The 72,089-nt window shown below is 38.4% G+C and overlaps 1 protein-coding gene across 1 annotated transcript; it reads left to right on the top strand.

Annotated features, from left to right (window-relative positions):
- The first annotated feature begins 30,680 nt into the window (after nucleotides 1-30,680).
- LOC145781900 (very long chain fatty acid elongase 4-like) lies at nucleotides 30,681-44,258 on the top strand. Its single transcript, XM_082593589.1, has 6 exons — nucleotides 30,681-30,845; nucleotides 31,738-31,925; nucleotides 32,940-33,020; nucleotides 35,896-36,067; nucleotides 36,697-36,824; nucleotides 37,121-44,258. Exons 1-6 carry the CDS (start codon nucleotides 30,785-30,787, stop codon nucleotides 37,328-37,330), a joined length of 840 nt encoding a protein of 279 aa, XP_082449715.1. The 5' UTR covers nucleotides 30,681-30,784; the 3' UTR covers nucleotides 37,331-44,258.
- Nucleotides 44,259-72,089: the final 27,831 nt, after the last annotated feature.

Genomic DNA, 72,089 nt, shown 5'->3' with positions numbered 1-72,089 from the left:
CTAGGTTAAAGTCAAAATCTGAGACATTCTTTTTCCCATGCTTCAATGTGGTAGAAACCTTAAAACCTACAAAATTTCAATTGGTCCCAAAAGAAAATAAAAAATATAAAATAACTTACATGAATATTTTTGCATCCACAAGTTGGTTTAATCCCATTGCTATCTGAAGTTGGTAACACAAAACATGACGATGATCCATCCTTTATTAACAGCATGACCAAAAAACAAAATATATAACACTTCATTTGTCTAAACATTGCAGTTGTCCATAGGAATCAAAACCACTTCACTGGCTCAAATTCAAGCAAAGTCCTCTAAAGAGTCTTAAGACGTTGTGGCAGTAATAGTAGGCAGATGAGTACGAATACTTTTGTAACTTTCTCACAAACCAATACCAGTATACAATTATCCAAGAGTGGGTAAATGATACATTCAGTAGTCTACCAGATTCTTTCACATCTTTTGGCTTTCAATATACCTTAATGTAATCATCTGAGCAATATATTTAGATCATTGCAAAACACGAAGAGCTAAAATGAAAACACAACGTTAAGACTTTGGTCAGGCAATTTTTGTATTTGGAGTACAGTATATATATATATATTATAACAGTATGAGTAAAATTATACTGTTGTAATTAGCATTTCACAAAAAATTCTGAGTCTATATCTGGTAAACAGAATCAAAAATATGTGACTCTGTTCATCTCTGCCTGTCAGTGTCATTGTCAGCATCATTGATGTTCAGATCTACCTTTTCCAAGATCCTGTCCTGATCCAATGGTTTTGAAAATTTAAAAGATCAGTCATGACTCATGAGTCACAGATCGGTGGTTCTTAATGTTTTTTCTTTGTGAAATTGTAAATTTCTTAACCTAGCCTGTCTTCAACTCTTAGCATATCTCTGGCCCTGATAGCAAATTCACAAATGTCGATATACAGGGTGATCACACCAAGTGTACCGGTAGACAAATATTTATTGAAATAACAGTAAGCCTACATCTAAAAAGGAAAAAAAAAATTACACATATAAAGAAAAATACAAAGAAGTATAAATAAACTTAAGGATTTATGCCTGGGAAGGGAAAGACAGATGCTATTTTTATTTTAAAACGGTTGCAAGAGGAATATCGGGACAAGGGAAAGAACTACGGTAGGCCTAGTATATAATATAATACATATGTGTTTCATGGACATGGAAAAGGCGTTTGATAGAGTTCCAGAAAAAGTGATGGAATTGGCAACAAGAAAAAAATACTAGAGACACTCGTGCAAGCAGTAAGTCTTTATGACGGTGCAAAGATATGATTTGGCAGTGGCTATTTGACCGGCTCCGGTCTTTGAATCTGAAACACTATTTGACCGGTCATGACGTCATTACATAAGTACTTTTTTCTTTTTCTCTTTCAAAGCAAAAGACGTGAAGCGCCGATATAAAGTTCTAAATTCAACACGTTCTCTTCAACTCAGTTCGTGGCGCATACGTTGCGTCTCGGGTTGCCATTCTAGAGGGGATGAGTTCGATACTATCCGGAAGCATCGACTTTTTTTCATTTTTTTTTCTTTAAACTTTGAACCGAAGCGCATTTTTGTTGAGTAGCCTACAGCCCATTTTTTTATGTCTTTTCAAATGTGAGAAATAAAGTTAGAGTTTTTTTAATTTGCTGGAATTTGAGAATTTCTCTTGGTAATTTTCCGATCGTGATAAGTGGTCCAATTTTCCAATCGTCCATTTTTTTTAAAAGAAAATTACATTTTTGCTCTCAAGTTAGTTATAGCCTATACAATACTTCTTTAAAAAATATAACTAACTTGAGAGCAAAAATGTAGGGTCGTTCAGCAAACACGGTCACTTATGACGATCGGAAAATTACCCAGAGAAATTCTCAAATTCCAGCAAATTAAAAAAACTCTAACTTTATTATTCACATTTGAAAAGACATAAAAAAATGGGCTGTAGGCTACTCAAATTAAAAATTGACCACAAAAATGCGCTTCGGTTCAAAGTTTAGATAAAAAAAAATGAAAAAAAAGTCAATGCTTCCGGGTAGCATCGAACTCATACCCTCTAGAATGGCAACCCGAGACGCAAGGTATGCGCCACGGACTGAGCTAAATAGAACGTGTTGAATTTAGAACTTTATATCGGCGCTACACGTCTTTTGCTTTGAAAGAAAAAAAGAAAAAAGTACTTATGTAATGACGTCATGACCGGTCAAATAGTGTTTCAGATTCAAAGACCGGAGCCGGTCAAATAGCCACTGCCATATGACTTTGTGTTGGATATGCCCTCTCAGTTGAGTCTTTGATGAAAGTTGGGGTATACCAGGATTCTGTCCTCTAATCTTTGCCATTATGATTGATGTGATTACCGAATGTGTGAGAGAAAATCATGATATTAAAAAGTAACAGATAATTTCCTTAACTACGGTAATATTAACAGATACCGTATGACAAACTAGATTAAAATTATGTCGTTAACACAATTGTTTTTTTTTTAGTCCCACGTTACCTTTTCAGTTATCTGAGATTTACTGTAGCCTGTTGCTGCTTTCATTAAAAGGAAAAAGTGGCAAAACCTTAATGGTTTAGGGATGCAACCTAGTTCGTACCCTCAGTTTGTACCCTGAAAAGATCGGAAGAAAAAATTAAAAAAAGCGGAAGTCGCTGATTGCAGTTTCAGCAAACATTTTAAAATTTCCTCCCTGAAAAGATTGAGAGAAAGGTAGCACAAAGCCGAAGTCACTGATCGCAGTTTCCGCAAACATTTTTCCGCAGTTTCCGCTAACCCTAACCAAAGACTAATCCTAACCCTAACCTTCGCTGATCGCACTTTCCGCAAACATTTTTCCGTAGTTTTCGCTAACCGCAGTTTCCGCTAACCCTTACCCTAACTCTAACCATAGAGTATAATCTATGCTCTAACCCTAACCCTCGCTCATCGCAGTTTCCACAAACATTTTTCCGCAGTTTCCGCTAACTGCAGTTTCTGCTTACCGTAACTCGGCCCTAACTCTAACAATCGAGAAATCTATGGTCTCTAACCCTTACCCTCGCTGATAGCTGTTTCCGCAAACATTTTTCCGCAGCTTCTGCTAACGCTTACCCTAACCAGAGATGGAGGAACCACGTGGGCCTCGTGGGCCGGGGCCCACCTACTTTATTTTTTCGGTGGGCCTGGCCGACCCACTTTTGAAAGCCAAATATCTTTGAAAAGGTAGCGAAAACGGCAAATTAGAGAAGGAGTTCCGAAAAAAAATCTCTTCACTCATTTGATACACACTAGTTTGATTACACAGGCCAACAAAAAAATTTTGGGACAAAAAGTGAAAGTCATTTTAGAGTATTTCAAGGTCCCTGATTCCAAAAATGCACGTAGTTTTTTCGAATTTTCGAAACTACCAGGAATTGAATTTCGAACCAAGATTACGTTCTTCCGTAACAAGGATAAAATTTTAAGCAGCTACTTTATTGAAGAACACAACTTTGTATTCTGTAATTATATAAATGGCCTTCGTACCATGATGGGTGTTGCTCAGTATTGTAAGCCTACCATAATAAAGAATTGCGTTTGTTCGTCGATGGCTTTGTTTTGCTTGTTAGTCTAGTTTGCTAAGCAGAACAATGTACCGGTATGTATTTTGTTTGTAGGCTACTTAGTAGCTTAGTTAGTAAGTCTGATATTGTTGAAGTCAACAAATATATTAAGACAAAGCACAAGTTGTTTATTCTACATCTTGTATCCTAAGGCTTGCTTCACGTCGTATTTTGATTGTTACTAGGCCAGTAAACGTTAAACAACCGTTTGTTTGGGTTGTATTCAACGTGATTGGTTCCAAATAGCGTTTATACAACTCAGAAATGTGCCTGGGATTACTTTCAATTTTGTCTATGTAATAAACGACACGACGTTAAATCTATATAACTTAGGGGCTCAAAATTGCAAAAAAAAAAGTTTTTGCGGTAGGCTATCTCAAAAACTAGAGCCAATTCGAAAAAACAAGTGCATTTTTGGAATCAGGGGCTTCGAAATACCCTAAAATGACTCTCACGTGCTTTACCTTTAAAAAAAAATTCTTTTTGTTTGCCTGTGTTATCTTTGATAGCTCAATGATGAAACCAGGGACCTCAGAATACCGGGACCGCTCACTGGAGAATTTTCGGTGTTTTAGTGGCCACTAGTAGGGTAAAAAAAACACGCACGTTTTTCAGAATTATGAATGTGATTCTTTGAGGTCGGTAAAGGTCTGTTTTTTGCAAGCAAGTGATGAATCCTCATGATGTGTAATTTTATTATAACAGATGGTATTCCTTACATATGAGTACAAGCAATAACGTGGTGGTTTTCGTTTTAAGAGACTTAGCTGAAGCCTAATTGCTACCCTACTGACTGAGAGATGACTTTTAAGCTTATGATTTTCAGGCTAACTTAATTCTGTTTCTAGCTGTTTCAGTGGCAAGTACTATATTACTTCACTAGCTGGTACAAACAGGTTATTTTAAGCATAGATTGTAGTCATGGTCATCCCTTTTACTAGTATAGGCTATCACCTAGGCTACCATTCTGATATATTTTCATTATAGAATAGGCTACCAGCATAGTTAAGTCAAACTTCCATTGGAAAAGCATGCAGTACATCATTATATCAAAACAGCAATAATTAGAATATTAGGCACAGCAATAGTAAAGTAGCATCATGTACACCGATTTATTTTTTCTACAGAATACCAGCACCAGTATGCTTAAGGTAACTAAACACAAAATGTTTATCAGCAATAAACATGTGTTGGGGTGGGTACCGTACCGTTTCTCCAGTTCTGGTAAACTTCCTAATAATTTTGTAAACTTTTGATCAGCAATGTTGCCTTTCACCTATCAGGCTACATACGGTACTTTAGAAGTTTTACTCCAGTAGACTATATACTTATAATGGTAAAGTGATTTTTCTGTAGTCAAGTTATATTTAATTGCAAGGTTTTAACTGTTTTTTTGGTTGAACTGTCAATGTCGCTGTGCAACAATAGCAATATCAAGTGAATTTCAGCATTACAGTCAGGCTACACACTACAAGATAAAAACAGTGCACTTTTTTCTTCTCTCGTCCTTTGCTTTGAAAGAGAAAAAGAAAAAAAGAATACGTCATAACCGGTCAAATAGTGTTTTAGATTAAAAGACCGGAACCGGTCAAATAGCCACTGCCTTCAATGTACATAAATATAATACAACTAAGGATAGTGCTGTTATGCCAGTGTTTAGATACCATGGTGTTTACTTGCTGTATTCCGAAATGTAAAACTGGATATAAAACAACTAAACCAACCCTTACTCAAAAAATCGCATTGTTCAAATTTCCAGCTGGTAAAATTCTACAACAAAAGTGGATTAGAGCAGTTCCTCGTCGAGATTGGAATCCAACAGAAAAACAGAGTGTGTGCAAAACATTTCAATAATGATGATTTCATTACCACTTCTCATACATAAAAGTGTCGAAAGATTACTTGCAAATCTGATAAACTGCAACGGATACGTTTTAAACCTACGGCTGTTCCACATGTTTTTCTGTGTCTTCCTAAGTATTTATCTACGCCTGGGATCCCATCTCGACCTGCATCAACTTCTGCATCTGCAAGACTTAACTTAGAAAATGCAGCAATAACAAAAATGAGTGAAGATCTGTTACAACAGGAAACGTTTAATGATTTTGCATCATTCCAGCAGAAAATAAAGGGTGAACCATTTATAAGTAGGTACATTGCAATAAAGAAAGACAATTGTATGCAATTTCATTATATACATGAAATGCTCAGGGAACTTCGTTGATGCTCCACAGTTGTTGGCATCAGTAATAATTACTGATAGTATGGAAATTAAAGCGTGTAGCTGTATGTGCAGATAATCATGTTTGCAACAGGTAAGCTAAAATATGTTCTTATATTGATACATGTGCAGCATTTAAGAAGTTGTTGTTTAGGCAATTGAAATTTTTGGTGTGCAAGAAATTAGCTTGCTTTGGCAGCTAATGACAGTTAGTTGTCGCTAATCTCACCATACTCTTTGTCTTTAATCTCAATGTAGAGTTTGAAATTTTTTGACAAAAATGATTTAACTTGGTAATATTTTTTCTTTACAAAAACCTATGAGCAACTCACATTTGTTTCCGGCTTTGTGCAAAAGTGAGCTTGTTAGTGACACTGCATTTGTATATATATACACTTATACATAATGTATATGGTACCCGGTCAATTGGTCGAAAGACAATTGGTCGACAGTCATTTGGTCGACAGACATTTGGTCGACAGGACGTTTGGTCGACAGACATTTGGTCGACAAGACATTTGGTCGACAGGACATTTGGTCGACAGGACGTTTGGTCGACAGACATTTGGTCGACAGACATTTGGTCGACAGGACGTTTGGTCGACAGACAATTGGTCGACAGACATTTGGTCGACAAGATATTTCGTCGACAGGACATTCGGTCGACAGAACGATTCATTTTAGGGTTAGGGTTAACTAACCCTAACCTAACCTAACCCTAATCCTAACCTAACCCTAGCCCTAACTCTAACCTAACCTAACCCTAACCCTACCCTAACCCTAACTGTAACCCAAATGTCCTGTCGACCAAATGTCTTGTCGACCAAATGTCTGTCGACCAAATGTCTGTCGACCAAATGTCTTGTCGACCAAATGTCTTGTCGACCAAATGTCTTGTCGACCAAATGTCCTGTCGACCAAATGTCTGTCGACCAATTGTCTGTCGACCAAACGTCCTGTCGACCAAATGTCTGTCGACCAAATGACTGTCGACCAAATGTCTTTCGACCAATCGACCGGCCACCATGTATATACAGTATGTGAAAAGATTTGGAGTTTTAAATAACAAATGTGGAGTTAAAAAGTTTAATTGCATCTAGAATTTCTATCTTCTTAGAGTGTGGTGTTCATATGGTTAGATTCCATAAGTGTGGTTTGGCCTTTTGGTTTTGTCAAAGCAGTGTGTTGCACTGGTTTTAATATTTGGTGCATACATTTACATAGCATCATCCGATGATATTAATTATAAGCATAATTTTAATGCTCTTTTCTCTGTGTGGGTTAGTTTGTTGTGTTATGGTAATTTATAAACTGTACTAACTATTGGTGTATGTATATATATATATTTTTAGGAAGCTTTTTGTGGACCTTTGTGATGGAAAGTTGTCATACAGCATGGATTACCCTTTACCCAACATGGAATGGAGAACGCTTGTTTATTTTATTCGACTTTACACACTTTAAAAACATGTACAACAACTTTCTTAACAGGAAAATAATGTATCTTCCCACTGTTGGCCATGAACAAATATTGGATGAACCCTGTTGTGCTGAATTCTCAAACATCAAGAAGCTGTATGCTCTGGAAGAAAATAAGACTCTGAAAATAGCCCACAGGCCACAGCTTGAAGAAAGTATCATTAAATCCAAGCAGTATAGCACGAACTTCTCAACATGCTCTGGGTAAGTAGATATGTTTGTTATACCTCGGGTACCTGTTTATTTCACTAATGATTATATAACAAGTTTTATATTGTACATAGACATAATTTAATGTATTATTAGTTAAAATAGCGGTTACTGTGTTATACAGTACCAGTGCTGTATTTCCATAAAAACAGCAAAGTTTTGTAAGAAAACATCTTAATGTCAAGCCTTTTTGGTAAATGACAACCTTTGGTTATATGAACAGGTTTGTGCTCTTTTCACTGCATGATTAATTATTGAATGACTATATAATTATTAATTGGTAATCATAAATTCCTTATCCATTAAGTTTGTTGTTGTGAACAATTCAAAAGAGCTTCATGAATGAAAGTATATTATAATAATTATACCATAATATACTTTCCAGGTGTACGGTATTCAGTGAACCCACTGCCAGAGGTTTGGAATACTATGCCAGCAGTCCATCACCTACCCTCCATTCATACAGACTGCTCGGTACGTGAAATTTGAGAACAACATAATTATGGAAAATCATGTCAGTAAAAGCACCATATAAAGGTAAGTCTTGTTTCTGAATTAAATAGGTACTGTCGCTAAGAACAGTCACACAATAGTTATGGTTTTAAAAGCATTTTTTTAATCTGGCCAGAACTCAAAATCCAAGTCTGGTATACCCCTATTACGGTAGTGTTTACTAAAGTATATTATACACAAAATAATACTGGTTATGCTTTGGTAGATTTAAGAAAAAGAGACCAAATGTATGTGGCGATGAAGGTAGTAGATGGTGAAAATCATGCAGCATTGGCTTACTTACAAGAAGCAACACCAGTCTTAAAAGAATGGCAAGCATCTCATAGATCTGGACTTACAACCGAAACCTTCACAGCGTGCATACAAACTATGGGGGAACTCCATGAATTAACTCGGCATTTGCAAGATAAACACAGTTTCCAGTATGTTCTGTCTGGCAAACTAATGTCGGATCCTCTTGAAGTGCGTTTTGGCTGGTGCAGGCAAGCATGGGCGCCGATCGCTCTCTAAGATTGGTGGGGACATTTACTAGAAAAAGTATGAAAGAAAGGGGAGACGAGCGAAGCGAGCTGAAAGATCGGGGTCTGTTCAACAATCAAACGAATACAGTAGATAGGCTACAAGTCTAATGCGATGTATTTTAATTGTCAGTGTCAGCATTGGACAGCAGAAGTCCAAACACTGCAACTCGGCAACAAGTCTCCAGCGAATTAAAAACGAAGTCCTTGGAGAAGCAATGAAGGTTGATCAACTTCAAAACTTTGTTGTGCACATGGCAGACCATTGCATGATTTGGCCGTTTCTGTGTCATGGTAGATCGTAACAAATTTTTGACACGTCGCAAAGTTGAAAATGACCGTTCAGCTGAACACGAGCTGGCTGAAGTTTTGAGCAAAAGTTCCACTTGCGGAAACATTTGCCGAACAGCGGATGGCATCTTCTTGAATATCATTCGAAAATCTTGTGCAAGGGACTCTGTGTCAAAGAACTCAGGATAATCGTCTACCAAATGTGATTGTAGCTTTCCACTAAAGAGTGATTCTTGTAGAATTTCGTAGGGCTCAAGATCGGTCGACTTGAGATAGTCAGTAAGATTTTGCTGCGAGCTGTCAATGACTGCAAAATACTCTGACCGATCGATCGTCTATGGTGTTTGAACTTTAGGAGGTTGACCATGGCCATGTCCATACTGAAGACGATTTGAAGCGTGACAAGTCTTTTAAAAATTGGGTAAATTGTAAGAGTTTTTTCAATTAAAAAAAAGCTGCCTGCCAGCCTTCCAACTACTGATTTGGCCTATATACAATTTTTTGCCAAATCGGGAAAAGACGTTTCAGCAGCTCTTAACCTCAATGTAATAATAACTGAAAAAAAAAGCTTTTTTCTTATACAAAAGTAACACAAGCTAAACTTATTGCACCACATGCTTGTACGACTCTTTCTAAGCAATTCTAAAACTCTGCACTGTGTGGCCCTGACGTAACCAAAACAAATACAATTTGCGAGTTACACCAGGGTTTCTCCGCCTAATAAAAATTTCTACTACGGTTGGGGCTTCCTCGCATAAAATAAAAATGTTGTCCCCTCCTTTCAATATATTTTAAATGTCTGACTGATACAATTGTGACATTCGGTTAATTTTTTCCCTTTTACATCCCAAAAATAATGTAAAAAGATGGTGGGGACATGTCCCCACTGTCCTATAGGGATCGGCGCCCATGCAGGCAAGTCAATGGCAAGTCAACATCCTCGGAAGCTGTCAATTTAAATGTTGTTTTCTTCAAATATGTGTGTTTGTGTGGTTCCTTGGAACCTATTTGCAATCATCAATTTAAGCAGAGCCACAATAGTGGGTACGGTAGATTGCTTGACCCACGTGTTACGTTGAATTGTGTTGTTTGTACTTTGTATGCTTGTGATATTTGATGTATGTTCCTGCTTGAAGTCTCTGGCATGACCCAACTGGGATACGAATCCGGTGAACAGTTACAGTAACTGTTTGTACTTTTTCGGAAATGTCCAAGCATTGTTATGTTCAGGCTATCCAGTATCCACACCACCTTACTATTTTTATTAAACAAATGTGGCCTTTTGCTCCAAAAAGGCTAAATCTGTTAAACGTCATTATCAAATTAAAACGGTCTAGTTTTAGTGTAGTACAGGTATTTGAAGAAACTTTCCCTTTCACGCATTCACTGTTACATCATTATTGCTGCAAATTGTATTATATCCTTTAGAAGCCAACTTTGCTACCGCTTATTGGTAATATACTAGTGATAATCTCTAAAATGTTGTCTGACAAAATGAGTTAAGTTGCCCTCAAAACATCAAAAATAAATGTGGGTGGATCAGCGTTATGTATTGACCTCTTAGAACATTAATTTAAGAGAACATTAATAAGTTTGCAGGGTTTCGAAAATCTACCCTACTAGTGTCCGGGGCAAAAACAAGTGAGTCATCCCGTACTTCAGAGATCCCTGGATGAAACCTAATCTTCAAACTTTCCTGTTAAGCCCACTGTTGGTGGGCAGCACGTGTGGGTGTGGTTGCGTGTGATTGGTGGAGTAATGTATAAATCAATCTAATTACTCTCTAATGTTAAAACAATGATATCATTACACATTATGCACTGGCAGTGCATGCACGATTGCATGTAGGCCTACTGAATAATGCTGTAGATTATTTCTCCCAGGTTGGTATTATAACTGTGTGTGTATTTTTGCCTTTTATTTGTGTGTAAATCGCCATATTTTGTACCGTACAGCGATATGGAGCAATTTAACAATTTTGTAATTTGTTAAGCCAAATCGGGCGCAAAAACGGAAATTGTTTGCTGGTTGGCACAAAAGGCAATTATGAAAACACAATGTATAAACGATTTGAAGTATTAGGTATGCAACAATGTTATGGGGGCAGTGGCGCCGCCAGACCTTCAACATTGGGGGGGCAAAATATTGACAATGCAAGACAGTAGCATAGTCGAAATTTTTGAAAGGGGGGTTGACAGCCGGCGGGCGAAGCCCGATGGCCCGTTCACCGAAGGCCACACTTAGCGACGGGGGGTCTGGGGGGCCTCCCCCAGAAAATTTTGAAAAATTACTTTCAGTTTGGTGCATTCTGAGAGCATTTTCAACAAAATTGTGGGTATAAATATTTCTGTAAAATGGTGCTGTCCGGTGGCATAGCAAAAGGATAAGATCATGTTTTCTACGGCATTTTTCGGAAATAAAGCTAAGTCTCTATGTTTTCTTGTTGCTAATTCCAGACTGAGATATTTGAATCTTTGGTATTGGCAAAACTCGCTCTTTTAATGCAGTTTGGTTTAAAATTAGGCAAACTTTGTTTTAGAGACATAGGTTGATTGCTTTTTTTTGCGAGATTATTAGGCTTACAGTTTTATTATTTATCAACTTTCTCCTTGGTTGATTCAAAAAACGATCTTATTCCGGTAAGTCACTAACTTTTATTGTCTGAAGTCAACCCAAAGTTTAGAAAATGTAACGTCATAGAGGTCATACATCTTGATGAGTGTCAAACAAAAAGCTTTGAGACAATGAAGTTACTTTAGGCTATTTCTGATATATTCAAGTTTTGTATAACGAATAGCTGTTTAGATGTTAATCTAGATCGAACAAGCGATCTCAGCAGTTGCAGATGGCTTGCATCCTTGCACAGTTTGACGAGAAATTACATTATAGGCTAAAACTTTTCTTGTAAACAATGTATTAACATCCGTAAATTCAATTTGAAAGGTTGAAACCCCCGAACCACCCTCCCTTGGCTACGCCACTGGTGCAAGACAGTGGTATATTATTTAATTTCTCTTGTTTTCTACCAGGGCTGGAAAAAATGTTTAGCTTTCCGAGAATCTGTTTTTTAGAGAAAGAACTTCCCGCGGCTTACAATCACGATAATGAGAACCTTATATTTTACTGATCTCAGGGGCTGACGTAAACCTTAAAAGTCATGTCGACATATTCTTAATGCCCCCCCTTATCGAAAATTGTTTTTTGTAATACCGCTTTGAAGGAGGATTACGACTATGAACAAAAGAATAAATTTTAAACTTCATTTTGAATTGAAAAGACATGACGTAATGTCTTCCAACCTTAGTTATATATTTTTTCATTACGTAACGTCTTGTAGGAATAAATTGAAAATCAGTATGATCACTCAAAATGAAAGCAATGGGACTACGAATCCTCACTAAACCAATCAATCAATGGTCTTGTTGGACTGAAGATGACAACCTTATATTTTACTGATCTCCAGAGCTGACGTAAACCTTAAGGCATAGATCTGTCGACTCAATGCAAACCCTTTGAAGGTTGGGGGGGGGGGGGGCTGTCAATGCAACTTTTTTGTATCAACAGTTGTATCTCTAAAACCACTGAGGCTGCGACTACGAGATTTCTTGACTTTTTCTAACTTTTATTCACCTCTATTGAGCTGAAATTTTGAGCGAATAAAGGTTGTAAATTGAAAGATATAAGGTAATACTCAGCACATCCTCTGAAATATTTCATATTCTATTGTGAAACATTTTCCCACCAGCTGAATGAAAGTAATTAATTTGGCCCATGTCTCGTTAATCCTAACTGTTTCACAGCGTGAAGGGCATTGGCTGTATGTAAAATAATGTAAAAAAAATTAATCACAACATTACTATGCACGTTCTTCATTACTCTACCAAAAAATAATGTGTAAACTCACGCTACAAATTGCACTCATAAGTGACCTCAACATTTCAACGTATATGAGCAGTTCTAAAATTCACATAGTTTTAATTGTTTGATATGCTCAGCGTGAATAATTTTACAAAGTGAATCCCAAATTTTGAAACCGTGCTAAAATAACAGAGATATCACTCCTAAAGCACTAAAGCATAAGAAGAACTGACAGCCCTCCCCCCCCAAACTGAGCAAGACTCCAGGAGCCCAACCTTCTAAGGGTTAAAAGTCATGTCGACTTATTCTTGATGCCCTCCTTATCGAAAATTGTTCTTTGTAGTACCGCTTTGAAGGTGGATTACGACTATGAACAAAAGAATAAATTTTAAACTTCATATTTGTATTGAAAATACATGACGTAATGTCTTCCAACCTTATCACATTTTTTTCATTACGTAATATTTACCACCACCAAACCACTTTTGACGATCGAATTTGTTAATTTATTATTCGATAAAATGTTTAGATGTCACGTCATTACGCCGATTTGAGATATAATTTCATTCATGACGTCGTATGGATAAAAACTTTTACAAGTTTTATACTCTGCTGAGATTAAAGAAGAAACATAAATGATAAATATTGGAGAAATTGAGTCTCCTTTACAACTTAAGAATCGAACAACTCAAAACTGCTGAAACAAAACGTTTTGTTTAAGTGAAAGAATCCCTGCAAGCAACCAATGCCAAAATGCGCGCGGAAGAAGTCATGGGAGTGTGAGGTATCAAAAATTTAACAGGTGTAGAAAAATAACAATTTTTCTACATCAATGTGACGTTAGTTAAAACTTTAAAAATTCTATATCTTTGCTTCTGTAGAAAATCTTTTTATCTACTGTACAATTTAGTCATCAAGGTTTTCCATACTTTTTTTTAAAGAGAGAGCTTTTACCTCCCCCTCCCCCCCCCCCCTTTGCAACTTGAGTTGACTTACTTGAGGTTGGGATCCAAATATTAAAAAAATAATATTAATATGTATTAATAAAAAAAAAAAAATTAAAAAGATGATGCCCAAAACATTGGGGGGGCAGCTGCCCCGCCTGCCCCCCCCCTGCCGGCGCCACTGTATGGGGGGTTTGATTTACTTTGACTGCTACGCCTTTGGGCCCACCTACTTTTAAAATCGTTCCTCCATCCCTGACCCTAACCATAGAGTAATCTATGATCTAACCCTAACCCTCGCTGATTGCAGTTTCCGCAAACATTTTTCCGCAGTTTCCGCTAACCTTTACCCTAACCATCGAGTAATCTATGCTCTAACCATGCTCTAACCCTCGCCGATTGCAGTTTCCGCAAATATTTTTCCGCAGTTTCCGCTAACCCTAACCCTCGAGTTTGTTTGCGAGAACTCCGATCAGCGAGTTCGGCTTTGTGCTATTAAACTACGATCAGCGACTTCGGCTTTTCTTAATTTTTTCTCTCGATCTTTTCAGGGTATGAACTGAGGGTACGAACTGTTCAGGGTACGAACTAGGTTGCACCCAATGTTTTTTTTAGCTGTTTCTGTGTTTTTGTTGTAGGTAAGATATGTGTATTTTCAGTGGGCTACGTTAGCAATGTTAAAATAAATGTTCTTAAAAAGAAATTGTGTGGTGATTGCTGGAACATGAAATCCATATTCTTCGGACTAAACAGCAATACGATATTCATGAGGAGTCAGAACAGGGCAAGAAGGATTGTTTGTTTTTAATTCAATTTTTTTTTTGTATAAGTAATGATGAGTTGAACAATGTTGAAACGAGTAGGCTATAACAGTAATGATAAATTTACTATAGAGTGGAGCAGGGGTCGGCAAACTGCGGCCCGCGGACAAACGTTTTGCGGCCCTCGAACGATCTTACTTTTAGTGCATAAACTAAAGTTTCATCATTATCTACGCATGAATTTATTTTATGTCATAACTAAAAACCCTTTAACATGTGTCCCGACATTACTCGGTAACTCCCATGTACGCTACAAAATCTCTCAAAATTATGGTCTGGCGCTACTCAAAATTATGTAGGCTACCCCACTGTCGAGGAATGACGCAAGCGAAAGCACTCATTGATTATGTGTAATTATGACGTAACAGAAGCGAAACTGATTTATGCAGTAATTTTCCACAGTATTCAGTTGGGATGAGCAAATGTGGTAGCTAGGGATGCCAGCGCTAGGTTTTTCTACCTAGATCTGGGTTTTTTTGGCCACTTTCGGGTTTTGAGTTTTTTTAATAAAAAAAAAATATATATATACAAAATATGATAAGGTAAAGTTTATTGCATCAGCAACGGTAGTAAGTAAGGTACAGGTGTTGCGACCGTGCCATATTTTAAACTGATTGTCCTGCTTTGGTATCATGCACGCTATAACGTCCGCGTTTTGTCGCTTCTATCTTTTTCTGGACTTCTGCTATGTTTGTCATATATTGTTTTTTTCTCGTTGAGATGGTCAGAGATAAAAACAAACTGAACTGAACTGTACAGCTGGTACAGTAGCCTAGTGAGTTGTTGTGAGCAGGTTTTAATTGATACATAGCCTACATATATTACGTCATGCACTGCAGGCGTTTGGTGGTAAAGTTGGTTGAAATATATGTATAGGTTGAAATTTAGGCTATGCGGCCCGCACGTTACCGGAAGTTCGTAGATTTGGCCCAGTAGTACAGAAAGTTTGCCGACCCCTAGTTTAGAGTGTCATTAGGTAGAGTGTTACCACAGATAGGCTACCTACTATCCATTTCTTTCTTTCCAAAATCTTTTCCATCTGCTTCAAATTTGACATTAAAAATTGTGTTTGTTTCCCAAACCAATTACCTACGCGCCATCATTAGCCATTTTTTTGTTATGTTTATGTTATTTTGCAGTAAATAATTTCAATTTTTCATGTATGTATTTTTATTACTTTTTGTAGCATAGTTTGAAAAATTAGGCCCTTCTCTACTAAACAGTTTTAGGCCCACAGTACCCTTAATCCGGCCCTGCGTGTAACTCAATTGCCTATTGTTGTAGAGTGATCTTAATTAGAAAAAAGGCTAAGAAAATGGTCAAACATTTGCCTAAAATCATGAAAAGAGCTTGCAAAAAAGTCCGTACCAATAAAAAGTCTATCAATTCTGTTTCCAAAGAATTTGGCATTCTTCGTAGACACTGAGTTGTTAGGCCTATTTACACTTCTCCTGCCAACCCGAGTATACTCGGGCATTGTGACGTCATTTTTGACGTCATTTGATAATTAGATAAATCTGGTCTTTTTGTTTGCCAAACTGCATGAGTCTAACAGTTTTAGAAAGAGGAAGACTTGTATTGTCTAAAAGTTGAAAGAAATTACTAGGTTTGTATTTAAATTTCATCTGCAATATTCAATTATTTACAAAGAATTGTCATTTTTTGTAAAAAACTGTCATTTTTTGTGCAAAGTGAAGCTTATCCAGTTCTTTCCTCGCATATCGCGTCAATATCTCCGTGACAACCTTTGTGCTGCAAGTGTAGCACTTGCCTGACATCTACCGGTAAAGTTTATCGCAGTTTGAAGATTTTTTTTCCGATATCTAAACGGAAGCGAAAAAAGTAAAAAAAAACACAAATTTTTTGTAGTTTGTCAGAAATTTTAGTGATTTAAGGCATTTTCAAAAAAAAATACACAAAATTTGTAAACATACTGTAAAAGACTGTTGAAAATGCACCAACTTTCATGTTTTGATTTTTTTTCTAGCAGTTTCCGTTCTCAAAATACAGCAGTTCAAAATCAAAGCCTTGCTCAAGCTAAATTTAAAAAAAATCCACCAAAAAAATCTTGGCAGTGAAAGTGTTTAGAAAAGTGCACCAACAATGAGTTTTAGCACCAAAAAACTTTCAACCCAACTAGAGAGGGAGCTTTGTGAATATCTTCAAGATTCAGCAAAGCATCACTTTGGCTACACGACCAAGACAGCTAGAATACCGTACTGGCATTCGCACTTGTTGTAAGATACAATAAAAAAAATACCGAAATGTTGGAACGAAAATAAAACTTCTGGAAAGAAATGGTTCCGGATTTTCATGCTAGTTAGTTAGTAGACTATGCTCACAAAAAGAAAGATCGGTTTCGACAATATTGGAATTGCTACAGTGTTCTTCAATGTGTTTACAGGAAGTGGGCACTGTGGGAACCCTACATGGGCAGTGTTAGGCATTCGTGTCCTACAATGCCCACTTTTTAGGCATTTTTATATTGCTATTATGCAAATACTGCTTATCGTAGAATTTACACTAAACTATCAATAAATAGCAAAAAGATAGTACTAAGACATAGCGTAGAAAAATCAATATTATTGACAAGATTTTGAGAAAAAATTTCAAATATTCAGAAAAAACGGGCACTGTTAGGCTATCTCCCCTACATTTTGCCCAAAGATTCATGAAATGGTCTTTACCGGTTACTGTATAAACAAGATTTTTTAATTAAAATGATGTTTCTTAATTTTTTCAAAAGGTTGGTAAAAATAGGGGGCCAATGGCCATTGATTTTTCAAAATTTTTAAAGGACACCACGGTGTCAAAAAAAGGTTGGGAACCCCTGCTTTAGAGCAAACTGTGAATAGGGACGCTGCGTCACAGGTAAAAGGAATAATTGGCTTTCGGAACTCAAGAAGTGCCAAAAAAAGATGGTGTGTCACAATAACACAGAGAGCTGCTTCTGTAACAGAGTTAAAGATATCCTTCAGGCTTAGAACAAGCCGAAGATGCCGCGAAACAGTTACACAATCACATAATTGTTAAGGACAACCAGCAAATGTTATTACTCAGTACAAAAGTTGATGAAGCTTGCAATTCATTCTGCGATGTTAAACGCTAGTGGCCTGTTAAATATTGCCACTGGTAGAGCGGCATCAGCTGAGATTGCAAAATACCTATTAACAACACTGAGCAGAGGAAAACACGGTCAAGAAAAGTTTGAGCTGGAGTGGAAAGAAAGCCCAGAACGTTTTCAAAAAAAGGGGGAAGCGAACACGTGTAAAGAATTTTGCAGCTGAAAGTATTAAAAAAAGGCAGACTACTAACTGTCATCACAAATGGCTAAGAGAAGTGCTGAAAGCTTACGAGACACATTTATACGCATGATAGTTATCGTAGCAGAGAAAACATCATTTGACTTAAAACACATTTAAGCTATCCGATAACTCAGTATCCACTTTCACTTGCTCGCTGAGATCGTACCATGATGATGACAAACAAAGCACTGCTAGGCCTACTTGGTCACAGCGGTAAACCATAATCTCTTCGTGGGAAAATTGTAACATAAGATTTGCGGATCCGTTCGTCTGTATGTAATGACCGAAGAAACACTCTTTTGAAATCGTCTATTCAAAATTGTATTTCTGTAAAATTAGCCACCTGGCTGTCGAAATTGGGATGCAACACCGTACACCACTAAAACTTGTCACTACAACAAACTACTTAGATAAAAAACGGAAACTTTATCCAGCTAGCAAGCAATAAGCAAAACAGTTAAATTTGCGACTAACTTTCAAGCAACAATTTTACGAATGACGAAAATAATTTTCAATATCTCAAACTCACGTACACAGTTATGTGATGTAATAATGAAAGCAATTGTGAAGCAATTCAAACAGGTGTTCAAAGGTGATGATGCAATGTTTCATCAGGTCTTACGAACGATGGTGCAATATTTGGACATTTTCTAGCAATTTCCATGACGTAAGATGCCAGCTAGGTTAAGTAGACCATAACGGTTTTTATATGACGTTTGATTTGGTGAAAATTGTCCGTAACATAGCGGCCCCTAGTTATGACAGTCTAACATGGCATAACTAAAAAAGAATTTAAGGACAATTTTGAGCCAATGAATAAAAACACACGATATATACACAAATTGTTTGAATCACTCACGTTTAAGTTAATATGCAAATACAAAAGGCATGCAAAGAATGAACAACAATACGAATAATACACGACGATACATGAAATTGGTACCATAGGTACACGCTAAAATGACGCTATATACAATGGTTGCGATAATAACCGACTGTTCTGGGCTCAGACAAGTGTCGGCCACCGCAGACAAAACCAGGCTCAAACCCTAACACTTAGGTGTTCTTTACGGGAGTGAGGCACGAAATATCCCTCAACACGTAGTCTACTTTCACTTTCCCCGTACTCTCATCATAGTTGCAGACGGCAACTTTGGCTCTACGAACCACAGGCTTCCCTTTCCTAATTTGTGGAACTACCTCATGCACCCTCCCAAGTTGATACTTCCCACATTTACCAATGTCTTGGAGAGAACCCACCACTACAAGTTGACCAGCTCCAAATTCTCGGCCATTTTTAGCCATTTTTTCCGGCCCTGAAGACCTGGCAAGTAAAAATCTATCCATTTACTCCAAAAATGCTGAGAAAGTGACAAATTGAACCGATAATCCCTTCTTAATTGGTCACGATCATGTGGTTTCCCAACAGCACAGTTTGGGTCTAAGTATGGGGTCAAAAGTGAGGCAGGGGTGATGACAGTAAAATCCCTAGGGTCGTCACTCAAAGGTACCAAAGGGCGTTTGTTCACGATCCGAACGACACTGCCTGTGTACTTAAGCAGTTCAATAAAATTGGGCTTACGTATTGAAGAGTCCAAAATGTGAAAAAAGTACTTGGTCATATCAGCCACGAAACCAAATCTACTCAGCCGAAATCTAGCCAAGAGATCTACTAGAGGGTTTAACAAATGAGGACACGAAAACATTACATCGTTAACACAAGTTCCTCGAAATTCAGATTGCCATCGTAAAAAATACGCTTTTTTAATTGTGACGTCACAAAGTATGGTAGATACCACTCAAATCCCTTTACATTTTCTGCTTCACCAGCACGCTCAATATAGCCATTAGATTTAAGATCCTTCATGGTGTCAGTAAGGAAATCACGAAGTTCAGGTTGTTTTAAAGCCTTCTTCCTTAAAGCAGCAGCTCTATCTGACGCCAATACAAAATTGTTAGGTAAATCAATATCTTCCTTCAACGGTACAGGTATCTCAAATCGACCATCTTTCAACTCAATATTCGGTTCAACAAGTTCTCTAGCTAAAATGTCATTGCGAGACAATTCACAGGTTTCATTTTGCAAGGTCAAATCCTGAATCACTTTATTCAGGTCTGCTATTTCCATATCACGAGACTCAATTTTACGCTGAAAGCCAGAGATGACATCCGACTCTAAAAACGTCTGTACTCTGCACACGTTAGCAACGCTTTCATCTAAGGGTGACTTACCACCACAAGCCAACCAACCGGGAAGAGTGAGTAAAGCATGCGGTTCCCTACGATTCTCACCAATACGCTCTTCTTTAGCCCACATCAAATAAGCGTTGTCGTTGCCAATCAGTACATCTACAGTACTACAATCATTCAAATGAAACATATTCACGTCATGAAAATGAAGAAAACCACTTAAATCCTGCTTATGCGGTAAAGTTTTAACATCGTCAGCCCAAGCTGGGTTAACCACCGAAGTTATATCACAAAACAGTTCATACGTCTCCAACGACTGGATGTTGAGTTTAACAAGGTCAGCACAAGTAGGTTTCTGACCAGCCAGAGTATCCATTTTAAACGACGCTTTGTCATACGGTTTAACGCCAAGCTCGCACACCAAATCACTCGAAACAAAAATCAACTGCGAACCAGGATCATGCTGACAATACACCAACTTCGATTTGCCAGTCATTGGATTCAAAACACGAGCAGCAGTAACGCGGTTAAAGGCTGCTTTAACATTTCCAATCTTAACATTACGCACAGGAACTCTGGCACCAGCATCATCTTTGCCAATCGAATCCAGAGAATCACGTGACGTCACATAAAAATCATGCAGAAGAAAATAGTGTTTCCTATCGTTGTTAGGGCCACACTTACGACAGTTGTTTGCATGAACGCAATCCCTAACCATATGCTGGCGCAAACAATTCAAGCATTTGCCAGCTTTCACAATGGCATCTCTCCGATCTTTAGGTGTCAAGCGCAAAAATTCTTTACAATTAGACAAAAAATGATATTCAACTTGACCACGTGACAAACAATAAAAACATGCCGGTATGTCACTACGTCTGGTCACACCACCGCGCAGTGCGCCAACAGCAGTCGAGTACTGCAAACTCCCTGAAATCACATTATCATGGGGTTTTACGGACGTCTGCCTAACCGGACAAGAAGACAATTTTCCTTTGCCAAACTTTTTAAATTGCTGCGACTCACCAGAATCGCCCATTAGCATAATGCTAAAATCAGTCGACTTGCGCGTTTCCTCCCGTACTACAAATTCAAACAAACTCTGAAAAGTAGGCTCATCAGTACTACTATACTGATCACCTAAAAAGTCAAGATAACGCTGCTTAGCGTCAAACGAGAGTCGCTTAGCCAAATCCAAAACAAAACGTCCTTCCAATTTGTCACGCTGACCATAAGCTTGAGCGTAAAGCAAACACTGCGACAATTCATCTTTAAACTCTTTCAAATCACTGGAAAAGATCGAAGTCAATTTGCTACCATAGCGATACTTTCTAATTTCCGGTTCGGCGAAAATACCTCCACGAACCCCAAAACGCTGGGACAAGCGAGCTAACGACATTTCTATCCTGTCTTCTTCTGACAAGCCAGGAGTGTCGGAAACCAAATTAGCAATCGTTTGCGCAGCTGTTCTAACACAAGCTGCTTGTAACAAAGTCAAACGAGTTCCTTTAAAGGGCGAAGCTGCCATTAAGGCCGTAACACGATTTTTAAAGAAGACAAATGGCATATTATTACCATCGTAACCAATCAAGGCCGCCTTATCGAAAAACTTCGTACTATTTTGGTATTCAAAAAAACAATCCTGTTGTTGAGAACTCGATTTAGCGGGAGAAGACAAGCTATATCCCTTAAGGGGCTGAGGGGGCTCAGTCACATGCACAGCCCGATCACGATCCTCACAAACGTTAAAATCAGGAGACACGTTACGCCTCTCACAATCACGAAAATTACGTGTAGCTGGGCGATCAAAAAATAGCGGCGCAGAAAACTGTGAAGGGAGCAAAACATTACTTCTGATGGCGGCCCCGTGACTTGTACGCTCTGGGACAGTAGTTCTGCTGTAATTCGCAGGCCTTAGCTCTACAGCCTTCGTAACACCCTTAGCCGCGGCCACGAGACCTTCTGAAACAGCTGGAAAACGTGTGGATTGCACTGGTCCACCCACGGACTGAACAGGCGTCTGGAAAAGGTTATGTAAATTAAACTGCGATTGATGTTCACTTCTGGAATGGCTAAAAGAGCCCTTCTTAGAACTACGCCGGGAGCCCAACTCTGAACGATATTCAGCTAAAACTACTTCTTTACGTTGTTCAGCCCTCAACTGAGCGTCTTTGAGGGCGAACTCAGCAGCTCTCGCTTCGGCTCTCGCGGCGGCCTCAGCAGCTCTCGCGTCGGCCTCAGCTCTCGCGGCAGCCTCAGCTCGTATGGCCTCAGCTCTCGCCATGGCCTCAGCAGCTCTTGCTTCGGCCTCATCTTGCAGGCCTATCTGGAGCTCCTCTCGTCTTAGCTGTAGGTTAATTTGTGCAACTATCCGAGACGAACTCCTAGACATCCTAGTGCTTACATTTGAGGTGCTATCCTCAGGATGTATGTCAGCATCCAACATATCTGAGAACTCACTTACTTTTTGTTCGAAGTTATTTTTCAACGAGTTAAATTCGGGATCTACCCTATCACGAAGTTCTGCCAAAATTGCAGAGTTGAAAATTTTACTCAAAAGAGCATGGAAATGCCTTAATTCCTCTTCTAAAGTAGATAACTTAGATCTAAAAATTAACAATTCTTGCTTATTACCCAAAGAACCTAGGGCTACAAAAAGTTCCCCAATTTGAGTCAAAATATCCCTTCTAAAATGCCGGGCCTCTCGAACTGACTTAGCCTCATTGTTACTGGGTGCCCTCCCCAGAATGGCCTGCCCGACCGCAAAGAACATCATCAGGCTTAAACTCAGTCGAGTCGACGGCGGCCGAGTCCCTGTCGCCACCGAGTGTAGACATATTAAATGTTGGGGCTCAATTTAACAATTAAAAAAATTAAGTTACACAAACACACAAAATTAAGTTATAAAAAACTTAACTGCAAAGACCGTAAAAATTTAAAAAAGAATTTAAATGCACAATACCGTAGTTGTACGGGTATACGAAGTCCTAAAGTTCCACAAAAATTGCTTGGATTCGTCCACTTGAATCTTCAAGCACAGATGGATTGTCTTTAATCTTTTATCTTGCCAGTGAATGTCAATGTAGTTTTTTTCTTCAGAACCAACAAAGAAACGCCTTTAATTTTTAGCTTGAAGTTCTTCAGTACCAACTGAAAAGAAATGTCTTTAATTTTCTTTTGCTTCTGTAGACTACCAACCAACAAGATTTCTTTTATTATTTCTTTGCTTCTGTAGCCTACCAACCAACAACTTCGTCTTTTATTATTTTGTGCTTTCTAAGTTCCAACTGACAACAAAGTCTTTTATTTTTTATGTCTTGCCTGTGCTTCCGTACAAACACTAGCCAGAGAATCGTCTTTTATTATTTTGTGCTTCTAAGTTCCAACTGACAACAACGTCTTTTATTATTTTGCTTCTGCAGCCTACCAACTGACAAGAACTCGTCTTTTATTATTTTGCTTCTGCAGCCTACCAACTGACAAGAACTCGTCTTTTATTATTTATGTCTTGCCTGTGCTTCCGTACAAGCACTAGCCTGAGTAACGTCTTTTATTATTTATGGTCACAGCGGTAAACCATAATCTCTTCGTGGGAAAATTGTAACACAAGATTTGCGGATCCGTACGTCTGTATGTAATGACCGAAGAAACACTCTTTTGAAATCGTCTATTCAAAATTGTATTTCTGTAAAATTAGCCACATGGCTGTCGAAATTGGGATGCAACACCGTACACCACTAAAACTTGTCACTACAACAAACTACTTAGATAAAAGACAGAAACTTTATCCAGCTAACAAGCAATAAGCAAAACAGTTAAATTTGCGACTAACTTTCAAGCAACAATTTTACGAATGACGAAAATAATTTTCAATATCTCAAACTCACGTACACAGTTATGTGACGTAATAATGAAAGCAATTGTGAAGCAATTCAAACAGGTGTTCAAAGGTGGTGATGCAATGTTTCATCAGGTCTTACGAACGATGGTGCAATATTTGGACATTTTCTAGCAATTTCCATGACGTAAGATGCCAGCTAGGTTAAGTAGACCATAACGGTTTTTATATGACGTTTGATTTGGTGAAAATTGTCCGTAACACTACTACACAAATTGAAAACAGAAACATACCAGGGAGATACCACGCCACATAGACCGCTGCCATAAATCGATACGAAAATATTTGATGGTGGACATCTCATTCATTCCATATTGTTTTAAATTAATCCTGGTGCTACTTATTAGTCGATCTCAGGAGTCATTCTTCAGAACGTCGGCATTCCTTGCATTGAAACTATTTTTATTTGTATGGAAAATGAAGTAGATAAATCACGTTGTGTTACCTAGTTTTGTATATCGTACTTCAAAAGCACAGCTAACAAATAGCTATCAATTTGACTTAGTGCAAACCTGGGGATTACCTCGGCCTACTTCAGGTCGTCTGTCAGGGAACACCCACCATCGAATTTGTCTGTCACATACATATTTGTGAAGCTTAACACTCACACATTAATTTTCAGTTGGTTTTATCAAGTAACTATTTCAGCTAACCTAGCCCAAGGTAGGGGGGTCACCTAATTTAGGTCATCTGTCAGGGGACACCCACCATCAAATTTGTCTGTCACATATATGTTTGTGAAGCTTAACACCCACAGATTATAATCAGTTGGTTTTATCCGGTAACTTTTTCAGCTGACCTAGCGCAAATTTTGGGGGGTATAAAAATTGTCTGCCAGAGCCCCCACCACCGAAAATGTCTGTCACATACCAGGCAATCATGTAGAAACAATTTAATGTAGCCTACAACCCAACTAAGTTTCAACCGGTAACTTTTTCAGCTGACCTAGCGCATTTTTGGGCCATGAAAAATGCCCTCCATTCCCACACCCACCACCGCGGCCCGGCAGACTTCCAAATTATGAGTACCCACAAACCACCGGACATCGCTGTATGAATAGAAATTGTTAACTTTTTCACCTAGGGTGGACGTCGCGGGCTCCCCGTCTAGTAGATTATTATTGGAAACTTTATGAATAAATTCGGCAATTTCGAGTTTGTAAATATCTTCTCGTTGTAATAGATTTAAAGATTAGTATATAGTTATCACTATAGGAATTCTTAACAGCCTGTTTCACTTTAAACGGATCATCAGAAGGGTCTTACTCAAATTTATTCAAATTTGAATAAGACCCTTCTGATGATCCGTTTGAAGTGAAACAGCCTGTTAAGAATTCAGATAGTAGGCTAATAATTATATTTGATTTAATTCGCTCTGCTTTGCTTTTTTGCTTAGCATTGAGCACTTTTTGTAGTATTAATAGTTTTCATTGTTTTAAAGATTAGTATAAGTTAGTGACGTGACTGAATTTTGTACTTCTAGTGATTGCGCGAATAATATTCGTGTGTCTGACGTCTACTTCCTTAATAAGCGTTTCACTTGCAGTAGGCTACCCCATATAGTAGGCTAGTACCTTATTGAACAGTATGAACACGACTATATACTAAACTATAATATAACATGAGCAATGTTTCCTCTAATAGTCTCTACATAGTTACGAAGGCGATAAAAAATTCCAGAATATCGAGCCATCTGCAACGACGAATGTTTAACACACCATCAACCAGGTAATATTTTCATCGACATAGATTCCCAGATACTTAACTGTTTTCACTCTTTCTATCACTGTTTGGCTTATACACAACCTGAAACCAATTTCAACAGTACGCTTTGGCACTTCGTTTATTAAAATGTAGCTTGTTTTAGAGTAGTTTAAGGAAAGTTTATTTCTTCGCAGCCAAGCATCAATTTTATGTAGTTCAGAATTGGTTTCTGTTTGTAAAGAAACCAAGTCTTCATCACGTATACCAAGCGACCCATTGCAATCTCTTAAAAAACAATTAGTAATTCCAGTTTAATACAAAAACTGTGTGTTTATGACTAATTAAATTTCAATCAACCGTACACAAAGTAAATTAGGCAAACAATATCATTCAGAAGGTCAATAACAATATTACATTCAAGCTAAATATGAAAGTATTTAATCCACTTTTCACCAGGTTTTGAGTTTCCGCATGTGCCCTTGCAGATGACGCAGAAATGTTACAAGCATATTTGATCCTATCCGCCATCATCTTCAGCTAGGCCTATCACCTAGCCTACATGGCTTGGAATTAGAAGTAAAATTTTGTACTAAATTATAGGCTATCTATAATGAATTACTTTATTGGTACCAAAGAAAAGCCATAATGGCTCAACAGAATATTAGCTAAGCGAAATTTACAAAATCTTACAAAACTGACTTTTGTATCTAAAAACCTCGCAACTTTTGTGCTATTTTTTGTTTCCCTGTGTAATGAATGCTGTAACCAGCAGAGATGAGAGTCATCCACTCAGAAAAGTAGCGAAAATGTTGAGGCAAGGTCGACCAAAAGCAAAGTCGTTTTTAAAGTGAAGTAGACGTCGCGCGGTTGCAAGACAATCGCAACCAAGCGATTGACAATGATGCAATAATACAATTGATTACAAACAAGCAAGGTATAAATGGGGGTAGTTGTCGCTGTAACAGTTCATGTATCCTTTGCATACAGTTAAACAATTTGAACACAAAACTGGAGCTAGGATTGAGCAAATACCGACAAAAAGTTATAAAAGACCTAATTTGCAATGCGAGCAACACTACATCTACATCTACCTACCTACATCCGCCCCGATAGCTCAGTTGGTTGACAAGTGACTTCTGGAACGAAGAAGCTTCAAGATCAAGCGGCGCTGCTTCGACTCGCGAGATGTGCGCTTGACCTTGAGCAACACACGTTAAGGACTAGGGGAGGATGAGGTAAGTTGAGCCACTTTTTACTTAAACGCTTCTACTAAGAAAACCGCTTGGTTTACAATAAAAGTGAAAGTGGCAGCATAATGGTTGATGCTTTGGCCTTAACTTAACAAAAAAATTTTTTTCATAACTCATTAGAATATTGAAAAAAGGCATGTTTTAAATATTACGTCATTTTGGCTCAACTTACCTACCCCACGTGGTAAGTTGAGCCGGGGTGTGAGGTAAGTTGAGCCACTCGTTTAAGTTCAATAATAAAAGCTGTAGCGATGGTAGCCTAGCCTACATATAAAATGTTATTCACGAAATTATTGCCCAGCTATTTGTCCCGAATTGTAACATGGACTGTGACGCAATGGTGACGTCATCATTGCAATGCACTGTCATGCTTGAGCGACAATCTCTCATTATTTTTTCTTTATTCACTAACTTGTGTTTTCGCTGCTTGGCGAAAACGTGGTTCGGCCTTTTACGATGTGATAAATCTATCGGACGGACGTATTAGAGTGTGCAGCAGTGGCGTAGCCAAGGGGAGGGGGGAGTTTGGGGGTTAAACTCCCCCCCTTTGGCACGCGTGTGACGTCACGATATTGAGAATGATGCTTTCAGTCTAAAAAAAATTGCCTAATTTTAAACAAAACTGCATTAAAAGAGCGAGTTTTGCCAATACCAAACATTCAAACATCTCAGCCAGGCATTAACAACAAGAAAACATAGAGACTTAGCTTTATTTCCAAAAAATGCCGAAGAAAACATGATCTTATCCTTTTGCTATGCCACCGGACAGCACCATTTTACAGGAATATTCATAGCCACATTTTTGTTGAAAATGCTCTCAGAATGCACCAAATTTTTTTTCTGGGGGAGGCCCCCCACACCCCCCGCTGCTGGGTCGTCATACCCCCCCCCCTTCAAAATTCCTGGCTACGCTACTGGCGTGCAGTGACTATTCCACTTTACAATTGATCCAGTAATCTTCACTCAACACATGTGGAAACTGGAGTCGAAAGTTAGAAAGAAGACAGGTTGGGTAGCAGTTAATACATAGCTGTTACCAGGAAGAAAGAACAACATGTGAAAAGATAAATTTATTTTGTTGTGACTGTTCGACTGTGAAATTGCGCACTTCCTTGCCGACAAATCTGCCACTTTTTTGTTGATTAAACGTCAACAAACGTTGAATCAATGCAGTACTAGCAGATCGTGTTAACTGAGCTGCAGAACAGAAAATAAAACGATGAATTAATACGGCACAATCCTGATTAAATAAACCTCCCAATGTGAATTTTCTAAATCAATTTCCGTTGTCTGTCAGATCTAAACTTATTCCATATGCCACTGATCAAAAGAGCATGGAAACCGGAATTTCTGCTGACGGCAGAAAGTTTCTCCAAGTGGTCGCGTGAGGAAGCTTTAACGACATCCTCTTTAAGAAAAGCACACTCAGCGTCTGCTTTAAAGACAAAGGACAACTGTTCCTTTCTGGCTGTTCTTAAAAAGGCACTTTTCTTAAAAAGTTGGCCTCAATTTCTCCATCTTCATTGAAGCATTTGATTTTACCAATGTAATGCACAAGTCGGGTTCTCCCTTGCATGTTGCTAGTAGGCTGCAGGTTACACTACAAATAAATTTAAACTTCAATAGACCAATGGACAAATTATTTTTCCAGCGATTTAGACTATTAAAGAGTAAAATACACTTTGTTATCCATTTAATGACTACATATATCATCACTTAACACTGGCAGCTGAAGTGAGGTAAGTTGAGCCACCGGCTCAACTTACCTGTACATCACTGGCTCAACTTACCTCAAGGCCGCCATTAAAAGTTAAACGGGAATTTCTCCAGTCATATATGAGCTAGCAACCTCACTTTAATAGTTTCTGAATAAGCTAACATTAGTGATTACTGTTAGACATATCAATACTGGTGAATGCCACAGACATTTTGTACAACTCAAAAAATCTTTTTTTTCAAAAAGTTCAAAAAACTTCCCAAAATCACTAAAAGTAGTTTTTCTGTCTTTCTACAAGACAAAGACCTATAATCTTTACAGAACAGCTCCATATAAGATAAACGGTCAGGCAGGTGGCAGTAGAAAGTTGATGCGATTTTTATTTTTCGAGTTACGGGGGGTGGCTCAACTTACCCACTGGCTCAACTTACCTCACCTTCCCCTACTCTCCATTCAGCGGTATCTAATCAATGGAAAAGTTCCCCGGCAACAAGACTTCAACAATCGGAAACTTCACTCTGTCAATCTCGGTGACCGGGCCTGCCTCAATGATACAAAGCCTCTACGAGTCTACAAGTATGCGAAGTTGCCAGGATTAAGCTCTGCAAGAAGCTTTCCCAGTCCGAGGATAAAGATTCAATCAATCAATCACATGCATGCAAACTTTCGCACAGCTGCAGCACTACCAGATGGATAAGGAATCAAGCAAAAATTCCCTCTACAGCATCATGAAACAGAAATGAGTCTATACTCTAGCTTGAGCCATAATGCAAACTTATGTTTCATTTTTGAAAAGAAAAGCAATAAAATAAGAAAGAAGTTACTCCAACAGATGTAAAGCCAGAGGCTATATAGAATAAGAACAATGGTTAACAGCGGTTAATTCAACAAACGCTTTTTAATTGCACAGTGACTTTCGAGTGAAGTGATCGAAGTCAGTTAAATCAGTCCTACTGCATTGATTTAACGTCTGCAGATGTTACATCATTGCAAAAATGACAGACTTTGCCGACTGAGTTAGCCATTTTACAAAAATGCAAAAAAGGAACAACCATATCAAACCAAAATTTTATTCTTAGCTTGTAGAACTAACGTAAACAAAAGGACTGTTCTTGCAAGTCATCTAGCTAAGTCGTTTGCTATATTTCAAAACAGTGGTTTTCAAACTATATTCGACGACAGCACACCAAAGAGTTTCGGTAGCTACGGTGTCATATTGACTTATCACGTCAAAGTTTTTTGAAACTATTGCACTTTTGCTAACTATTGGATCGTATTTCCTAAAGTGAAGAGACTATGTAGGATAGAAATTATGACATCATAATTCACACTGAAACATAGAAATTACATAGAAATTACATAGAAATTATGACATCAATCAACTTTTCACACAAATTGTTTGTGTTGGTCTCATCTTTTTTGTTGCTTAACTATGCATAAGGAGTTTTGTGTCAACTCGAACACAAAAACGCTGGTAAGATTTCTTTGTTTGAAATCGCCTAAATTGCAATATCCTACAAGTGGAGGTAAAAGTGTTGCCAGATTTTATTTTTTTATTTTTAGAAAAAATATAATTCTTGCAATTTTAAAGTCGTCGTGCAAAACTTGCCCTAAACAATTAATCTAAAACTAATTTAAGATAATTTTGTTATTTATTTATTAAACTATCATAATGTTTGCAAATATAGTCTCTCCTGCGCATGTTAAAACATAAGCCTATCTGAAAAGTAATCATCGGCTTAAACATGATGATTTGTATTTCCGAGGTGCATTCTAAGTATTTCAAGGGTTTTTTGTTAATTGCTTAGTCATATATTTTTTAAATCTACAAGTTTTATTCAATTTAAGTTTTGTACATAAATTCACATTTTTATTAAAAAGTAACACAACTACAAATTATTTTAACTCAATTTTGTGTGACTTTAAACTTCAAGTTAGTTTGAAACGGACAAGCGTTGGTCGATCACTACTTTAAAAATGCCAAAAATATATTTTTTTTTAATTTTAAAAATATTTCGCAGCATTTATACCTCCATTTGTCCGATATCGCAGTCGAGTTGGTCATCCCATTATTCTACTGGGTAACCCAAGTTGTCTTCTTATCTTGTCTTGTGGTCTGTTACAAGATGGTATTCATGTGCATTATTGTGAGTGCAGCCATAAGAAAATATACTGTCCAGCGGCCATTGCTGCTAGAGACCTTAGTTTAGTTGGCTTAAAATTAGACAACAAAGTCTTGTTTAAGAAGTTCACCAGAAAACAACGTTTGAAAAATGAGTTTCAAGTGGTCAAATTTTGTAGCTGGTTACAATCATTATCTACACGAGTTAGATGGTAAGTGTCGTAAGTGATATAGTTTTAATTTAATTGTGCATTTTACAGTATAGGGTATAAATTAAGTGAGACACTTTTCTATAAATTGCATTGATTCATTTCCTTCGGTATTTCCTATTCTGACTGGAGTAGGCTAATAGTTTATTTTGTTTTACAAACGGCTTCAGGTTTACGCAACTGACGCAGGCCTATCTGGGTTTGCTTAATGCAAAAACGTAGTTTTAAAATTTGACTGCATTCCTTTAAACGGTAAGTCAACAGCCTGCCCTTAACAAGGTTGAATTTATTTTCGTGCAAATATCACAAAATGATCTGTCTGAATGTTGGAATTGTATTGCCAAAATGCAACTCATCGAGGATGGACTTTGGCTTTGGGGACATATACTCAAGGCAAGATTAGTTCTCATGGGAGAAGTGAAAACTCGCAAAGCATACAGACTGAAAAAAAGAGGACTATTTAATACGCATAAACTAGTTGTCTCCTACACAATCAAAAAAATATTGAAGTTTAAAGACTCCCAATTTTGAACGTTACAAAGTAAAATTTATCCCACTTTTATGAAAATCATTACTTTGTGCTGCGTTTTTAAGATGTCGGATGGTAGCTTTCTTCAACAACCAGCTTTGTATGAAACCAACGAAACAGGAAATAAATGATCGGAAATATTTTAGGCAACAGTGCTGAGGCTTGAGAGGCTTTAAGAATCAATCTGTAAAGTTTCTTGCGTGGTGCATATGAAAGTATACGTCACCGCAACCCAAAGCATTTTGCAATGCATTTGTTAACTTGATTGTAAGTCTGCTTTTATTGAAATAAGTGCATTATTCTTACATCTGTTTTTATATGTTTCAAATTTTCTGTTTACTTTTAAACATTGTTTTCTATGTTAAGATCCAAGGACAGCAGATTGGCTTTTTGTACGATCGCCATGGAACCCATTTGTAGTGACTGCATGCTATTTGTACTTCAGTTTCAATGTCCGATCTCTAACTTCAAAATTTCCAACTTATCAACTGCGATCATTTATGATTATTTACAATGCTATGTTGGTGGCATTATCAAGCTACATGTCAATAGAGGTGAGGAGGATTTGTCCGGCAATTGCACTGCAGTATACAACCTTATGAAATTTATATAACAGTAGCCTATAACTTATAACCTTAAGAAACCATCCTGTTTATTGTTTTTTTTACTTTCAATCTCATCAGATGAACGTTGCAACTAGTGCTACAAGCAACACTAAAACTTGTCCACCACACTATGCACTAAAGATACTTATTACGTGCTATTAAGTGGAAAAATCGAGTGGTTAGAAAGAGAAAGAAATTCCAAACTTACAGAAATTGATATGTGGCTAAGTAGTCAAGCTTTCCTTGAATTGTTCAAACACTACTGAGCGATAGAGTAATAAACAAACTTTCCAATTGCAAAGTAGAGTCAGACTTTAATACTGGCATAATTAATCAAACATCTCTCAAAGTATATAATCTAATTAAACATTTAGGAGTGCTGTTGGATGATCAGTTACTTTGGTAGGTATATACTGTATAAAACAAAGCTTTGATATGTTATTCCTGGTAGTTTCGCATAGGCCTACTTGCAGAGGATTTTGACGCAGGTCCTGTTACAGAGATTGGCAAAGTGAAGTTTCTAATTGTTGAAGTGTTGCTGCCGGAGAATTATTCCATTTACTTGGTGCCACTGAATGGAGAGCAATCCTGAAATGTGTCGCTCAACTGCACACCACGAGACTAGAACCAGCGCCGCATGATCTTGAGCCAGGCGCGTAACCACTAAGCTATCGGGCTAACCTCGACAAAAACCTATATCTTGTGTCTTTCAAGACCACCTTGTCAAACTGTAGATTACAGATAATTATCTAATAATTATTATCTACACTCAAAAACTAGAAAAGTAGTTAAAGCTGTGTAGTTTTTTTTTTTTATAAATAAATCTCTCGCACATAATCTATTTTTATAATAATCAAGCCGAGGGTGCAAACTGTCCACTGAAATTGATGATGTATGACGAAACGATGTATGCCACGTGCTGCATAATAGACAAAGTACAAATTTTGGGTTTTATTTCCACAGTTTATTTTGTCTGCTTATAACTCTGGTTACAGCATGATTTGCCAACCTGTCGATTTTTCTCCAACTCCGCAAGCAATACGGGTGAGTTTTAAAATTGTCTACGACAGCAGTGTCTTCTAACAATTGTTACAAGCAAAAAATGGCAGTTTATGCAAATCATGTTTCGTGCTGTGTGAAACAAACAGCAATCTGCATTGGATTATTTGCTTGATGCAGCATTTGTGAGACGTTTAAAGAATGAGTATAGGCAACTTGATTGGCATTTTTTTTCTTCGAATAATAAACTTTATTGGTAAAAAATTAACTTCAAAGCTGATGCAAAATCATGTTTGGGCTTAAATAATATATTTAGTAAAGTATAAGACAGTACATTATTTTATGCAAAAAAAGTTTGAGTCAATTCAAACAATTAAACAAGATTGGATTTTTTGGCTAGCTGAGATAAAACACAAATAGACTTTAAAGTAGACGCAGTTGTGCGAAAATTTTTTTAGCATTTGTACCAGCAACCTACCTTCAGAATTTCAGGCTCTCTTTGTTAAATTCTGTAATAAAAAAAATTGTGTCCATTCATTTAATATATTTTGGTAGTCCAGAAGCCTTTCGTCGTTAAAGATGACGGTTCACGACATAAAAAGTTTAAGCACTACTGAATTACACTGTTAGCCGCTTTGTGTCCCATTAACTGCTGGAAAAAGTTTATTAGCAATCGTGTCACATAAAGGGCGCACTATGAAATATGAAAAGATCATATTTTTTCAAAATGTTCTCTTAAAGATGAAATAAGGTTTGTATTTTTTTGAAGATCGGTATAACCAGTTTTCCATTCCAGGTCTTTTCTTCGCCCACATGTTTGTTGTCATGTTGTCCCACATGTTGTCATGTTGTTCCACATGTTGTCCCAGTTTAGAGCAATAATTATTTATCTGGCAGACTGGCAACCACTGATACAAACCTGCATTTGATGTAACTTGAGGTTAACCGGGGATCTAGTTGGTTAATAAGACTTAAAAAGTTTTAGCACAAAATCTGTGATTATGAAAAATGCCAGCTTGCAATAAAGGGCTACAATTCTCAGCTAATAAATTCATCTGATAAGTGACTTAAGACTGGCAACAGAAGTCCAAAGTAAGTGATAACTCGGTTTAGATCAGAATGTGACTTTTCGTAGGCTAATCAACTCTTCAATTTTTTTCGGCGTGTGTTTTTTATATGATACCTGTAGTTTAATAAATTTAATATTTATGGCATAAGTAGCTTAAAATTATTTGTAAGCAAAATAGTATTGTAAGTCAGTTTTCCAGCTCTAACTTCAGTGTTTTCCAATACTTTTTTAATTTTTGTATTTTTCATTTTCTTAAATTTAATTTCACTGAAGTTGTGATCGAAATTTAAACGGTCACGTTTAGAAAAAAAACTTTACGATAATTGCCTCTACCTAGTGATCGATTTCGAGTAATGGGTAGTATTAAATTTACGTCATAAGTAGAGTAGACAACCGGAAACAGACATTGCCGTCGGCTGCAGCGTGGGTCAGGTGTATGTCGGAAGGCGTACACCGATGCATAGCGCTCAAGTCCGCTTTCCCGCAATGCAGGAGAAAGATAAACAAACAAAAAACAAACGGACAAGAACAAACACTTGAATTTTCTAGTAAAGTTTTGGAGCGCAATAGGGAGAACAAGAAATAATATTTTAAAAGAAGAATGCAAACAACTTTTCTTAGTTTTTACCGTTTTGTAAAGCCGGAGTCGGAATTTTCTAATTAAAAAGATTTTATGCGAAAAAGTCAAATCTTTTTATAAGGTTATAATAATCATTCGCTATCTCCCCTTGCAGCAGATTGCGCATCAACATGGGTTACTTGACAGGGTTCCATGTGATTTTATGAGCCGTACTGCTGCCATGCTGGCTCAAGGCAGATTGGAAGAGGGTGATATGTCACCAGATTATTACCCGATTTATCCTCACTGCGTTATGTAAAAAAGAACACAATCGGTACCCTTTTTAAAGTCTTTGGTATGACCCGACATGGAATCGAACCCCGGGCTACCAGCACCAGAGCCGAAGGCGATAACCACTGAGCCACTATGGTTATACGTACGTTCAATTGGATACTTTTGAGACAGCAGATTATTGATTAACTCTTGAGTTAAAGATGCAAACGTTACTCAGCATTTTATTAGGCCTAGCACTCACAGTTTTGCAATGACAGTGAGCGTGATTACAAATGAAAAACAAGATAAATTCTTTGTAAAAGTTTCGAACCTTCTATTCATTTTCGATAAAATTTATAGAAAAACATTAATTTAGCATGTAGATTTTAGCATGTAGAATTTAGCATGTAGAATTTAGCATGTAGATTATTGATTTTTGATCTTGTTTTCTAACGTATAGTTCATAACTTAATTTTAGTTTGTTTTGATTTTTGACCGCCCCAATGAAAAACTGTTCAAACAGCTACTTTATCTGGCTCAGACTTGGTAAAAAATTGGTCAGATCCGTACTCGATCTGGTAAAGATCTGGATCGGATAAAGCGGCTTTCTGAGAATACATGCCAAACATAACAGAAGTCTAGAAAAAGGTAAAAGCATAAAAGGGCGCACGTTACAACGTGCATGATACGAAAATTCTTTCAATTAGTTTAAAATATGGCACGGTGACAACTTCGTCAATGTCATCGATTGTCATAAGTGCGTTGCAGGTTAAGGAAATTCTTCTAAGGGTGTCGCTTCGAAACTTACAAAACTAGTCTAATCTAGATATCCTGTTTTTTTGTTATTTTTTAATTACGGTCGGCTTATATGCTACATTTTATATCCTATAATGCTTTGGAAGCATTTATTTTGAAAACTGCCGACTACACACACAAGCCTAATTGACAAAAATGTAAATGAAAAATGTATTTTGGATTCATAGATTTATATCAGCGGATTCAATCTTTTTATACTGCAGATTGCAAGCGTAGGTTGGTTTTTCTACTTTTCAAAATACATTGAGCTCATTGAAACTGGATTGTTCGCTTTACGAAAGAAATACAATCAAATTTCCGTCCTTCATCTTTACCATCATACAACCATGATCTGGATTTGCTGGTGGGGTATAAAATATGCCCCTGGTGGACAAGGTAACCAATACAGCAAAACAAAATGTCTTTTTGAAATCAGTGACTAACATTAATTATAAAAGTGCCCCAATACTTGGACCATTTAAAAATTATAAATATTGCTTTGTGTTATTTTTCACTATGCAAAGTAAGATTCAAAACAACGAAAACAATGCAAAGAAAGTGCTTGTATAGCTTATAATAGACGACCTTTTGCTTCTTCCTAATCATAATATTATGTTAGTTTTGAAGGCTTGTAACTTTGAACTTTTGGCAAACGTCAAACACAACAAGGTCACACATGATGAATTTTAATAGTTTTTCAGTGTCCAAGAAGTTGCTTGTTCTTTTCAATTTTGTTTTAAATAAAAACGTTTGTTTAAAGTGAAACGAAATTGCTTTGACTGCGAAATGATTTAAATAATTGCTTTGAACTACTTTAGCAAGTAGGCTACTCTAAAGTAGTTTGGAAAATGCTACTCAATTTTATCGACGCAGTTTCTCCTACTGATTCTTCACACTCTGTTGTAGCCTATTTATCAAAATTAGCGATAACTGTTGTAGCCATGGCAGATATTTGGTTTTTCGTAGATGCAGAAATGGTATTTTTATTTGCCACTGTTTTTTTAGCATATGCAAATTATTTTCAGGGTACATCTTCGGTTCTATCAATTCATTTGTACACGCAGTAATGTATACTTATTACTGTTTGAGTGCGTTTGGACCTTGGATTCAGAAATATTTGTGGTGGAAGAAATATCTCACTATGCTTCAACTTGTAAGTACGAATAAGGTTTAGTGTTTGTGCAACAGAACTGATTATAACTTTCAATATTGTTTTAGTGAAACCACTCAATGGGTATTCCACAATTGCAGATAAACCCTTTCAGTTTGTTTCAAATCTAAACTGTTTTATTTAAAGCAATCAAGTTTATGGAATACCAGATATTTCAACGGCATAATAGTGTTGGTGATTAACCTTAAACATTGTAAGGTAGGTCTAGTAGGCTATTAGTGAAAAACACTTTGGTTCTAAAGCGTAAAGTAGTTGCTTCAGTTGTTGTTTGTTTTCAGAGCCAATTCGTCATATTGTTCTTCTTTTGCATACAAAGTCTTGCAAGCGGCTGCAATTTTTCTAAAAGTCTCTGCACTGCAATGATTGGATATGCGGTTACTCTGCTAGTATTGTTTCTCAACTTTTATATCAAATCTTATGGAACCAAAAATTCTAAAGTTCAACATGAAATTAATGTAGCCCAAAACGGAGTGAAAAAGATCGATTAATGTCAATTAAAGTACATTGATTTTTATGTGTTTATGGTTAACCTTTGAAAAGTTGTTTAATATAAGATTACAACGAACTATGTCAGGAATTCAGTTTGAAATATGTTCTGTATAAAACTGTATATAAAAATTGTTCAAATTGTTCGTCATTTAAATTGTGTTGCATTCCATTCTACACCATTATTCATTCCAACACGTACATTAAAGGCATACTAAATGAAATTTTCAAACAGGAATTAAGCATTAAAATGCGTAAACTGAACATTCAAGAATACATTTCAAAAAAAATTACCGAAAAAAATTTGTTTTCAAAGGCGCTGGCAAAGCTCAAAGTCCAATTTTTCATTTATTCTTAACTTTTTCAAAATGACCAAAAAGTAGAAACACTGCAACGAGAATACGTCACTATCGACAGTAAGAATAAAAGCCACGTTACCACATCAGATGTTTCAATCTTCCTATCTGCACCAATGGCGCCTCAAGTTGAGTGAAGCGAAGACCGTGACTTCTGCCTTCCACCTATGTAATAGAGACTCAAACAGGGAAATTAACATCCAAAATAACGGCCAGACACTTCTTTTTGAAGCCACACCCACATACCTTGGGGTTCGACTGGATCGGTCTCTTACATACCGCAAACATCTAGAATACTTACGCAGAAAAGTGACAGCTCGCTCTGCTCTCTTGAAACGTCTTGCTGGTACAAGGTTGGGTGCTAGCCCCTCAGTGCTGAGAACAAGTGGTTTAGCCTTAGTTTATTTCCCTGCTGAATACTGTGCTGCTACTTGGTGCAGAAGCGCCCATACTGACCTTGTCGATGTGCCAATCAACAACTGCCTGCGAACTGTCACAGGTTGCCTCCGTCCAACTCCAACTGACTGCTTGCCTGTCCTTGCAAACATTGAGCCAGCTGCACTACGGCGTCAACGTGCTGTTCTTTCCCTGAGCCGTAAAGCCCTAAACCCCGGCCATCTGCTACACACAACCACGCTGAGATATCCACCAAAGCAGCGGCTAAAATCAAGAAAGCCATTTGTACGCGCTGCACAAGACCTTCTGGCAGCCTCTGGTGGAAGCCCTAGCAAACAGTGGTGCCACGAGGCATGGTGTCAACAATGGTCAAGCAGCACATCCCCACTTCGCCAAGTATTCAGATCCCCGCCCGAGAACCAGCTGGGCCATGGCCTCTCTAGACTTGCCTCATCAAGGCGTAACCGTTTGCTCACTGGTGTTGGACGCTATGGTGCAGACATGTTGCGTTGGGGCTTGGCAGAGAGTGCTGCTTGTGAGTGTGGTGAAATGCAGACGGCAGCCCACATTATCAAGGATTGCCGGCTATATAGACCTCCTCATGGTATGGAAGGCCTAGTTTCTGTCGATGACGACACCAGGCAGTGGTTAACCAACGGATGACCTGACATATAGAGACAACACGAGAGAAGAAGATGTTTCAACATCAGATCTGATGTTTTGAGCAAACTGTCTGATGTTTTGATGTTGAAATCTGATGTTTTGATGTACATACATACATAGCCTACAGTTAAATCGCCGGCAGTAACAACTATTGCTCGATCAGCCGATTGCTAGTCTATAGTGACGTAAACTGTACAGTCGCACGCTTCGCTCCTAACGCCCATACCCGTTAAGAAAGTTTTGACAAAAGCACACGCGTAATGCTGATCAGACCTCAATTGGGCAAAATTTTATTGAAAATCATTTTATGGTAGCATCTTAAACACAAAGAACGTGTACAATCGCCAAGTCAGGTTTAATATCCCTTTAAGGAACAACTCTATTACTTATGAAAAGTGTAGCTATAAAAATATTTTGTGATATCACTAGTTTCATTGCTATTGAAAATCATCTTTGATTATGCCTGAACAGCCAAATTTAAAATTTGACTTTATTTTTACTTGGATTTTTTACTTTTAAATAATGTTAAAAAAATTACTGCAGGGTGACTTTCCTTTGTATTTGCTGCACAATTATTTCACTGTACAGTATATCTTATAAAGCAAAATTAGGTGAGATTTGCCTATGTTTTTCGATTATTTACTGTCTTAAAACAACATAGAAAAGAATGAATAAAAAATTTCCGTCAAAACCTCTCCCCCCCTATCGTGAAAACTACTTTTCACGCAAAATTGCTTAACAATTTATTCACGTCACTTTTTGTTCACGGCACAAAGTTCAAATATCATTTACTGCAGTACTAAAAGACATTAAATATGTTGCAAGACTGCTGCAAATATTTTTCTGGTTTTGGTTTTATCGTAAAACACGGGAAAATGGTCATTTCAGTTTGTGAGTATGAATGCGCGCATTTATAAAAACTTGACATTATTGCAAGCAGTTTGTGTGAAGCTGGTTGTGTTTAAGCCGCCCTATAGACTCTCTATGCATTAATCCACATTTGACTGGTTTCATAATTACTGTACAAGTAGGCGATTGTCATCACTAACTATTCTATCAATAGTAGCAACCATTACTAATTTAAATACATTAAACCTACTACAGGACATGGCCTTTAACGGAACTTGTCATTGAAGTCTTTACAACGTCTAAAAAGTAATTTTATGATACAATATAGGCAGGCGCGAATCTAAGAGTTTTTTTCGGGGGGGGCCAGAAAATTTGAAAATCAATTAAAAAGAAAGAAACAGCTAAACAAATATGAACAATGATACTATACGACATATACGATATGCTAGAAAATAGACATTAAAACAACCATTTTCATCAATTGTGATGCAGAGGGACTAATATCAGCTGTTTAGAAGCATATCAAACCATTTGATGCGGAAACATACAATTTTTCACAAAATTTCGGGGGGGGGCCGGGCCCCCTGGCCCCCCCTATAAATCCGCGCCTGAATATAGGTCATTACATGATCAAATGACTGTAGTTGATAAAAACAATTTTACGTAAATAATTCCTTGGAAAATCCGATGTTGTTGTGGAAAAGTTATTTACGGTCCGAAAGTAGGCTATTTCTATCGTGGGAGAAAATACTGCACAGGTTACCGTTAGACCTATTACAATATAAACATGTTATCGTCAGGGACTTTGATCTAGAATAGATTTTTACATGTAACGGATTCACACAAAAATAATTGCAGAATTATCCATGCCCTTTACTACACGAAAGAGCAAAAAGCATGTAAAAGTTTCGAAATGGATTTTATGTGGATATGTTTATGTACCGGTATATGTATTTTATTTGTTAATTTAGACCAGGGGTCACCAAACTTTTTTCTCTAAGGGCCAGATTGCTGCGAGATTAACAGCTGCGGGCCGGATGCAAATTGCGAAAAGATATACAACTATTTAGAATCTTCATTGACTTGAATTGAACACAACAAATAACAAAGTTAGCGGTGGAATAGCAAAGTTGTGATGAAAATCGAAAGGTTGCTGGAAAAGTTATTCCCTGCTGTGATACACTACAGGGCACCGTGCTCTTGAAAAAACATTACATCTTTCCAAATTTGGCCTAGGCTGTCCCCATTTGTGGTAGCCTAATGATAAAAATAGAGCACCAACATGTAGGCTGCCTGGTAGAAAAATGTACAAATTCAACATACAACAACGAACTATAAGAACGAAAATTTTATCAAAGAAGTCTCTATTACACAAAAAAGCAAAGCCAAAGACGGTTGCTAATACCAAGGGGAGCACATGTACAGAATTGTAGTGCAGCTGTAATTTCCGCAGCTCGTGGCGGGCCGAATGAAATCAGTTCGCGGGCCGGCTCCGGCCCGCGTGCCGTAGTTTGGTGACCCCTGATTTAGACAGCTCAATTCAAAACTTGCAAATAAAAATTCGTGAACAAACTTTCATTAAAAATCTTGCGAATGTAGCAGTGTTCCAAATGGATGCGTAGTGCAATAAAAAGGCTACCGCACTTAATTGATGATGGATGGTCATTTATTTTTGTTTGGATGCTCAACAAAGCGTATAAAAAAAACTGCAACAAAAACGTACAGTGTGCATCCAACGAGAGAGTGCGAAAAACCGTAGCCCTAAAATGGCCTAGAGGTCGTCCAGTCTGCACTCTGTCATACAAGCAGTTATACAAAAGAAAGTATTGCGTTTTTAAATGACAAATTGACACAACAAAGAAGAAGAAGGAAGGTAGAACAGAAAAAAAATCAAGTGTATAGGCCTACACTTTTTTTGTGCCAAATAATATCTATCTTATCATAAAAGAGGGTTTAAAATTCTACTTTTGTAAGAATGATATGTACTTGACAAGCCATAGTTGTGTGGCAAAAGCTGTAGCCTACAATACCCCTGAATAAATTTAATGTGGTAGACCACTCCCTATTTCTTCAATACAGAATATCTGTATTTTTGGTACGCTGTTGCGCATGAACGGAGTCATATGCATAAATCGAAATGACCACTGTTACGTGTTTTACAATGAAACCAAGACCCGAAAAAATGTTTGCTGCTGTCTTGCAACATTATTAACGTGTTTTAGTACACTAGAAAATGATATTTGAACTTAAATGTCATAAAAAAGTGGCTTCCATACAATATTAAACTATTTTTTACATTTTTTTAATTTTCAGGTAGAGAAAACGGTTTGGATCGAAATTTAGATGATTTTAGAATACACTGGTTGTAGTCAACAAAATAAGATGTCCATACAATATTAGGCAATTTTAAACCAAAGGTAATTTTCAGGGTAGAGGGGGATGGCAGTTGGACGAAATTTTGAGCGGTCTTAGAATACACTGTTGTATCCTAAAATCAGAGTTATAATTTAAATTAACTCCTCTCACTAGTAGCGGCAAATAAGTAATTTTCGATCTGTTGCGTTGATCTGTTACGTGGCTTCGCCCCCCAGACCCCCCTAACATTGTTGCATCCTTAATACTTGAAATTGTTTATACATTATGTTTTCATGGTTGCCTTTCGTGCCAACAACCAAAAATTTCCCATTTTGAGGCCCGATTTGGCCAATAAAGTTGCAAAATTGTCAAATTGCTCAATAACGCTGTACACAATATGACGATGTACACCCAAATAAAAAGGCAACACACACAGTTGTAATACCACCTGAGAGTAATAATCTTCAGCATTATACGTTATACTAATGATATCATTGTTTTAACCATAAAGAATAATTATATTGATTAAGAAAAAGAAGAAGAAGTTCTTTTATTTTGCATCATCAGCACATGTGAAACAAAAACAAAACAATACAAGATTATAATGGGAGCTAGGTTGTTTGCTGATGATGATAGGAGTGGCAGAAGGACCGGGAGTGGCAGAAGGATTGATAGATAGCTCCACCAATCACACGCAACCACACCCACACGTGCTGCCCATCAATAGTGGGCTCAACAAAAAAGTTTTAAATATTGGATTTCATCATTGAGCTATCAAAGATCAAACTAGTGTATATCAAATGAGTGAAGACCTTTTTTAGAACTCCCTCTCTGATTTGCCGTTTTCGCTACTGCACCTTTTCAAATAAATTTGGCTTTCAAAAGTAGGTGGGCCAAGGCCCACGAGGCTAACGTAGTTCCTCCATGCCTTATAGACAGTGTGTAAGAGAGCTTTGAAAGCTTATTAGTAATATTGAATAACATGTTTGTTTTTTTTTACATTTACTGATAGCTGATTTGCTGGTAACCAATTCGTTACTCCTGTCATTTCCTCATTCGCCATTTTGAAAAGATTGTTATAATTGTTACTGCAAAAGATTAAATTGGTATCGCCAGCAAACATTACAGATTCAGAGTGTACTAAACATTTCAAATAATCATTAAACATACTGTAGATTAAAAATAATAGTGGTCCAATAAGGATCGATTCTTGTGGTAGGCCTACTCCAAAACATATTTCTCGTTTAGTAGACATTGAGTGAGATTCTTTTACAACTTGAAATCTGTTTTGTAAGTAACTTCTGAACCAGTCATGGGCTATAGCAGGGGCGGGCAACTTCTCCAGGCGGCGGGCCTGATATGGGAAAATGAAGTAGTTGGCGGGCCGGATTCATGAATTGCTACATTAAGCGTGTATTTATCCACCTAGACAAAGAATGAATTCTATTTAATGTAATGTAAACTTTAAGTTTAAAGCATAAAGACCAAAAACAGTCTTTAATGAATTTATTAACAATTAACGTAATGTAGCTTCTGAAGTCAATGGGACATCTGTAGTCGATCAAAGTTGTCACTGTCATTGAAACATCTATGGTAGCCTACTGCTTTCTTGCCGACTTGTGTGAAAAAGCGCTTGAGCATATTTGTTAAATTCGCGACACTCCTTTTCAACTTTACGTTTCTTGGCAAAATCCATAGGAAAATATTTATTGTAGGCTACATTCAAAATCTAATTCTAACTGAAAACAAAGAAACTAAAAACACAAAGAACCAGAGAATAACCAACAATCACTATTATTTGTATACGTTCCCCGTGCAATTATTACACTAATCAGCCAAATTTCACTTTGATCTATTTTTCCAGCTTGAGACTGAAGGAGGTTCTTACAAGAGACAAAGAAAAGGGATGGAAGGCCCGTTAATGACGGAACATAACATGCTTGTCACTTGACTAAAAACCGAAAATAAATAATCAAAGAACTAAAAAATAACCAACAGTCACTATTATTTGACGTAGTAAGCAAGTAGTGGAGGATTGCGGTAGAGTGGCCGCGGGCCACATTATGTAAAGACCGAAACTGTCTGCGGGCCGCTCAAAATCCCGTCGCGGGCCGGATCCGGCCCGCGGGCCGTATGTTGCCCGTCCCTGGGCTATAGCCTACCCCAGATACAAAATAGTAAAGTTTGTTTAGCAGAATGTGGTGATCGATGGTATCAAATGCTTTGGGCAGGTCCAAAAATATACCTGGTGTTGTTTTTTTTTCTTTTAATTGCACTCGAAATTTTATCAACAAGATGTAATGCTGCATGACTTGTTGAGTGATTTTGTCTGAAGCCAACTGCTGACCATAGAAGAAGTTATTGCCTTCTAGAAAATTGTATAGCCTACTCTAGTGTAATTGTCTAGTGTCCTTTTGATAAAGCTTTTTCAACAACCACCTCAAGTCGACAACCATTCATTACAACAACTTGCTGTTGAAAAGTATCTTGAGCAACAGTTGTCAGCCTGATGAGGTTTTCGATTGATTGTTGCAGCAGAAGCATACCAAAAGCAATTCAATCTACGTGATTAAACTGAAACCAGCAGATAAAATAGACAGGTATACTGTAGATCAGTGGTCTTCAACCTTTTTTACAAAATCGCCCCTTTGTTGAAAGTGCGGGTCCAAATCGCCCCCTCAAACGAGGCCTCGAAATTAACGGCGGCCGTGGCCGCCGAAGGGTTCAGAAACGGCCACCGAAAGTAAGCTCTGCTTGGCCGCAGATAACTCGAGAAGGATACAAGTAACTATCGAGGCCTTTGTTTGCGTATTGCGAAAGCAAAACTCGTTTTCTTCTTATTACCATCGGAGATTCGGCTCGTTAACGCGAAGCGCTGAAGCAGAAAACTTACGTCAATCATAGACGTTTTTGTTGCTGGCCGCCGGAATCGCTTGCCGTTCGGCCATACTGGTTGCCGGGTGGAAAAGTTAAGTTCGAGGACTGCGAAACGATTGCCGTTGTACAAAAGTTCATGTCGCTAAAAATTTACATACAAAACTTCAAATATCCCAACAATATAAATAAGCAAAAGCAAGCACATTTTATTGAAATACAACAGCTCGTGGAAGCTAATTAATGCGACCCTTGCGCCTGGTGCTTATTTGCAAGACTAGTAATAGCTGGGTGCAAGCCAGTCAGCTTAAGTCGAATTGCATTTCCTCCAGTCTTGTTCATGTCAAGTTGGTTTCGGTATTTATTTCTCATGTGCAATACTTCACTAAAACCTTGTTCAACAATGTATGTCGAAAGAAAAGCCAATAAATACAACTTCACTTTTGCCCATAGTTCCGGAAATCGATCATTGCACTTGATCCAGAAATCTGCCCATCCATGTGCGAAAAAAATTGCTCGAGCTTCTTCGTTACAGTAAAATCGCCCCCCTAAACAGTAAAATCGCCCCCCAATTTCAAAAATTGTACAAATCGCCCCCGCAATGGCCAAAATCGCCCCCTGGGGGGCGATATCGCCCCCGTTGAAGAACACTGCTGTAGATGGAAAGGGCTTGGATCGAAAGTGCAGAGTAAACTTTCCCAGACAGAAGCCAAAGACGTTTTATCAGTTAAATCAGTTATCATAACAAAACAAGCTAAAAGCGACTTTATTTTGCGAAAAGTAGTTTTTGAAGAAGGTTTTGGTCAATTTACAGCTGCTCAAATACAATCAGCTTCATAGGCTACAAACTGTTAAACTACAAACTGTTTGCATAAATGTCACGCTTTTAGGCATACGCACAAAACGAAATAGCCATTTTCCCATGTTTTACCATGAAACCATGACTAGAAAAATGTTTATGGCACTGGCAGTCTTGCAACTTAATGTGTTTTAGTACAACAGCAAATAATATATAAACTTTAAATGCCATAGACGAAAAGTGACATCTATACAATATTATAGGCAACGCTAAAAGTAATTTTCAGGATAGGGAGGAGAGATTTGGACGAAAATTTTAATTTTTTTTCCTGAGGTCTTAGAATGTTCTGTTGCATTCTAAAACAAGGGTAAGGTTAAAGTTAGAAAAAGCAATTAACCACCCACCCCCTCCCTACTATTATAAGCCTATGCAACACGTAGAATCTAATATGCGATTGCTTTATTCCACCGCGTGATTAAGTGAAAAAATACGAAAGGTTTTATAAAGTATCCAGCCAGAGGCGTTGACGAGGGGATCTAGGTGGTAGTTGTAGACTCGGGACCGGAATATTTAGGGGGCCCAGATTTAAAAGATTTCCCGCGATTTCAACCATCATTAAGATCTTAATATAATCAGATTTAAAGGAATTGCCATCAGAGGTTAAAACAGCCACTTCAGCCGTCAGATGGTAAAGTACCGGGCCCCCTTCCGGTACCGGGCCCACTTCAGCTCTCTGGTGGTAAAATAGCCACTTCAGCCAGCAAACAGTAAAATAAGAATTGTATTTAGTCTAGTATGTAAAAACAGAGTAGGTAGTAGGCTATCATGTTTTTGACTGTTTGAGCGTAGACATTACATTTATCGATAGGCAATACATTGTATTAAAATATATTTTACTTGTTTTAGGAACTAGCACAATATTCGTGATCCCTCTTAGAAATAGTTGGTCGATAGTCAGGCCACTGATTTCATAATGCAGTAGCCTATTAAAATTTTGGTTTCTAAACGGTGGGATGGCGCAGCGGATAAGGCACTCGCTTTCCAATCATGCAATCCTGGTTCAACTCCGGCTTAAGCTGGTTGTTGAAAATCACCGCTTACCTCTACCCAGGGTGTAATAAATTGGGTGGGCGTAGTTGCTGAAGTAAAGGCGGCCGAGAGAAAGGAACTGCTGGCCACCCTACTCTCCTTAGTGCCGAAGGCTGAGTAGCTTATATTGAGATCATTATCTTCTCATTCCGCGATGCTTGGATCAAGTACGGGACTCACCTTTACTTCGAGGAAACAAATTTTGGTTTCTAAACAATGCGCTAGTCTGCTTTGCAGGATAAATTAACTTGCTAGTGTTTAGTCTACCATATAATCTTTTCCCTAACCACGAATATTTAGTGAAATAACCCGAAAAACGAATTTCAAAATAAACAGGGTAATTTTTGTTTAAACTCAAAAACTGAAATGGCGCAGGTAGGCTAAGAAGATTGCTATTTCTATTTCTGCACTAAATATTAGACCAAAACCAGTTTTCAGATTTCAGCAATCAGCAAATGTTTGACCTAGGCCCAAAATCCTTTCCTAAATCAAATTGAAACTTTTTAGAATGTTCAGTGAAAGATCAATGGAATCGGGAAGTACTACTCTAGCGCCATGTGACAAAATGAATGTTCTCTAAATGCAGAATAAAAGTTCAAAAAGGCAACCGCTGGATAGAGATAGTAAGTTTTGCGGTTTGGGAAATTTTAAGATTATGCAAGATTTGTACGACCGTGCTTTTGGCATATCAGGTTTAATCGAGCACAGAATAACAAAAAGCTCTACATCTGACAAGACTCACACAGTACAAACAAGAACAAGCTACACCATTACAAGCTACCAGCAGTGCCAAGATTGTGATAAGCGCATAGGCCTAGTGATAAGTAGAAAAATTTTAATGCCTTTGAGAATACAACGATATAGGCTATATATAAATGATATTCTTCTTAATTTTCTACTTTGAACGGCATGTGTCATCCTCATTTTAACAGCACATCAATAAAAGTTTGTACACAACCTTTATATTCATAACATTGTCGATGAAAGGGTCCTTAAAATCAATTGGTACCGGGCCCGAGAAATCCTGTCAACGGCCCTGTGTCCAGCATAAGCAAGTAAACTTGGTAGATATTTTTACCACTCAGTTTGATGTTAGACAAGTAAGCTACATTTGTATTTTGATTCATCATCAACCAATCTTGATTATACATACTATGAACTAATCATGTTGAGGGTGTGGCCTGCCTGTCTGTTGAGAGCGAAGCCTTCCTTTCAACACCTCGCGGTACGTTGGGTTGGCAGAGTCCATGTTCATTGTTCAGGGCTAAAAGGTCACGCTTAACAAGTTCTTCCCAAGTAAGTTTTGATCTTCCTTAACCCCGTTGTGCAGAAATGTTGACACATCTGACCTGAGAGATCCAGCCAGTGCTGTGTTTAACGTGCCCAAGCCTTCTCATTCTGCCTTATTGCGATCAGCAATTAAATCAGTTAATCGGCCTACGTTTTCAACCTTTCTGATTCACCAAACTTGTAAGCTAGACCTACCATGCCCACGTTTGTGAACCACTGGTTGGCTCATAAAATAGCCTACTACATCAGTTGCAAAAAACGTAGAGTAGAAAACACACTGAATATGATATTAGTGCCCAAGCCTTCCATATATCCACAGTAAGGTTTGTTTTTTTGTTTTTCATATCTTTATCCTGCATTGCGAGAAAGCGGACTTGAGCGCTAGGCATCGGTGTACGCCTTCCGACGTACCGTACACCTGACCCACGCTGCAGCTGATGGCAATGTCTGTTTCCGGTTGTCTACTCTACTTATGACTTAAAATTGGTACTAGCCATTACTCGAAATCGATCACTGGGTAGAGGCAATTATCGTAAAGTTTCTTGCCTAGAGAAACAACAGCAAGTGCGGGTGGCTGGAGTCGAACATGCAGGCTCTCGACTGCGAGCCCAATGCGCTAACCACTCGGCCACTCCAGGTAATAAGTCAAAACCATCTTACATGATACTGCATAGGCTACTTCATGCAGACACTTTTACAAACTCACTTTCGATTCACTCACAAAATCTCAGTGGGCAACAGATTCAGTAGGGAAATTTTTTTCAGCGGGCGGCCAATGCTTCCTACTTTCCTTTTGAAAAGTCCTGTTCTGGACACAACATGCCTGTGTATTTTTCATATTGTTTGAAAAGCAACAGTTATTTGTGTTTGTTATCTTTCACTGTTTAGACGAGCAGTTCTCAACCGAGGGTCCGCGAAGTGTTTTCAGTGGGTCCGTGAAAGTCTCCGAATTTGCAGCATGGTTGATGAATTACAATATTTAAAAATCGGTTATGTTTTATTTGTGTATGACAGTGATTCTCAAACTGTGCATCGTGGCGCCCTAGTGCGGTGTTTGAAATTTCAAACGACATTGCACAAATTTCGATATCCTAACCAAACAAAACTCATATCATAAAGTTAAATTTTTTTACAAGCCAATGTGTGTTGAAGTTCATTGTTTCGAGTCAGCACATTGTTTACAAATGCTTAGGCTAATTAAAAAATGCAAACGTTAGCAGCCGATTAGCACTCACAGTTTTGCAATGACTGTAATGAGAATGACATATTGATTACAACAAAAACATATTTTTTTTTAAAGATTGCAAAATCTCAATTAATTTTTGATAAAATTTATAAATAAAATAAAAATCAGCGTATAGATTAGGCCAGGGGTCACCAACTGGCGGGCCGCATGCGACCCGCCACGCTGTTATTTGCGGCCCGCAGAATCAGGTATCAGCGCACAATTATAACCAAAAATACTTTTCTTGAGGATTTAAAGAGCATGAAGGCAAAAAATACTTTCCGGAAAAATATTTTCGCTTTGCATACGATTCCACCGACCGACCAATCAGATTGTAGTTCTATAGGCAGGGGTCGCTTAAAGTTATTCCAATGCGATGTCCAGCCACACTGTCCCAATGGTTGATAAAAACGCGTACAAAGTGGAATTATTGTGCTTCCGGGCAGTTGAAAAATATTTAGCTTAGAACTGCAATAATGTTGTTAATCAACAATTCTTGCAATGCTGATAAGCACCGCAAGTGACTGTCGTCTAATAATAATCAAAGAAAGACGGTTTTATAGACTCTCACAAAAAGGATGAAAAACCAACTCATTGCTTTTTTAGAGGGAATCACTGTTCAAGTGTTTATGAGTTACGTCAGAAACGTTTTTCGGTGATTTCCACAAGCGTTTGTTTCATGGTGCCTTGTTTCTTTCTCCCTGTTATTGGAACCTATTTTTCCTGATATGTTTGCAGATCACTATTCTTGCCTGTATTGCGATGTGTCAAATATTTCCTTGTTTACTGAAACTGTTAATTGCAAGATATCATTTGTGAAGCGAAGTGACAACACCACTCTTGCTTGGCGATGAATATTCTGATGAAACAGCTCGCCTCGTTATAAGTGCGCAAAACAAGTGGTCTCGTTTATTATTGTTAAAGAAGTCAGAAGTGTTGTTAAAGGAGCTTGGCCTTGCAGTAGCGTTGTTCGACTACTTTTGTTGCTGCGATATTCTAAGATAAATATTAACAATATGTAACGCTGGATACTGGGTAGGAACTGCGTTCTTTTCTAGCATAAGAGTCAACCTACCTAAAATTTTATTAGAGCGGCCCGCCACAGCTTTCCTTAGTGCTAAAGTGGCCCGCATGCAAAAAAGGTTGGTGACCCCTGGAGTAGAGGAACAAAACCAACATAAGGAAATTTCATTTCAAACAACCCTGATTTTTACCTACATTAAATTGATTGATTGAATCATTAGGCTATCCTCGGACTGGGAAAGCTTCCTGCAGAGCTTAATCCTGGTAGTTTCACATAGCCTACTTGCAGAGGCTTTCAATCACTGACGCAGCGCAGGCCCGGTCACGGAGATTGACAGAGTGAAGTTTCCGATTGTTGAAGTCATGTTGCCGGGGAATTATTCTATCCATTAGATGCCTCTGAATGAAGAGCAGTCCTTAACGTGCGTTGCTCAAGCGCACGCCTCGAGAATCAAACCAGCAGTGCCGGTTGATCTTGAAGCTTATTCGTTCCAGAAGTGACGTGCCAACCAATCGAGCTATCGGAAATAGACAAAAAAAGTTGAACATCTGGCAACAATGCTTTTAAGGGACCACATCGACGTGGGACAACATCCGCATAGGACAACATCGGTGGCATCCGCATAAATAGGCTAATGTTCCTGTATTTCTTGCTACGTAAAAAACAAGAATTTTTTCTTTTGTGAATTCTACGCTAAATGTCCTCATTTATTATCGTTTCTCCTTGATTTCCTCATTTTGTTTCTAAAATGAGGAAATTTTCCCACAAATGTAAGCCCACCCTGTGCGATCTTTTCAGGGTACGAACTGAGGGTACGAACTGTTCAGGGTACGAATTAGGTTGCACCCAGATTTGAGCCTTATTTCGGAAACAGCAATCCTCATGTCATTTTCGCATGCATGCCGGTGTAGCAGTCCAAGAGTTACTGCAGGCCAAAAGTTACAAGGGTTGCCAAATATTTCATTTAAATTTTATTTAATTTTGTTTTGAAAAATAATTAAATTTTTAACCTCTCAAAAGGTCAGATTAATGATTATAAGTATTTTGTAATGTTAACTGAAAAGCTTGCATTAGTTTGAGAGCAACGAATTCGTTACACTTAGTTGAAACAATTTTCGCTTTTATATCGATTGCGAAAACGCCGGGCACCTCTGGTAACTTTTGGACTGACAGGAACTTCCAGACTGCAACGCCGCAGAAGCAGTCCAAAAGTTACTGCTATTGTAAGTGGGTGCGCTTTTTCGAAATTCGTTTGTGAAAACTTGTAAATGGACTAAAAATTCTGAAAAAAAGTTTAAACTTCACTTGTTCAGTTGATTAAACCCTCTGCAAGTATGCGAAGAATGAATCCCAAGGATAAATATTCTCATCACGAAACCATTATTCTTGACTTTAAGTTTTGTGCCACGTGTTTTCGATGGGAGTCCAACGGAAATTCATTAGAATCTCAAAGTGTTCAACACTTTCGTGAAAGTTAAAGCCTTTCCCGCGTGTGAGACTGTGATAGCCTACTCACTGAAGGTTGATGGCGTTTTGACTACCGGTTGGCCTACATGTAGCCTAAGTTACTTTATATTTCTTCAAAACCATAGTTATGAAAAACCAGACCAAAAGTAGGCTCAGTGCTTCATTCACTAGAAAACTTTGGTTTTAACTTTCATGATTAACCTACATAAAATATAGTCATAGACTATGTTCGTCAACTGCAGCTCAAGACCAGCGGCTAACAAGTCAGCCTTCAAATGCAAACTTTGCACGTTAAGGCCTGTGGCTTATTAAATGCCACCGATTCACGTATAGCCACGATTCAAACTTTGAAATGTTTGGAGCGATGATCAATTAAATTATTTGTTTCAACAGCGCCATATAGCCTACAACGAGTCAATCGTCGGCTCCAGCTCGTGTCCGAGCATTGGTTTCGTCTTCAAATTGAATTTGGTTTTGGATGGTGATGTCGTATGTGGCTTTGGAGGCCCAGTCTATGATGGAAAAGACGTGGGCAAAAGTCACATTGTATGGAGGGTGGGGGACGTGGTAGTTTTGAGTGGCGCAGCGGTCAGTGGAGTGGTGCCTCACTCTACCGGCCCGCGTTCGATACTCGGTGCGTCAAGGGAAGCCTCACTTAACTCTTAATCCTCAAAGTCAATAAAACACTCGTAACACTACATTGTGAACAGGGGTGCATTCCTAAAAATTTTTTTGGGGGGGCTCTAACACTTAGCTGTGTTGTTATAGACAAAGTATGTATAAGTAATCGGTGTAGGTTAGCCAACAATGTTTACCTTTTTTAAAAGGAAACACTGTTCAGTATGTTTTTACTTCTGAACATCATGTCGAAAAACAACCCATGCTAAAACATAGCTTGAAGTATAGAAAAAGGTAGAAGCAACAAAACGTGGTTGAATCCGATATAAAATTATAAGTTGGAAATTTGGCTTGGTTGCTACACTGCAATCTCCTTTGCTTTTTTTTTTTACTGCGTAGGCCTGCTCTTGAAACTCGATTTGCATGAGCTAATTCCAATCTCTTAACTCAATTGTAAACTTATTTGTATGAGCCAATCCTAAGCACACTTGCAAAAACATTGACTGCAATAGGAAAGTAGTTTAAAGAAATGCATTCTTGAAATGAGCGCTTGTGGTTGCAGATTTGCTATATAAGAACCAATAAGCTGCCAATGTGACAGTTACACTAAAATCTCATTTAGTTATTCTTCTTCTTCTTTCGTTTGAGACTAGATCAAATCAAATTTCAGGGCAGATGATGGAGAGCCAGGTGAGTGTAGCTTCGTCCAGCGTTGCTATACCATGCGTTCCATTTGGTGCCTTATAGATCGGACATTCGAGAACGACATGGTCAGCAGTTTGTTCCTCCGCGCCGCATTCGCAGGCCGGTGAGGGAGCCAAACCCCACTTGTGCATGTTGGAATGGAAGCGACCGACTCCGGTTCGGATTCTGTTGAGCTTGACCCAAGTCGGCCGAGGCAGGTCCATACCAGGGGGGCGCGCCACCGGGTGAGGTATAAAACGATGTAGTTTCGTGTCGGTGGCACACCACGCTGCATTCCAATTGTCTTCCATGAAGTGTGCTGCGCTGATGGCATGATCGCTGAATGGATGTAGTAATTCAACAGCAGCTGGCACAAAGGGGTGTCTTGACTTTAATTGCCGGGGAGATTCCTGAGGTGGGATGTTGAGTTTTGCATGAAGCAAGTGGTTAGGATCCCCCGCCCGGCGAGCCAGGTGTATAAGGGCTCCCTTTCGGCGAAGCTCAGCAGGTTGGATGCCTGCGAGGATTGGTAAATACTCTGTTGGAGTTGGGCGCAGGCATCCAGTTACAGTTCGCAATGCGTCGTTGATTGGGCTGTCGATGAGACGGGTGAAGGCACTGCGGCACCAGGCAGGGGCGCAGTATTCAGCAGTGGAGTGGACCAACGCCAGGGTTGCAGTGCGCAAGGTGTCAGCACCTGCACCCCAAGTTGTGCCTGCCAAACGTCTCAGCAGGGCGACGCGAGATGTCAGCTTTTTGCGTAGTGACTGTAAATGGTGACGGTATGTGAGTGACCTGTCAAGTGTAACCCCAAGGTATGTAGGTTCTGGCAGGGCGGCAAAATTTTGCCGTTAACGGTCACTTTCAGGTCACGTTTTGCCGCCCTGTTGTTGAGATGGAAGGCTGCCGTCACAGTTTTACTTTCGCTGAGCTTCAGTTTCCATTGGTGAAGGTATCCAGATATGGTCGTCATGTCTTGGCTCAACGTCATTTCTAATGATTGCCAGTCTTTCGCAGAGTGCAAGATGGCCAAGTCATCAGCATATGCATATTTGTCACATGTTGTTGATGGTAGGTCATGCATAGGTCATGCATGACCTACCATTTAGTTATTAACGAACAGTTTAAAAAACTCCAATTACAGCAAAAGCATATTCCAAGTTGGTGCAAACGAGATTACACAAAACAAATAGCCTGTCTGCCAGGTCTTTGGTTTTATGGGCTAAATTATAAGCACCACGACAGTTCTTGATTTTAGCCAGCAAACAATTTTTGCAGAGATCTGAGTTCATTCAATGTGGGCAACTTAGAGTGCTTAACTTGAATATCCACAGCCAACCGATGAGTCTGCAACCACTTCTGAGTTGCCGCAGTGCCATTCCATAGATGAGGAGGTGGTCCATTGATGCTGATGAACAACAATGCTGAAACAAGTGATATAGTCAGCCGTGATCGTAGCGGTGTGATGACCAAGTTCATTTGTGAAAATCCACGTTCGGCTTCAGCAGAACTTATAGCAACCATGTTTAGTACTACGTTCTTGAGCAACTTTATCGTATCTGGTGTATGACAAGGATTGTCAACATAGGCTACAATCGAAAATCGGAAATAGGAGTGATGACATGAAATCTCTCCTCTATTTTTCGTAATCTCTGCTCCCCTTCTTGCCTTGGAACTTCGACTGCAGCAGGCCATAACTCTGGTACAATAATTTCTAAGCTCTTCACAGAATTTTCATTGTTGGTGTCTGGTCACAGCGGTAAACCATAATCTCTTCGTGGGAAAATTGTAACATAAGATTCCCGAATCCGTTCGTCTGTATGTATCGACCGAAAAAGAAACACTCCTTGAAACGTCTATTCAATAAGTGTATTCCTGTAAAATTAGCCCGCGGCTATCGAAATCGAGATGCAACGCCGTACACCTCTAAAAACTGTCACTACGATACAGATTACTTGGATAAAAGACGGAACCTTTGTCCAGCTAGCAAGCACTAAGCCAACAGTTAAATGTGCGGCCAACTTTCAAACAATCATTTTACGAATGACCAGAATAGATAGCAATATCTCAAATTCACGTATGCAGTACTGTGACGCAATAATGAAAGACAATTATGAAGTCATTCCAACAGGTGTTTAAAGCTGATGCAATATTTCCTGTTTAAACAGGTTTCAAACTGAAACAGGCCCAAACAGGTCCAAACAGGTTTGACACAAGTCTTATGAACGATGGTGCAATTTTTGGCACATTTTCTAGCAACTTCCATGACGTAATATTCAGTAGACTTGAACGGTTTTTTATATGACGTTTGATTAGGTGAACCATTGTCTGGAACAGTGTCCACCATCCTGCTTCCAATGTTGTCAACCAAAGCTTGAATAAACCGATTACGATCAAAGGAAGGGTAGTCTCTACGTCGAGCTTTGAACTGGTCCAATGTTGTGCCTTTAAAGGAGTAGTTTTTTGTACTTCCGGGACTTAAGTTAACAACTTCATCAAACGAATACTTTCCTTCTTGAATAGCCTTTTTTATTTGAAGTAGAGAATTAACAGTTCATTTGACATGACGATTAGCTACTACGAAGTTGATATTCCCAGTCTGGAGAGTTTCTGACAAAAGTGATAATTGGCGATTGCTATCAACTTATGTTCGTGTTTTTTTGCAGTTCTGTTGTGAGAAAGCTGTTAAAGTGTTACTTGTTTAGTCGAAAAGTTGTTGTTCAGCCAGAAAATCTGAAAAATGGAAGCTTGAACGAGCCCCCCCTGAGCCCCCCCTACATCAAGCCTTTTCGTATTTCGGGGGGTTGAGCCCCCCCGAGCCCCCCCCCCAGGAATGCAACCCTGATTGTGAATCGTAGGTTGGATCATAGCACATTCAGGATGACAGCAAAAGACTATAGGCTAAGTGGTCATTCTAGTCAATCCCCTCCCCATGCAAATTTATTTGCCAACGCACGTAAGGCACGGACACAACTTCAAATGGTATAATACAAACAAATCAGGTTAAAATGATAGCCTACGTAAACTGTTAGGTTACAAATTAAAATTTCATTCCAATACAGCAACAATTTCTGGTACAAAATTCATCTTTTAACTTTCATCTTATTTTCGCTTCATTCCCAGTTACGTTTCTGCTGTAAACCATGTTGTTAATATGCAATGGTGGATAAGTCGTCAAGTTCAACATGTTTCCAATGCTGAAATCATTTATACAAATCTGCTGCAAACGTCAAATCTGACAACCCTGTTTTAGTAACTTCTGGACTGGCAGTAACTTTCAGACCGCGTAACGCGGTCCAGAAGTTACGGTAACTTTCAGACCGCAGTAACTCCTGGACCGTTACACCGGTTTCGTTTTTTTTGCTTTAACATCCACCAGAATAGAAAACGCATGCTCGCATACATAAGAGGTAACGAATGACATGGGAACTTCAAGGGCAACTTTGGTAAGACTAAGAATAGAACTTTCCATTTGTTGGAACCAAAACGTTTGAAGATTTGTTGTGTTGAAGTTTCTTGTTTGCATCTCGCTTTCTTGAAGCTCGATAATGTCATTCAAGTATGGACTGTTTATATCTGCTGTTGTTGAAAAAAATTGAAAATAGAACTAAATTTTCTTAAACTAAGGAAATTTCCTCAAAAGTGAGAGCCCTGCTTCTGTCGTTCCATGCAAAAAGCAAACGTGAGGAAATTCATGTTTTGAGAAAATGAAGTTTTTTTTACAGATTTTTTTTACAATGTTACGTAAAAATATATTTTTTTGCATTCTGTGTTACATGCAAATGGCATCATTAGGCCTACATCAGGCGTCAAACACACAAATGTTTATTTACTATCACGTATAAGCCGCAATCAAGTTTCGGCTGGACAATATTTTCCAAAAATAATTGCTGATATACCATCCTGTAGGCCTTGATTTAATGTTTCAGAGGACGTTCGCTGCAAATCCCTGAAACAGCTTTGTCGAACCCCAGGGGTTTGATCGAACCCTGGTTAAGAACCACTGTGTAGGGCATCTTAAAATCACTTGAACCTTGTATGCAACTGCTAGGCTAGCCAAGACTAATTCAACACCAGTAAAGTTTGTCTCCAAAGCAATACTGTTTCAGGCCTCGAAATTCACGGCGGACACCGCGGACATGTCCGTCGTCACTCGTCACAGCATGTCATGTCCGCGGGATGTACCTTCTAAATCGGTCATATTTGTCCGCCGAAAAATAACACAGGAACTAGCGATACAAATCGTCATTGCATAGCACGAACAATTGTTGCGAGAATATAATTTCCAGCGCATTCTAACGCGCATCTAGAAAATGTTAATACTGTATGTAGTATAGCCTATATCCCTTTAGCTTCCATTCAAGCAGGAAAATTTTCGATTTTTACGTTGCTTCAACAATAGATGACATTGAATCAGCGTAACAAAGGTGAATTCTTTGCTAAGAATCGATGAGAGTATGGTAGCCTACTTCTACACTAATCACGCGCAACTTAGTTCAAGTCTTACGGCACCATGTCTGGCTTTGATCTCCGAGTGATATTGATAAGGCGAGGTTGGTTACAAAATTAAATTGTACCAGTAGTCCAGTAGGGTGCCAGATGTTACGTGCCTGAGATCTTTCTTCCCGACGTTTCGGCCCTACAAAACATTGGCTACTTTGGTGGAAATTGCGAGATTGAGAGTGGAAAAACACCACCGAAAGATCTCAATGAAGGAACATCTGGCAAGCGTGCGAGATTGAGAGTGGCAAAACACCGCAACCGAAAATAAGTTTTATTCGAAGTGGAACTTGAATTGGATGAAAAGTCAGCATGTAGGCCTAGCTGTAGCTGTACTTTAGACTGATAGCTAACCCGAGCGACGCACGCACGCCCTGACCGCGCGACGGCGCCCTTGTCATTTCATGACAAGACGAATCGCAGACCAGAAGGTTTAGCCTACTCTCAACGAATCGCAGTCGAAATACTGTTCTAGCGATCACGACACCCCGGTCTTCAACTAGGTCGTCTGCGGATGATTTGGCGCCCTACCTCGACACCTTGGCCGCAACCGACCCGAGCGGCCTCTCTGCAGCTTCGCCGAAAGAAAGACGATCGCCCGCTTTGGACCGGGCGCGAACAAATCGTCGCTTGTCAGGAAGGATTCCGACTCAGAGGCGTTCACTCGTAAGCCCGCGAACGGTAGCTTCGCGCCGCTGGCCGAAGCTACCAGATGTCCGAATCTGTGGTTCTTCTCGTAGCCTACTGAGCAGAGTTGCTGTCGTGGCCACCCTCGATCGGGAGACGAGCGTTCATCAGTAAGGTAAAACTAACCTGTCTCACGACGGTCTCAACCCAGCTTACTGCTCACAAACAGCACCAGCTGCCACAATTATCGTTTTTCTCGCATAAGCGATGATCTCTTTGTCCGTCGCATCTTAAGTAGAATTAAAGGCTTGAAAAAAGTCGTAAAACAATCGAAAGTAAAGAAAAACCATAAACGATATTGGCGGAAAGAAGAAAAGACTTGGACGTAATCGATAATGTAAAAGTAGAGAATAGCGATTTGGAACCGATAGCCTACTTGCAACCCTGCTCTCAGTGCAGGTCAAGCTACGACAAAAACATCAAGTAATAAACAAATATGCTGTATAAAAATATTATAAGTAGAGATTTACAATTGAAATAATAACTAGGTTAGCCTAAGGTACGTAGCCTACTTTAGTTGTGTAAACTGAAATATTTTAAATTAAAATTTGTCAATGTGAGATCCTTTCGTTCAGTGAGCCCATGCAGTATCGCGCTGTGCCGGCGTTAGTTAGGCCTACATCCATGCAGTAAATTCAAAATTTTTCTGAAAACAGATAACTTAATTGTAATACTCACTACTCAGTCAATATACAGTGGGTTCACCAGCCTGCGGACAGTCACCAACCTGCGGACACCCACGGTCTTTCATAGTAGCCACTTTAACAAGACGAAATTCTGCCACTAAAATAACTAGAATGAAACCGCCAACCAATCATAAGCTACGGTTTAAGTGACGTAAAAAATGGCGAAAAGAAGATGATAAAAAGCAAATTAAGTGGTGGATTTTTTGTCAGCTGGTTGGCTTAGGGGTTAGGGATAGGGCTAGAAAGTAGTCATTTCATTGACGCGGGTTCGATTCCCACCACTGTCATTGCTCATTTTCTTCTCTAATTACCAAATAAAATTTAAAACAAGCATTAACTCTCCGAATGAGTGCTAGAAGAGTCACAATTGGACAGTAGCCTCTTATAACATGTTCTGATTGGTTGGCGGTTGCATTGTAGTCATTCGCAGTGGCAGAATTTCGACTTGTTGAAGTGGCTACCATTTTTTATTAATAACTGCTTTTATTCTTCATGTTTCTATCTGACTTTTTGCAAGTACTCTCAGCAGCAGTTCAGTCACTCACAAAAAAAATTCGTAATTTTTGGTCAAAGTTTTGGTCAAAAAGCAATCAAAAGCAAAAAGCAATCATACAAAGTTTTGGTCAAAAAGCAATCATTCTAAGACGACTTAACCAAATTTTCTGATAACGCATGCATCTTTTTTTCTTGAAATCAGTTTTTACTCATTTTCGCATATACTAACATTAGACAAAATCCTCTTGGCGAAGCAACATGATTTTTGCACGTAAAACCCTTCAATGCTTCTGATCACTGATGCGTGAAAATGGGGTTTCCAACTGGCAGTTTTCCATTAGAAAATTACGTTTTTGTTACGACTATCTGAAATAAGGCGGCGCACCAGGCTACGGACACTTCAGTTTGGCTGCCAATAAGCTACAGCATCTGGTGAGGTAACAATAATCTGCCGTACACTGTACCGGTATATAGTTACTCTATGTTGATGTTGTAGGCCTACAGTAGCCTAACATCGAGAAAGGGTTAGTTTATGCAGTAACTCAATTAAAAGCTTTTAGCGACTTATACTCCAAGGTTATTTATTAAGTTATTGGTGAGATATTATATCATTTTACTGCATTTTCAAAAGGTTCACGTTGGTAGGACACTTAAAATTTACTAATAACTGCAGTAGGCCTACAAGCATGCCAGGTCAGAAAGCTGTAAAAAAATGTTCGTTTACGCAAGAAGATCTGGATGTCACCTTAAAAGCTGTACAAAAAAAAAAAATGTGTTTGTGAGCAGCTGCTCTTATATACGGAATTGGATAGGACAGACAAAGCCTTGATGGGTTATTCCTGGTAGTTTCGCATACTTCTAGAGGCTTTTAACGCAGGGCCGGTTACTGAGATTGACAGAGTGAAATTTTCGATTGTTGAAGTCTTGTTGTCGGAGAATTATTCCATCCATTAGATGCCACTGAATGGAGTGCAATCCTTAGCATGCGTTGCTCAAGCGCACACCCCGAGAGTTTTCTTCGATCACGAAGTCACGCGCTAACCAACTGAGCTATCGGGGCGGCGAAATGTAACGCTTTCGTGACGTACTTCTCATTTCAAAAGATGCTGATGAAAAATAGCAATCAATGAATTCGCAGTAACACAAATTTTTATGAGAAATCTTAGTTTGTTTTATTTTAACCTTTAGGATATCGACGTCACGATATTTAATATTTACTGACAAATCGTTAGTTCCAGTACAGGTACAGTAGGCCTACATAATAAATTGTTAGTGAAAAAACAGCCGTGTTAGTCTGCTAAACAACAACACATAAAGACTGACTGGGAGAAACGTTAAAACCAACACAAAAATGATGTCTTTGTATAGTAACGTAACAATACACAGAAACAGATTTAGTGCTTGAGAAAAAAGATAAAATTTAATCAACAAAATTAAATTCTGACAAGACCAGAAGTAGAAAATCCAAAACAGCTCAAAGATATAATGCTATCAGAAACTCTAGCTTGTAGCCTAACAAAAAATCTACGCATTGGTTTTCATACAAAAACTCAATCTTCTTCCATTAGGGAAGATATACTTTTGCTTTAGCAAAGTCTAGGGCCAAGAGTCCTTTCCTTTATCGAAAACTTTTGAGAATAATGACGTCATATTTATGTCGCAGCTTGGTTCTCTGTCCGCAACTTGGTAATTGGATGTTCTCCGCAGCCTGGTGCTTTGTCCGCAGCTTGGTGCTCAGAGTAGGGTAAAGAAAATGAAAGAAATGGTATTAACTAAACTAAGGAAACCGACCACATCGTAGACGTAGTTAGAGCAGGAAATTTCCAATCTTGCAAAAAAAAATTGCCGTTCTATCATCACCCAGTCAAAAGTTATAGCAGTTCTAAAAAAATGTCCGAAGGCTGGTGAACCCACTGTAGTACTTTTAGTACAAAATGTATGACTCATCCATTCCATCACCCACCAGGACAAGAAACAATAACTTAAACTGGATATCAAACCTCAATCGTCTTAGGCTACTGTGTGATGTGCAGTCTAACCATAGAAAGAGCTCAACACCTGCTCTCCTGGGCCACATCGAAACGGGCTTTTGCCTGAGAGTGAGTATGGGTTTCTTTTATGTCCGGTTTTCTTTCTCCATCCTATTATTATGACTGCTCATCCACATCAATATTGGAACTGGCAAATTTAATCCACAACACTTTTCATCAGGCTGTCATTCATTACTACATGTGTGCTTCTCTCTGTTTTTGTTTTATGTTTTGCTATTTGTTTTTTTAGGTTTTGTGGCCGTGCTAACTACTGATATATAGCCTACAACATAATTTTTCACTCAGGCACGTTTTAAACCTTTTAATGTTTTGCCACCTTTTCCCGTTTGTTAACGTGCTGGTAGGTCTATGTCGATTTTTGTAGTTAGTATCTTTTTTGTCCCGGACGCGTTAATGACAAAAAATAAAATGATTGATTGATAGACTAAAAGAAGCGATTGTTTAATCAAAATAATCAGCCAAAATAGTTTAGAATTGTGCTTTTATCATTGTAAACTTAGCTCATGGAGTGGTTTGTTTTCAACATCACGCTTCATTAGTTGGCTGTCGAAAAGGTATACTGGGTGGCTCCACCTCTGCTGTGGTCAAATTCAAAATTGAAGTGTGTGTAGTGTGTTGCTAACTTGTGATTGTTCTATTTCAACAGAAAGTAATACATAATTGCAAAAAATACAAATGCTGTTTGATTTGTATCAACATACACAAATATTAAGTGGCTAGAAGCTTAGAGTAACTTTAAGTATAGGCCAAGTTACGACAAAAACATCAAGTAATAATATGAAAATGCTGCACGATCAGATTATAAGTGGAGATTCAACAATGAAATAGTAACAGTTTTAGGCTCTTTTAGTTGTTAATCAAAATATTTTAAATTTATCAATGTGAGATTCTTTCGTTCAGTGGGCCCATGCAGTATAGGGGTGCAAATTATTTCGTCCCTTAAACACTTCATACCCCCATTTCGTACCCTGAAAAGTACGTTAAAAAATACAACAGAGCCAAAGTCGCTGATCGAAGATGCCGCAAACATTTTAAAATTTCTCTCAATCTTTTCAGAGGACGAAATAGGTTGCAGGCCTCGAAATTCGATTTTGTTGATAGCGGACAAAGCGGACTATGTCAGAGAAAAAGTCGCACAAATAAGCAACCTTCGACAAGAACACGTTGTTCTGCATCTTCTCGTGAAAACTTTCAAACAGCAGCCTAAAATTAATTCCATTCGTACCAATTTTATTAGTCTTTGGCAATCAATTGAATGGAATAGCCAAAGCCAAACCCAACAATGATTTAAGTTTGATTACAAATTGGTAACAATTTGCACTGTCCTGCTCATTGCCCTCTGGAAGACCTCAAACTTCCCCAGATTGAGTAATTACCCACATGTTAAGAGCCGCTGGCCACTCCTGTAGATGATTGTGTAAAAATAAATATCGATGTAACAACATTGTTTACAAAACTGCTTTACTTATATAGGTGTTGTCCAGAGCAATACGAAATCATGCACTCTACAGGAAATCGACCACAAACTGGGCGACTGGTTTAAGACGTGGGAAGATCGCGATGAGGGCCGGCTTAAACGTTTTGCTAAAAAAAGTACTGCGGGTATGTTCATTTGTTCTCTCCGTCACTGATCTTCATTTTTGATGATATTACTTCATAAACAATTATGTGTATTATTGCATATTAGCAACGTTAAACGTACTTTATAGTAGGCTACCCAAAGGTTTGCTAGGCCAAGGAGAAGAGTTCATATAAAAATGTTTAGTTTTAATACCTTGATAATATAAATTATAGTAGGCTATCTAATAAACTCGTAGTTATTTCAACTCCAGCGTCAGTTATGATCATAATTAATAACTGCGATTTTTAAGCTGTAAAGCTTTGCAAGCGGCTGCGATCACACCTTTAGAAATTGAACCTTGCTTCTCACCATAGCCGTACGAGCCAGGGGGCAGGGGGGGCAGCTGCCCCCCTGTTGTTTCAAAACGTCGCAAATTCGGGCAAAATCTTGCAATTATTAGGGCAAAAATTGCTATATGAAAAGCTTCAAAATTGCATGAATTAAGAAAAACTACAAATTAATATCTTTTACCTATCAAACTAAGTACGGTACAACCTCTTATTTGAACAAGAAATGTGTCGCAAAATTTTCATTTGGCACACCCGTATTGATGTATTGTATGGTGATCAAACTGTAGTAGCCTACGAAATGCATTTAACCAACTGCATCATGCCAATTTGGGCAGCCACCAAAATATGTCTCTAATACTTTGTGAAACTGCCCAAATCAAAACACAAAATTTGCTATATAGCTAATTTTATTAATTTTCACAAATGCATCGTGTTGATTTGGGCAGCTGAAAACATGACATTATCTGATAAAACTGATTAGTTTGTTTATGCAACTGCCCAAATTAGCGTGAGGCAGTTGCCTCGGCATCAAAATTTACAAAGTCTTTAATTTTCTTCATTATATCCATAAATGCACCATCTTGATTTGAGCAACTACCGTACAAAATATGAATTTATATAAATCTGGTGAAAACTTTTATAAAACAATTCGGATGGAGAGATTACAGTACTTTTTCAACCATTACTTGGGTAAGAAATTCTAGCTAGCTAGTGATCTTGTTATGTTAGTTTTTCACTGTTATCATGCACCGCCAGTGTTGTACGTTGATGCCGTCATTTTGACGGCGACATTTGACGGCGTCAACTTTTTGTTGACGCTGAGGCTAGCGCCGTCAGTTTATTTTTTAGTTGACAGAAGTGATAGCGCCGTCAATTATTTTGCAGATTTTAAGCGTCAAGCGCTATGCGTCATTTTTTATTTTCATGAAAAATCTCGTTTCACAATAAGAGTTTCACAATGTAGCCTATTCTGGCCAGCGTGACTCATCCGAATTACCCGATTTCGCGTTGGTTGGAATAGCTACCTGGAATAGAAGCGGAAGAAGTTTGCCAAATGGTGATCACTCATATCGTGTATGATCAGTATCGAGAACGAGGGATCAGAGAGAGAAAGCGAAAAATCAATGAATGTCATCGTGGTGGTTGAAGGTACTTTATTTCAAGAGCTCTTTGCCATTGAAAAGAGCGATGTTGGTGCAGTGGACCTCGAAGATATATACGAGTATATGCTAAGCCATCACAGCACGCTTGGAGCAGTGATACCTTTTTAAGTAAACGTTTTCAAGACTTGTTTTTGAAATACAACACACCAATACCACATTCAGCCCTGCTGTGGAACGCATGTTTTCACTTGGAAATGACATTATGCGTCTCAAACGCAGCAGATTGTCAGACAAACGTTTTGAAATGCTTGTGTTTCTACAAGGAAATATCTAATAAGCTAAAGCAGTTAGTTACAATACAGTCTCAAAACATAAAACCTGCTCTTTATTTATAGCTATTGTTAGCCTAAACTTGGTTGAAATACTTCCGTTTTGTGAGACACTGGCTAAAATAGCGCTAGAAATTAGCGCTGACGCTGACGCCGTCAATTTCTTTACGAGCTTACGCAGTACTTTACGCAGTAAAGTTTTTAGACAATTCGCGCTGACGCTGACGATGTCAATTTATTTTATTGACGCATACAACACTGTGTACCGCATACATTATAATTGGGCAATTTCTATAAAAGCGTGCAGATTAGGGCAAATTTACGTTCTGCCCCCCCAAAATGGTTTGGTCTCGTACGGCTATGCTTCTCACTATACACCTATCAACACTATTACTGAACAAAAAAGTCATGCAGATACAGTAGGCCTAGCAAGCAACTCCAGAACTGCAACAACGCAATTCTGAAAGCTCTGGTAACAAGAAAAAGCAAATTATACTTCTCAGAGTTATGCCGTCAGAAACACTAGAAATATGCAGGAGCATTCCATATTTACGCTGCTCGCTTCAGTTAAGCTCAAACAAGACAAATCGTTACTATTCTCTCAATAAGGGCAATAAAAGCATTTTTATTTACTAAATCAGCGATTAGTTTATTACTGGAGCAGAACTTCAAGAAATATGCACACATTTTAAGACTTGACTTCGACTATCAAACGATAACAATAATAATTTGCACTGGTTGGAGAAGGCAAACGGCATTAACACGATTAACGAATGTGCATTAATGTTAGAGGTTAATAGAACATAACGGTATACCCATTCCCCACCCTATTATATACGAATTACAGAATTATAACATACTGAGTAATGTTAGGATGTATTAAATAAATGCTTGTTATAGTAAAATAACCGGGTGTTGCATACACATATCCATGAGACATGTAGCAATTAGAGTCTGTTCTTTCACGGTGCTGTAAACACGATCTAATTTGCACTGTACAATATATTTTCTTTACATATGTTGCATATTGTTTTATAGGTACTTGCGTTTGAGGCCGCCACAGATCACGTTGTTACATCCAGGCGCAGTCTTCTGACGAGGCATGAAGTACCTCAGTCCACTGTGTTTCTAGACTTTTATGCATGTCTTGTCGTAGCTGTGAATTGTGCATGGGTGGTGCATTTTACCATTCGAATAAATGTATTTTTCAACAACTTTACGTTTGTTTACATCATTGACTTAAATTTGCTCAATATAAGAAGATGGTCATCGTATTGGCATATGGATCATCAGGACAGTGTCAACTTGAAATTGCAGGTTAAGTTTAACCAACGTTGCTCAACTACAATGATTAGTGCAAAATATGTATGGCCAACTGCGACGAAAGGTGCAAAGTGCGTTTGGCCAGCGTAGGTACCAACGATGAACTATGTTGGCAGTAGAGTTGGGATTACGTAGGCCCACAGATTTTAAAATAAGTCGGCCCAACTGCGACGAATGGTGCAAAATACGTTGGGCCATCGTAGGGTACCAACGATGAACTACGTTGGGTGTAGAGTTGGGATAACGTTGGCCCAAAGATTTAAAAATAAGTCGGCCCAACTGCGACGAATGGTGCAAAATACGTTGGGCCATCGTAGGGTACCAACGATTAACTACGTTGGGTGTAGAGTTGGGATAACGTTGGCCCAAAGATTTTAAAATAAGTCGGCCCAACTGCGACGAATGGTGCAAAATACGTTGGGCCATCGTAGGGTACCAACGATTAACTACGTTGGGTGTAGAGTTGGGATAACGTTGGCCCAAAGATTTTAAAATAAGTCGGCCCAACTGCGACAAATGGTGCAAGATACGTTGGGTCAACTTCGATCACAACGTAGTGCCAACGGAGGAGCATTATTTTACCAACTGTCACACTACGTTGGGCCGAAGTACAATGTTTGCTGGGAAAGTAAGTGCTCTTTTGCCGAATCAAACACCAATTCTTTATCAATACTATTTAGGTTGCTTTTGGGAAACATTTTCAGTGATCCCCTTTTTAACTCGTTTTTCCAGAGTACTATTTTCTCTTTAAATCCTCTTATCTTGTCAGAACATGTCAGTATGTTTTCACCTTTGCCTTGCATTTTGATATTGAGTTCATTCAAGTGCTCAAATATGTCGGCCATGCATGCAAGTTTGGCAAATCAATGATTATCTTCAAGATGTTTATACAAATCATGGTTGTTCTGACTTAATAAGAATTGACTTATTTCATGCCATAGCTCGAAAAGTCTTGCGAGATTTATTCCCCGAGAACGCCAACGCACAGAAGTGTAAAATAGCAGTGATTGTGTTTTTCGGCAGTCAAGTGTAGCAAGAACTCAGCGATAGACGCCAGGAAAATCGCTCCTTCTCAACATAGCAGTGATTGATGTTTTGATCCCATTTCTTCGCTTAGCAATGAAAAAATTCTTGAATTCAAAGCTCTTGCTTTAATAAAGTTAACAATTTGGATACAGTCGCTCATTGTTTCTGTCAGCTTTGTTGGCAAATTTTTGATCATCAAGGCTTCCCTGTGTTAGCAGCAATGCGTAAGTGGAATGGCTGGATTTTGACGTTTTACCCATGGAGCAGAACCTTTTCCTTCGCCCACCATTGCTGTAGCACCACTTGTGCAATCGTTGATGCAGTTATTCCAATGGATACCATGGGTTATGAAAACCTCGTTGGTCACTCTAAAAATTTCCTGGCCCGTCGTTCGTTCTGAAAGTTCTTTGCAAAATAAACACTTGTTTGTTATGGAGTCGCCATTGACAAAACGTACTACGCTTAACAGCTGTGCTTTCAATATTACAAAAATATTACAATTTTTTTTATTAAACACTGCTGACTGACAATTTGAAATGACCTAGCCTGACTTCTAAAAACACACTAACCACGTTAACCAGCCTTTTTTAAAACTAGGGCTGCCTTCCCATTGCGAAAACTTCAATTGTGAGGCAAAAACATCATGAATGCAGGGAGCAAGTCTTTTAGGCGCAGACAGTTAGGCGCCGGTCAAATAGGCGCACACAATGTGACGTCTGGATATTTAGGTGCGGAGCACTGTGGCGCCCGTTCATTTAGGTTCTATTCGTAATAAAGTCTGCAGATTGTATCAGCGTGGCAGGTAGGGCAATGCTTTTCACAAAAAATGTTATATTGAACAGAAAAATATGTCATGGCTTCCATGAGTGAAGCTGCTTAAACCGGCAATGCTTTTCACACAAAATGTTACATTGAACAGAAAAATATATTGCATCTGAATGCATGTGTACGGCATTTATTTGTTGTTAGTCCAGGTTTGCGTCGGCGAAAGCTTTATCAATAAATTATTCAAGTTTCCGAAAATGACTGAGTTCACTTTTAGTGAGTCAAATAATAACTACACTAAACATCAGTCAAAAATATACCGTAGCTTATATTCAAGCGGGTGGTAGGCTTGAGTGAAGAGTAACTTAGTTTTCCGTCAAATCACAAAACACAACCATCCATGTCAGGTAAATGTCCACAGTGAAGTTGAAAAGGAGCGTATCGGGAGATTACTTTGTGTCATAACAAATGTTCTTTGTAACTTTTAGAACTCCGCAGAAGTTGACGGAGGCTACGATACTCCTGAACGTGATACGTTTGTTCGGGTTTGTATTTACAATGATGTATCGTGTACATAAAGCTTAGTGATTCAATGTGATTGGTTTTGTATATGGTTTTGTATTGTTGCTCACGTAGCTACTTTAATTGTGTGTTGTGTCTACTGTAGGTTAGCATTGTCAATTCCTAATAAATATCTTCCAGCAGAACTTACCTTCATTTGATGAGGTTCAATCTTCAGTGCTGCAGTTTGAAACTTCCACATCCACCAAGTTCATCACATACAGCAAAACTACTTGTGGTAAAACTTGACATGACTGTGTAGTTTTTTAGTTTATTTTTGGCAGAAAGAAAGCAGTACAATTTACATCACTTTTTCCATATTTTATTACAACAAATTCTTTAAATGTTGTGTATGTATTGATAGATATTGCAAAGAGTCGTATTCATTGGGATCTTTCATCTGATACACCGTACATCAATTCCAGAAGTGTTGCATTGATGTGTCAGCATGGGAAATACTACAACAAAGTGCAGAATGATAGAAAACGAGAGTTGGCTGTTTCCCGAGCAGTAGGGGAGACTCGGGTAAGTTGGCCCAGCAAAATGAAAAATTGAATTTTTGAGCTGATAACAAAACATATGTTAAAGCGAATGCTATTGAAGAGTAGAGAATTCATCACTCTAAAAGTGGACATATTCTTGCATCAAACAAACATTCTTAGGTATATAATTTTTCAAGTTTTCCGAAAAAAATAAAATGGACCATCTTGCCTTCATGTGCGGGTAATTTGGCCCACCATGGAAGGTAAGTTGGCCACGTGGAAAACATGTCCATCTACGGTATATTAAACAGTGGAAAAGTTCTCTTTCTCCCCAATTTTATTTTCTTTCTAATTATTTCTTGGTTTTATAGAGGCATAGCCTACATACCGTACATAATTTATTCTATGTATGCATTCATGTATGGTTTATAATATAATCTACTATTAGGCTATAATCAGTTCAGTTGTTTTTTTATTTCTGACCATCATATTAAAACAATACAGGTCAACATAGCAAAGGTCAAGAAAAAGGTAGAAGCGACAATGCTGTATTTTACCTCAGTAAACTTTTTTTACATGAGTAGCCTACACCAAATAAGCTTTCGAAAATAACAAAGGTTGTATCAAACATCATGTAGTTGGAACGGCATGCCTTTATTCCTAACGATCTGGTCACCTTAACGGTACTGATAGGTAGGACCTTGTTTGCAATAGGCTACAAACCCCATTTTTGCATGTGTACCAATATCGGAACATTTTTTAATGTATCTCCGAAACGAGGTACGTTTTAGACCGTCGCTTGAGAAGTGGTTGATACACATTTCCGCGATTGGTTTTCTTGATTAGGCTACTTAGCCTACTATTATTACCATATGGGTTAGGAATAATTTGTGGCATAAAAACGATGTTAGGAAGTGTATTATTGTTATTGATCGCTTAATGCTGATGTAAAGCCGCGATTTACTTACTTTGGATACTTGATGATAGGCTACTTCAATCTTGCAAAAATAAGTCATCGTATTAATTAGTCAATTATTATCATTCTATGTAATACCTCATGAAGGCAAGTTGGCCATGGTGGCCAACGTACCCACCCACGAAATGGGCCAACTTCCCTGCATGGCAACCACATTGCAAAAACTAAAATTTATGTCAAACTATCGAGCTTCTAACAACGGTTTCACAGTCAAAGTGAGCCTTAATAACCACTCTAGCGCTGCACTCACTAAATAATAACCTTTCTTATATAGTAAGAAAAAAATCACTCGACATCTAAAAAATTCTAAAATCCAAAAATTTCAAAAATCATAATTTTTCATACAAAAATCGTGCTCACATGTTTATACTGCTTGCTAGAGCCTCCCAACCTGGTGATAAGATAGTTTCAACAGCACTTTCTCAGTATGCGTACGATACGTAACAATGACTATTTTAGTTAAAAAATTATTTAGAGTGGGCCAACTTGCCTACTGGGCCAACTTACCTGAGTCTCCCCTACGTTACTTTTCTGGATACTTGTGTTCAATAATTCACTTCAGATATGGCTTTGCATTAATTTAAGAGAAATAAAGCACCGTAGCGTTATTTCCTTTATCCATATCACTTATTACTTTCCTGTCAAGCTTTATTGTGATTCCTTTATGTATTGTATGAGTTGTTCAACTTAGCTGTGAAAGTAATAACAATTGAGTGGAAAGTTCTTCAAATGTCGTATAAGGATTTTCAGGTTCGTTGAAGTGAGAACACTTATGCGACTCATGTTTTCACAGCTATCAGATCACAACATTTCCCGTAGGAACCTGTGCCCGCAAGGTTCAAAGAAGTTCAATTGCTCAGCACGCATTCATGCTAAGGAAGTTACAAAGTTTCCTGAGTTTGCGGTAAGTGACATCATACAGTAGGCTTATCGCTAATGTTGACGATGCTTATTCTTCACATTTTGTTGGGCCTATAAACAATCATTGTTTCAGAAAAAAGATTTCATTTTTACTTCAGATTTCTTCATTTCCTGTCTCTGCATCACGCCGTGACATTTGTGAACGTCTCAAACATGCGTTAGCCAGTGATGCTCAAAATGTCAAAAAAGAGGTTTACTGGAATATCAAATTTCCTAATCGCCATGACCACAGCGGCCATGTTGTCGGAAAGGTTGGTTCGCATAATTGCATAGCGTGATTGGCTTTTTGGTTGCAGTGATGTCCTAACCGTGATGTAACAGGTACTTCGTGCGTTAACCATCAAACTGTGTTTGTTGCAGAATGCAGGGCCTCTTCAAAGAATCGATGGGAGGCTAATTGCAAAAATACAGGAAATGGTGGCGGACGGAATATGTAGCATCCCAGAACTTCAACGTGGTCTAAAGTCGTATGTTCAACATGTACTGTTCAAAGGTCTTGAAATGCCCCTTGAAACCAATCGGCGGTATAATCCCACCAAAAAGGATATTCAGAATCACTTCTTTGGTGCGTATACGAAGCAAAAGGTGTCCAAAATGGATCTGGAAAATTTACACGTTTTAGTTGAAGAGTGGAAGAAAACGTGCAGGCCTCACGACAATATATTGTTTCGACCCTACGTTGCAGGGGGTTCACAGTCGATTAGCACAGATTCTGTTGGACTTCCTGTGATGCAATGCGCCCAGAGTTTGTTATTTGTTCACCAAATGGGTTGGCAAAGACGATTGTTGCATCGTTACGACCAAGGCATTTGCCTCTTGGATGCAACTTACAAGACGTCCAAGTATTCCCTTCCCCTATTTTTTCTTTGCGTCAAAACGAATGTTGGTTACCAGGTTGTTGCTACGTTTATTATCCAAAATGAACAAGCTTCGGACATAGCAGAAGCACTTTCTGTCATAAAAGGGTGGTCGGAAGACTGGAGTCCTCCGTTTTTCATGACCGATAAATGTGAGGCGGAAATCAAGGCCATCGAAAGCGTTTTTTCAAGTTAGTGAATTGCATTCCATTTTCGTTACTTGTGTGCTGTCTCCATTGCTCATGCATTTGTATCGTCACTGTTAAGTTGATACTGCACTGTACCACTCAATGTTCACAACTTCTTGTTCCGCAGATTGCTCCGTTTTACTCTGTGCCTTTCATCGCGAACAAGCCTGGGAAAGGTGGATGAGGAAAAGTGACAATGGCGTTCGTGATG

The sequence above is a fragment of the Aplidium turbinatum genome, chromosome 1 (assembly GCF_918807975.1).
Source record: "Aplidium turbinatum chromosome 1, kaAplTurb1.1, whole genome shotgun sequence".
In the NCBI taxonomy this organism is placed as follows: domain Eukaryota; kingdom Metazoa; phylum Chordata; class Ascidiacea; order Aplousobranchia; family Polyclinidae; genus Aplidium; species Aplidium turbinatum.
The sequence above is the reverse complement of the archived record's forward strand: the minus strand, read 5'-3'. Positions and strand labels throughout refer to the sequence as shown.

Bases quoted from the DNA above. Each gene is read 5' to 3' on its own strand.
- LOC145781900 (XM_082593589.1), top strand. From the start codon at position 30,785: ATGAGTTTCAAGTGGTCAAATTTTGTAGCTGGTTACAATCATTATCTA. The intron at 30,846-31,737 runs GTAAGTGTCGTA...TTCTATGTTAAG, and splicing joins TTATCTACACGAGTTAGATG to ATCCAAGGACAGCAGATTGG. The intron at 31,926-32,939 runs GTGAGGAGGATT...TTATTTCCACAG, and splicing joins CAAGCTACATGTCAATAGAG to TTTATTTTGTCTGCTTATAA.